The sequence below is a fragment of the Chlorocebus sabaeus genome, chromosome 16 (genome assembly GCF_047675955.1).
Source record: "Chlorocebus sabaeus isolate Y175 chromosome 16, mChlSab1.0.hap1, whole genome shotgun sequence".
NCBI lineage: Eukaryota > Metazoa > Chordata > Mammalia > Primates > Cercopithecidae > Chlorocebus > Chlorocebus sabaeus.
The window spans coordinates 23,878,413-23,950,501 of NC_132919.1; the positions used below are offsets into that span (position 1 = coordinate 23,878,413).

The window sequence follows — 72,089 nt, forward strand, 5'->3', positions numbered from 1 at the left end:
GTGCAATCTCAGCTCACTGCAACCTCTGCCTCCCAGGTTCAAGAAATTCTCCTGCCTCAGCCTCCTGAGTAGCTAGGATTACAGGTGCCCACCAGCACACTCAGCTAATTTTTTTTTTTTTTTTTTTTTTTGTATTTTTAGTAGGGACGGGGTTTCACCATGTTGGTCAGGCTTGTCTTGAACTCCTGACCTCAGGTGATCTGCCCACCTCAGCCTCCCAAAGGGCTGGGATTATAGGCGGGGGCCACTGTGCCTGGTCACAAATCATTTTTAAACATATGAAAATATGCTTAACTATACAGTAAAAGATAATTATATAGTACTAAGAGAAATTCAGATTAAAACTAATCTTAGATATTACTTTTCACCCATCAAATTGGCAAATATCAAAAAGTTTGATTCCACCTATATTGTCAAGGTAATAGGCTAGGAGTGTTCTGGCCCTTCTAAGGTCAGTCTGTCAGTATTAATCAGAATTGCAAATGCACATAGGATCCAGAAATTTCACTTCTAGGAATTTATTATTTTTTTATTATTATTACTATTATTATTATCATTATTATTATTATTATTATTATTATTTTGAGATGGAGTCTCGCACTGTCGCCCGGGCTGGAGTGCAATGGTACGATCTTGGCTCACTGCACCCTCCACCTCCCGGGTTCAAGTGAGTCTCCTGCCTCAGCCTCCTGAGTAGCTGGGATTATAGGAACCCACCACCATGCCCGGCTAATTTTTTGTATTTTTAGTAGAGATGGGGTTTCACTATGTTGGCCAGGCTGGTCTCGAACTCCTGACTTCGTGATCCACCCGCCTTGGCCTCCCAAAGTGCTGGGATTATAGGCATGAGCCACAGGGCCCAGCCAGGAATTTATTTTACATACAATTGTATATGTGTGAAATAATGTATATACAAATTTCATCACTCAGACATTCTTTGTAACAAGAAAAGATTGGAAATACCTTAAATATTTATCAATAAGGAACTAGTTAGTTACAAAGAATGAGGTAACTATTTATTAAGAAAGAATCGCCTCTGAGATACATTCAGAGAAGAACAGCAGATCTGAATGGTGTGTTTATGGTGCTATCATTCATGTGTTTGGAGCAGGGGGTTTGGGTGAGGAGGAAATATTTCCAGAGATATTTACAAACTATCTCTGGAAAGAGATATGCAAGCCTGATAGCATTAGCTGCCTCTGGGGAGCAAAACTGGGTGACCGGTAGAAGGGAGATTTTTTACTATAAATTATTTTATAACGTTTGGCTTTCAGATTATATGATCAATCAAGATAATTCAGGTGCTGGTTCTTTCAAGTGAAGTCACATCAGCTGCCAGTTGTCAGGATGGGATGGAGGAAGCCACACCTATATGGTTATCAGAAAAATGTGACAAAATTACACTTGTACCCCCATAAATCTATGCAAATAAGTTTTTTAAATTTAGTTTTTTTTAAAAAATGGAAAAGTAAAAGAAAAGCTAGGTTCTAATTCTTGCTTTTTCACTAGCTTGCTGGCCAACCTTAAGCAAGCAACCTCTGCACTCAGAGCAGGTCTGAGAAAGGTCAGAGAAACTGGTTTCCAAGGCCCTCCCTAGCTCTGACATTGAGAGATATAAACTGTAGTTTTTCCTTCCACATTTCTTAAATCATCTTTCTACCTCCTCTTTTCCTGTGCAGCTCATCAAAAGCTCAGAGGAAAAGACAGACAATTGAAGAAAATAAAATTGTGAAGATGACTTTTATAGGGCTCCTGTTGAATCATTGTGTATTCCACCTCCAAAGCTGAAAATGAGAAGTTTAATATCATACAGAGCAGTGCATCTTGTATCTCCCAAAAGACAGCTTATGCTACCCAGAGAACTGGGAGCTTGGCAAGACATAATTTTTCATTCCAACTCTAAGGCAAATGAAATGACAGTCATTGAGCCCACATTCTAGAAGCAACATGGTTTTCATTTGGTTTTAACTTCATTTGAAAGCATCCCAAGGAGGGAGAATCCTTCTAAATGTGCACTTTTCTTCTTTCCCAGGACTATGTACCAGAAAGGGGATGGAGAGGTGGCCAGGTTTTGCCTTGACTGTTTCTGGTGTTGGCCATTGATGACAATAAGCTAATTGTGTGAGGGGACAGGAGGCCTGAGTGTCAGCCCGGTTATTCTGTGAGCTTGGGCAAGTCCCCTCCCCATGTAGGTCTTCCGTTATTCTCAGAAAGGGTTAATGGATGTAAGTTGGGCTGATATATAAGAAGCGAAGGTTGGATTTGAGGACCATTGGAGATCTAATGGCCTAAAAATTACCCCACCCCCCACACCCCCTCTTTCAGCCAGTCCATTACAGCATGTGGAACAACCTCTCTGGGATTGTTTGTTCAATCATTCGGCATGTAGTTACTGAGCATCCTTTACTTACAGGCACTGAGCTCTTTATAGACAATCCTCCTAACTTCAGGAAAGGTTAACAAATAATACCGTATCAACCAAGAAAGTGCCTTAAATATGTGTAAGTAAAGAGCAGAGGAAGACTAGTCAATGCCATCTTTACAGACTGCAAAGGCATTTTCCTTCATGCTTTATTTATATGCTATTGGGGAGTAGACGTGGCATCATCACACAAGGTTAACTAAAAGAGTTAAGTAAGACTTCATATGTAAAGCTCCAAGAATGGTGTCTGGCATGTATTACATATACAGTGAAAGACAGTAATTATTATTTTTTATTTATATCACAAGATATCAGCAAGCAATATAGTAATTATTATTGCTGTGTTTGATTCCCACTATAATGCTCTGAGGTTTGAATTAAAATACCCATTTTTCAGATAAGGAAGCTGAGGCTCAAAGTGGGGACATGATTTACACCAAGCTTCCCAGCTAGAAACGGCCAAGTTGGGGCAAAACTGCAAACAGGCCCAAAGTAAATACAGTTGTGTTACCTCAGAGGTATTTCTCATTAATCAGAGAAATAAATTCCACTAATGTCTAGTCATGAATGTGTTAGCTGTTCTGAGTAAGTAACATCATGACTTAACCCAACCTAAATGTCACTTTTTCTGAAGACTTCTTAAAAGGGATGCTAATAATAGTGCTTTCACACCTTGAAGGAAAACCATGTTAAAAGTGAGGAGGAATTGATCCTCACCTGTCTTAAACCCTCCCCTCACATTGCAAATGGCTGCTAAATCTGCTGACACACAGGGTCAGCTCGGGGTGTGTGTGTGTGTGTGTGTGTGTGTGTGGTATAGTGTCTGATCCCTTAAAGGCAAGTTCTATGGCCCAGACTTCTCATTTGTTATCCTTTCTCTCTACAGAAAACAAGCCTGGAGTTTTATATTGACATCCATGCCCACTCCACCATGATGAATGGCTTCATGTATGGCAACATCTTTGAGGATGAGGAACGGTTCCAGAGGCAGGCCATTTTTCCCAAGCTCCTCTGCCAGAATGCTGAGGACTTCTCCTATGTAAGCCAGGAGTTCTCTCTCAGCCAGCCCCAGCCCCCCACACCCTGCCTCCCTGTCTTCCTTCTCACTCAGTTCAGTTTGCTTTAAGCTCCACAGGACACCTAACTCTGTGCCAGGTCTTGTGTGGGTGATGAAGATAGAGGTAAACAAGATGTGCCCATGTCCTCAAACCGCTCATTACCAGTCAGGGAGGGAGACTCTTTGAGAAGGTAGTATTTTGGCTGGCTGATGAACTGGCATTTGTTTTTGTTTTGGGGTTTTTGTTTTGTTTTGTTTTGAGACAGGATCTTGCTCTGTCACCCAGGCGGGGGTGCGGTGGTATGATCATGGCTCACTGCAGCCTCTATCTCCCAGGATCAAGTAATCCTCCCACCTCAGCCTCCTGAGTAGCTGGGGCTACTGGCTAATTTTTTTTTTTTTTTTTTTTTTGGAGATGGAGTTTCACTCTTGTTGCCCAGGCTGGAGTGCAATGGCATGATCTTGGCTCACTGCAACCTGCATCCCCCAGGTTCAAGCGTTTCTCCTGCCTCAGCCTCCCAAGTAGCTGGGATTACAGGCATGCACCACAACACCTGGCTAATTGTTTGTATTTTTAGTAGACATGGGGTTTCTGCATTTGAGTCAGGCTGGTCTCGAACTCCCAACCCCAAGTGATCCGCCCACCTTGGCCTCCCAGTTTGCTGGGATTACTGGCATGAGCCATGTGCCTGGCCACTACTGGCTAATTTTTTAAAATGTAGTTATTTATTTTGTAGAGACAGGGTCTCACTATGTTGCCAAAGCTGGTTTCAAACTCCTGGGCTCAAGTGATCCACCTGCTTCAGCTTCCCAAAGTGCTGGGATTATAGGCATGAGCAACTGTTCCTGGCCTTGTTTAATGGAGTTGACTCCAGCATTAACAAGTAAAAGAAACTCACTGAGCACCTACCACATGCCAGACCTTGCTCCACGGTCTGCTTTTACCAATCCCAGTTCTTTTGTATAAGCGCAACACATCTGCTAACAGAGGTTATATGCCCACCATTCTTTTCTCCATGACTCCTTTTCAGCCTCAATTTTTTTTGTAATTGCTGGGTGATCATTTCTATCCTGCGTGCATTATAGCTTCCTGGGAGGGCAAATGCAGTTTTTGATATAAAAGTTCTTTTCAGGCCGTAAAGACCTCAACAAACTGCAGAGATGGTTGCTGTTACTAACCATCTCACATGCTGAGGACTAGAGAGGCTGTGGGGTGGGAAAAACTCATAGCAAAAGCAGTATTGGAAAAGGGCAGGAAGAGAAGATAAGGAGGGGATCAGCATGAGATGTAGGGAGAGAGCTTTTGCACATTTTCTTTTGTTTTGATACGAAATCTCTGGGGCCTGTTATTTCCATGTGGCCAGAGGGGCAGAGGCCCACAAAGGTCATAGCAATTTTTGAAGTTGATGAGCTGAAAACTCGCCTGCCCATTGCTTCAGGCCAGGACATTAGTGGAGATGATGAATTTCTCTGTGTGGTAAGATGCACTCTGAATCCCAGAACCTTTGAATGTCAAACCAGGAAAGGACTTGGCAGATTATTTAGTCCAGTCCCCTCTTTACACCTAAGAGTAAAGAGTGGCCCCAGAAAGATGAGTATTCAGTGTAAGGTCACCCAGCATTTAATGATAGAATCAAAGCAGGTAGCTCCCCATTTGCAGCTGTGGGGAAGAAACAGCCATGCCTTTTTCTGTAAGAATCTCTATAGGATGGCCCTGTCTATTTGAGACCACCGAAGTTTCAGAAAAGAATGTGGCCTCCTTCGTCCAAGTTCCCTGGAAGGCTGGGTCATAGGCCTCAGAGACTCTTCTCACATGGGTGAGGTTTCCAGGTACTACAAAAGGGGCCCAGTCTGAGAGCCTTATTTCTGAGCTCACCTGATGTTTCTGCACTGCAGCATCCTTAAGGGCAGGAGTCAAGGTCATCTGTTCTAGTCCAATTGCTGTCCTTCCCTTCCCTTCCCTTCCCCTCCCCTCCCCTCCCCTCCCCTTCCCTCCCCTTCCCTTCCCTTCCCTTCCCTTCCCTTCTCTTGTCCTCAGTGCCCAAATCTGAAACAGGAGAGTTGGAGTTTACTACATGGATTTCAAAGGTCTTTTAGATCTGACATTCTATGATGTTCTGATTTTTCCTTTACCTTAAAAATAGACACACACATACACACACACACTTCTCTGTTTCTTTCACAGTCTTTCTGTGCCTTTCTTGTATTGGTGTTTGCTTTATCTCTTTTTCTTCTTCCTTTATCTCCTGCTGAATAAGATACGTATTCTCTTATTAAAACCATGGTCTGTTCATTTACTTAAATTTCCATGGGTTAGCATAGAATGCCCTTTTAACCCCAAGTGAACTGACCTTCACAACTCTGTGAAAGAGATATTTTCACCTCCAAGTTACAAATGAGAAAACTGAGGCTCAGACAAATAAGTCAGCTTGCCTGACATGCAATCAGTGGATAGTAGAGCATGTCTTTGAACAGAGGACTTGAGAGTGACATGTTTGTTCATTTCTCTATCCATTGTGACGGTTGCTGTCAACATCTTAGCAAAGAAGCAATCATGATTCCTATGCTCTAATGATTCTGGACATGAATCAGCTATCCCTAAGGGAAGCAGAGTCTTTGGTTGTCTGGAGTCACTCAGTTCTGGATTCAGATTTGTGCTGTATCACTTACTTGCTCCACCTCTATGAGCCTCAGTTTCTTCATCTATAGAGAAATAAAATGTGAACACCTACTTCAAGTGGTTATTTTGAAGCCTAAATGAGATGCTGCATGGGAAACAATATTATAAAATTGAAAGCACTGCCCAAATTTTAGGGTTTTTTTTGTTTTGTTTTGTTTTGTTTTTGTTTTTTATTTTTTTTCTTTTTAAAGAATAGAGACATCCCAGCACTTCGGGAGGCTGAGGCAGGTGGATCACGAGGTCAGGAGATCGAGACCATCCTGGCTAACACGGTGAAACCCCATCTCTACTAAAAATACAAAAAATTAGCCAGGCATAGTGGTGGGCACCTGTAGTCCCAGCTACTCGGGAGGCTGAGGCAGAATGCCATGAACCCGGGAAGCGGAGGTTGCAGTGAGCTGAGCTCGCGCCACTGCACTCCAGCCTGGGCGACACAGTGAGACTGTCTCAAAATAAATAAATAAATAAAATAATAATAAAAAAGAATAGAGACTTGGTCTCACTATGTTGCCTAGGCTGAACTCACATTCCTAGGCTCAAGCAATCCTTCCACCTCAGCCTCCCAAGTAGCTAGGACTACGGGTGCACACCACCATGCCAAGCTCCAAATGTTAGTTCTGATTATCGTCAAAATGTAGTTGCTTCTTTTTCTCTTTCTACTTTTCCCTGCTCCCTCTGTCTCCATTCATTTTTCCGCAAATATTCGTTGAGTGGCAGTTACTGCACCTCAAGAACTCTGCTTGCTGCTGTCATTAATTATGTTTATTTAATCAGTCCTTATAATAATCATGTGATGAGGGGTTAATATCTCACTCTTCAGATGGTGAAACTGAGACCCAGAGGTGTAAAATTTGCTCACAATCCAATTGCCAGCAGGTGCCGTGATTCTTTCATCCCTACTCTGTCTTTCACAGTCCAGCACATCCTTTAACCGGGGTGCTGTGAAAGCAGGAACTGGCCGTCGCTTCCTCGGTGGACTCCTGGACCACACTTCCTATTGCTACACCCTAGAGGTCTCCTTCTACAGCTACATCATCAGTGGCACCACAGCTGCTGTGCCCTACACTGAAGAAGCCTGTATCCTTGGCCCGTCCCCACCCAGCCTTGGGCCAGCCCTCATCCAGCCCAGGGTATCCAAGTCTGAGAGGTCAGGAATTAGGCCCCCAGCTCAGGTAAGGGCTGAGACTCTCAGGTGAGGATGGAGGTGCTGGTTCTGCTGGTGACATCTTTGGATTGTCCAGTTTGCCTCAGCCTTTAGTATGACACTCCCACCCCAATTGCCATGCTCCAAATCTTTCCCAGGCCACCTGGGCCCATGGCCTGCCCATATCTTACTCTGCCTCCATCTGTCTCCCCTCTCTTCTCTCATGATGCAGCTAGTCTTCTGCCATCTAAGCTATGCAAGTCCACAGGCTGGATGACACCCCCAGGGTTGCTGAGGAAGAGCTTGATGATCTTGGCTCCTTCTAACCCTGAACATACAAAGCCATATTTTCTCTTTTCATCTTTTGTCTAACCTGTCCTCTCTCACTTTATTTTCCCTCTACTCACTATTTCCCCTTCTACTTATTTTTCTCCCCCTTGTTCCCTCTTCTTCTCTACCCTCCTCCTCCCTCCTCACCTGTTCTGTGCTTCTCTCTCCTTACTTCTTTTTCCTCCTCCTCCCCTCCTTTCTGTCCTCTCTCTCATCCCATCCTCCTTTCCTCTCTTTCTCTCCTCTTTGCCTCTCCTCTGTCTTCCTTGTCTTTCCCGTCTCGTCTTCTGTGCATCTTTCTCTTTGCTTTTGCATTTCCTTTAACAAATTCCTTTTCCTCTTAGTTTTTTCATAAAATTTCTCTGAAAACTCCCAAGGCTTCCATGATGAAATTAGAAGTTATTTTCTAGCTTGCCCAATTTTTTTAGGGATTATATAGTAACTCTAGTTGCCTGAGTGTTGATTTTAATACCAAGTTCCCTGCATCAGCTGTAACAGATCATAGCAGATTCTGCTTTCCTTTATCCTTTGTTTTTGGGTTGTTATATGTCTCCTTTCCTAACACTTAGTTTTCTCAAAGAAGTGGAGGGAGAAGGAAGGAACTTTAGATGAAATGAACTCCGTATTTCTGCAAATTCCCCCTCCCTGGAAGTAGAGGTGCTCTTTTTAGCATTTTTTCAACCCTTGGTGAATGTTTATGGAATTCCTCTGTGCAGGAAAACATCTTTTCTGAAAGTGGTATGACTTAGGGCTAGTCCCACCAGCCAATTGCAAGTTAGTGGCTCTGTTTGTATGTGTGTGTTTGGGAGGGTAGGGGGTATGGTGTCCAGGTACCTTGCCAGGAACATTGGAAGCAGGGCAATGGCCCTAGAAGGAGTGGCTGGCAGGGGGTAGGCCAGGTGTTAGAGCAGTGTCCCAGCTCCTGTTGGACACAGAGAGATTATGATTGGAACTGAGAGTTCCCTATGTACAGTCATCAAGGCTAAGAGTCATCTTGCAGTCTGCTTTAATACCCACCGGACTCAGAAAGGCCAAGGGAGTAGGCTCTGCTCTGAGGAAGAGGGTCTGTGGGTTCCAAAGTCCTGGCCACCTGTTATGTGCCACACTGCCCCTCTCCATGCCCCATACACACATTAGATGATGTATACAGCCTATGGCTTCTCCAGAATCTGCTAACTCCTATAATACAAGCATGTGCTTCATTCCACATTGTGCTTGCTTTGCTCTCCCATAATATTATGGCAAAGGGACAGAGAACTGCCTGGAATAAGAGTTTGAGCTTGTGTACCAAAGGGGATTCTGCAATTCTTATTCATAGGGAGATGAGGGCCCCTCCAGAGGAGGCCTGCACCTAGTTTGTTGTTGTTTTTTGCTGTCCAATATGACAGGTTCTCCTGCCTTTTCTTAGCCCTTCTGACATGCTTTTGTGTTAGAAGAAAATGTATTTCTTAGTAGAAAGCCCACCCTTGGTCAGGCCCAAGGTTTCCACCCCTCAACAGCCAACCCTCATTTATCAAAAGTAAACACACCATTAGTATACACTAGGAATCATAAAAGGCACCTAGGGTAAAATACTGAATAAAAAGGCATGGTTTCTGACTCTCAGAACTTTCAGTGTACTTGAGGAGACAATGTACATGATAAATTCCGTGGTGGAGGAATTCCACAAGGATCTAGGACATTTTCATTTGACAAGTATATATTGAGTGCCTGTCATAGTCAGGTAAAGTTCTAGGCATAGGGAATGTTAACAGAGAACATACTAAAGACAAGAATGTCTTTACATGGGGGAAAGAGGGAACTCACACGCAGTCCTGGGAGTCAGGGAAGATTTCCCAGGAAAAGAGACCTCTGAACTAAGGTTTTTTGTTTGTTTGTTTGTTTGTTTTTGAGATGGAGTCTTGCTATGTCACCCAGACTAGAGTACAGTGGCACGATCTCAACTCACTGCAACCTCCGCTTCCTGGGTTCAAGCAATTCCCCTGCCTCAGCCTCCTGAGTAGTTGGGATTACAGGTGCGTGCCACCATGCCCGGCTAGTTTTTGTATTTTTAGTACAGATGGGGTTTCACCATGTTGGTCAGACTGGTCTCGAACTCTTGACCTCGTGATCTACCTGCCTCGGCCTCCCAAAGTGCTGAGATTACAGGTGTAAGCCACCGCACCCAGCCTGAAGTGAGTTTTTAATATGAACTAGTCAAACTGGGTGAGGATGTTGTTGAAGGGAGGATGTGGTAGACAGAGAGGGGCATACAGAAGGTATGGGCAGGAGCTGTAAGTGGTCCCTTGTGGCTGAAGGACTTCAGACACAATGATAAATTTGAAGTGGAAAGCTGTAAGGAGTTTGATCTTGAATGTAGACAATGGAGAGCAATAGAAGGGTTTTTAATGGGGATGAAGGGCCACTCTGACTGCAGTGGAAAGGACAGATTCGAGAGGGCCAGTATTGTAGGCAGGGACATGCATTAGGATGCTGTTATAAAAATACAGGTGAGAAATAATTCAGGCCAAGACCAGAGTGGTGGCTGTGGAATATTTATAATGTGGAACTGAGAAGACTTGGTAATTGACTATTTGGGAGTGGCGGCAGGGAATGAGAGCTCGTGATTGGAAGGGGTTAGGGTGAATAGAGAGGCTATGTACAAGTTGAGCCGGCCATGATGCTGATGGGCCTACCCTGCCTTGTTCTGTCCTCCAGAGGATGAGAAGAGGAAACCAACTGCACCAGGGAAGCTCAGGCCGATTCAATGCATGCAAGAGTGATTTAACCTGGGTTCTGTTTGAAATACTTAAAAACAAAAAAAACAAGAAAGCTCTCATTTCATAACAGAGGGAGACTTCAGGGAGACAGACTGTGATCTTTGTTGGCTGCTGGCTCCATGTTCCAACCAGAAAAAGAAATTACATGGTCTGATGGGAAAGGCAATATGGTCTGGGAGAAAATGTCCTCTAGACTAGGAGTCAGGAGACCTGGATTCTGATGACAGCACCAACATCATCCCAGAGAGCACCCTCCTGCAAGTCCTGTAACCTCTCTGAGGTGAGCTTCCTCACCATTACGAAGGACCAAAGACCTTCACACTTGTCTAACCCCTGCTGTGGGAATTAAATAGAGATATTCATTAAAATATAGATATGGTATTATGCAAACAGAACAGACTTTTGATCCAGACATATCTGGGTTTGAATCCTAGGCTCACCCACTTACTAGAGTGTCACCTTGGGCAAGTTGTATAACCTCACTGGGCCTCAGATTAGTTTCCAAATCTGTAGCAGGAGGATGTAATAATACTTAACCTTATCGAGTTGCACTGAGGTTAAAGGAAGTAGCTTGTATGAGTGTGCACTGTGAACTAAATATTAAGTGATATTCAAGAGGTTTACGTGAATGTGAATGAGGACCACTGTCTGTGTGAAAGAACATAGATAGGGCTGTTCCAGCACAAGAGATCAGTGGCTGTTGTTAGGTTTGTAGGGCAAAGAGCATTGGTGGGGTCATCACAGTTAAGGGTCTTGCCTTGACCACAGAACAATGACTGGTTCACACAGTAGGAGATGTACCATTCCATTGATGGAGTTTCTTGTTTCTGTCATCCAGGGTGCCCCCTCCTAGTATCATGGAAGTCAGACTAGTTAGCTAGAGGATACTGGATGAGTATAACATCAGGAAGGGCTGGGGATGCAGAGAATCCCAAGGGATAGTTCACCTAGGTCCAGAATAGTGTCCACCACTCCACAGACCAGAGCGTATGTATCCATTGGTTCAGTTCTTCTCCTTGGAAAAGCATCAGCCAAACATGACCAGGGTTTTACTCTCTCTGACTTCCCTTCTCGTCTATATCTGGGAAATAAAGCAATGGACATGGTTGTTGTCATACTTGGCTGTGTGACCTTGGACTGGTTATCTCACCACTCTGAATTTCTTCCCCCATTTGTAAAATAAAAACAGTACTCACTTTGCATGGTTATTGGGAGGGTGAAATATGGCACTATATCTGCATTCCCCTGGTACTGCCTGGCATCTGATAGGTACTTAACAAATATTCTTGTCTTGACTTTTCTCAGCCCCATGCAGACTACATGGCTTTCCTTCTGTTGGTTGAATCTTTAACTTGACAATCTGGCTTTGAAACTAGCAACTAGGATTTGAATTTTGACTCCACGCTATTATGGGTGGCCTCCAGCAAGTCTTGTCCCCTCTCTCAGCCTCTGTGTGTTATTCTTCCTACCCATCAGAGTTTTGTGGAATAAAATTATGTGTGGACTTGATCACTATTCTAGTTCCTTCCAGCTCTGACATTCTAAGATTTTCCTGATTCTAAAATGTAAGTTATATAATTCCATGCTTAGATGAATTGGATAACCAATCCATGGATTATCAGTATTCCATGCTATCAATAATCCGTAATTTTTTATTGAGTTTTAATATTCAGTGATTCCATGAACAAAAGAGTTTCTAATTTAATAGGGAAAATCAATACAAAAGTGTCCCGGGCAGCTAGTCAGGCCAAGCCAATAGCTACTTTCATTCTTTTAGTTTAGGGGTTCTTAATTGAGGGGCTTACAGATGGCTTCAACAAAAGCCTGTGAACCATCTAAAATGTATGCAAAGCTGTGAGTAAATATGTAGAGTTCATTTTTTTGGGGGGAAGGCCCATAGCTTTCAATAGAACCTAAAAGAGAGACATCCTCAGAGGCTTCTGCCGTGGCCGGTGGCCTCTTGGCCTCTCTCCTGTCCATGCTGTGGCAAAAATACGACGCTGGTGTCAGAGTCCTGGGTGTGAGTTCTCTTTTGCATTATTCTCACTGAGAGCCCTAATCCCATATTTAGCCACTCTGAACCTCAGTTTCTTCATCTGTAAAGTGAGGATGATTATTTACTTCACAGGGTTGTTGTTAAGGCTACATGGGAGAATGCATGCAGAGAAATCACTGGGCATATAGTCTGTGCCACTAAATATTAGGTCCCTTGCCTTTCCTTCCTGTCATTTGTTGTTTTTGTGAAATGATAAATTCCAACGAATTTTGAACCATTCTTCAGGAAACCCTATTTACATTTTGCTGGCCTGCCAAGTAATAAATATGCTCCGTTCAAACGATTTGAAAAAGAGAGAGAGAAAGGCTAAACTGGAATCATAAAGTAACCCAGAGCTTATCTTGCATTTGTTTATAGTCTGATTACAAGCCAAGAGGAAACAGCTCTTTGACATAATGGATGAGAAAAACATTGGGAACAGAGACCTTGGGCCCTGAGCAGACTGGTTTCCACCCTGGCTTGTTGCTGTGGACACACTGAAATAAGAAAATGCTGGCTCTTAAGGGGAAGGGTATGGCTGATGTGGTCAAGAGAAGATGCTGATATATCAAATTCAGTTAATTGGGTTAGTCTCGTTTCTGAGCCCATATATGCCTTGCACTGGGTCCTCTGAAACTTACATCAGACATTGAAGCTATCGTTTATTTACTCATCCATCCAACCAAACACATTAGACACTAGAAATAGATGAAAAAACTTGGTCTCTGCTTTCAAGATGAAGACAGTTTTGAGGGGAGGGAGAAAGGTAAAGAGACATCAGCATCACAGAGGGATAAAAGTTCTGACAGAGGGGAACTCTGCTGGTTGGGGAACAGTGGGAGTCATCTAACCCAGCGGGGGTGGTGCAGGAGGGAGTAGGAAGAAAGGCTTCGTGGAGGAAGAGAAACTAGGGCTCAGACTTCTAGGATGGATGGAATGCAGGGATGAGAAGAAGGGGTGGAGTAGCCTTCCTGGCAGAGGGAGAAATACAGGGGAGAGCCCAGATGCTACATCCAAAGGATTGGAGGGTAGCTGGGGCTGGGCCAGAAGCAGCAGGTGATTAATAAATATAGGCAGAGCTGGACCATGGAAAGAAAGAGAAAGATCTGTGAAATATGTAACAAGTACATTGAACAGGCAGTACTCACAAGGTACAATTATGAAACAACTTTATTTTTTGTCTCCTATTGGCTTTACAGATAGATAGGTAGAGATTATAGATCTAGAGATACAAAAGCTGGGGCAGGCCCCATGAGTCTCCAATCACTCTCAGGAAATTAAAAGTTCTCTAATTAATTCTAGTCACAAAACAGTCTCAGTTTAGCAATGACTACGTCTGATCCAATCAAAAACATCAAACCTCTTCAAAGTAAAAACCCTCCCCATCCTCTAGCTCAGACCTGTCTCAAATAGGCTGCTCATGTGACTAAGGGGTTAAGGTCTGGCTCACTTCTGTTTCCCTGACTTGGCTTCCCCGCCTTTCCCCTCGATCTGGGTAACAGTAGCTGCTCACTCCTCCAAGGTTGAGCAGGGTGAGGGAGAGGAGAAAAGGAATAGAAAAGGTCTTAGGGGACTAGTACTCTCATGAGACACCATGGGCAGTCCCTCACAAGCTTCTTTAGACACATCTTCTCCTGGTGCTTGAGCTCTGTTGATGGGAGCAGATGTGTCTGCTCAGTTCAGTTGCTTATGGTTCCTTCCTCAGCCTCTGGTGATCTGATGGTTTACCCCTGTTGGGGTCACTATTCCCCTCCACTGGCCCTCATGTCTGAAGGTGAGCTAAAGATTGCAAAACTGGTTTTCTGGGTTACTTTTGCAAGTCCTGCATGGTGGTTTCATACTTCACTCTGAGCTGTGATGTCTATAGTCTTGGAATCTCAGCCAAAACTACAATTTAAAAGTTCCATTTTAACATGTTCCAATATCTAACAAGTAGGATTGAGTATTCTTGCTGATTGTTTGGATATGGGGTAGAGGAAATAGTCAAGGAAGATGCCCAGGTTCTTGAACTGAAAACAATATGGGGCTGGGCATACTGGCTCATGCGTGTAATCCCAGCACTTTGGGAGGCTAAGGCTGGTGGATCACTTGAGTTCAGGAGTTCAAGACCAGCCTACATGGTAAAATGCCATCTGTACAAAAATGCAACAACAACAACAACAACAGAATAGCTGAACTTGTTGGCGGGCACCTGTAATCCCAGCTACTTGGGAGGCTGAGATAAGAGAATTGCTTGAACCCAGGAGGCAGATGTTTCAGTGAGCCAAGATCATGCCATTGCACTCCATCCTGGGGGACAGAGGAGAAAGACTTCATCAAAGAAAAAAAAAGACAGAAAGAAAGAAAGAAAAGAAAGAAAAGAAGAAAGAAAGAAAGAAAGAAAGAAAGAAAGAAAGAAAGAAAGAAAGAAAGAAAGAAAGAAAGAAAGAAAGAAAGAAAGGAAGGAAGGAAGGAAGGAAGGAAGGAAGGAAGGAAGGAAGGAAGGAAGGAAGGAAAGAAAGAAAGAAAGAAAGAAAGAAAGAAAGAAAGAAAGAAAGAAAGAAAGAAAGAAAGAAAGAAAGAAAGAAAGAAAGAAAGAAAGAAAGAAAGAGAGAGAGAAAACAATATGATAGATGGTAGGGCCAGTCATTTAGCTACAGATTATTGGAGAAAAGGGTTGGAGAGGGAGATATTTTGAGCTCTGTATATAATGTGTTGAGTATAAGGGGTTTATATAAAATCCAAATGGAGAAGTTTGGTTGGCAGAGGACTTTATAGGCCTGAAGTTCTGTAGACAGGCCTGGGCTTTGGATAGACACAACATAGATTTTTCTGCAAGGTACTATAAAGTCACAATGAAGAAAAGATTTTTTTGGTGTACACAGTCAAGGTGGGCTTCTGCTTGATAACTTGGTGAAAAGAAAGCTAGACTGAGAGTTAAGACCCCAGTTCCAGTATGACCTTTTGCCCCTTGACCCCTTCATAAAGCTATGTGGCCTTGGTTAAATCACTTCACCTCTCTAGCTAAAGCCTGATACTAGGTAGACACTCAGTGAATACAAATGAATGAATGAATGAAGTGGAAGCAGGCCTCACCCAGCATGTGCTAGTCCACTTGGATCAAGAATAGGGCAATTAGTTATGTGATCTGTGCTGTTCAGAAGCAGTATCGGCACCTGTATGTGGTTGGGGGTGGGTACTGCCTAGCTGTTCATTCTTGCTAGGGAGCCTTCACTAAATTTTAGGTGGAGGACAAGAGAGTAGGAAGCACTCAAGTTTCACCTATTGGTTGGCATCTAAAGATACCTAGATACTTCCTAGTTCTTGTGTGTCATACCCAAGGTCAAAGCTTTGTTAAGATTCCTAAGTAAAAATGCTTCCATCAGAGGGTTTTGGGAACCGAAGTCTAAACTATTGCATGCAGTCTGTTGATATTTTTCTCCTCCCTACAGACATGGGCTAGAGTTTGATCTTTAAATATGAATCCTTCTGATTGACTAAGTGACTGAATGAATAAGAATAATAGTAGCAGTAATGGTAAAAATAATAATGTTGAGAATGTGCTTCATGAAGAGGCTCAGGTCCCCGCACTAGAGCGTCAGCTTTGCCTGCAACTTGTGATGTAGGTTTGAGGAGGTCTGTTCCCTGCTTTGGGTCCTAATTCTCCTGTCTTTAGTGTAGAAGATGAAATGATATGATCTTTAAGTTTACTTCCAGATACATAGAGAATCATTTGATTTGGGCCTTTGAGATAGTATCTCCATTTCACAAGTAGGGAAATGGAAGCCCAGAAAAATCAACTAACATGCCCCAGGCTGCACAGCTACTAGTGGTAGAGTGGGAACGTAAATCCAGATTGATCCAGCTCAAAGTGTGTGTTTGCTCCACTCTGTCTGCTAGGTTTTTATCTAACCTTCCTCCCTGCTCTGGAATCTTCCCAGTTTCCCTCCATTGCCTGTTGGACAACAGCCTTTTCTGAAACCCAGCAGAGGTTGGGACCTACTAGTCAGCTCTTACTCTAACCCCTCTCTCTGATGGGCATCCCTAGCTTTGACCTGTTTGCAATACCTGATAGCCCAGTTGCAGCTCTGCTGGATGCTGCCCAGACCCTCTCTCTGCAGTGCCCGGCTGAGCTGCTGCCTGTTGTGAGCCCTGCCTTGGGCTGACTGCCTCTCACCTCCAGATCAAAATGTGCCCCTGATTTCTGAATGTCTCCTGCCCAGGCCTGGAAAACCTAAATGTTATTACCTTCCCCTAGCCTCCCTCATCCCCTAAAATGAGGTTTCTAAGGGCTTTATCTGCTGTTGTCAAGTTTATGGCCATAATTCGAAATGCTGTTAATATTACTGTCAGCAGAGAGCTACAAATTACAAAGTTGTAAAGTTACTTTATAGTGATAACTGTCAGCCTTCACTAGCAGCACCTGCAAGCCTCCATGGAAACCAAGCCGATGATAAATAGAGTTGATATTGTTTCAGGATTATGGCTGTTAGCTGACAGTCAAAAGAAATTCTGGCTGGTTCCTAAGCAACTTGAACCTGTTTGTCTACATGAATATCCCCTTCAACTTATGCATATAATACTTGTGTTCTCACCTTCTTATTGCACAAATGTGGGGAGAGCCCAAAATTTGAAAGACCATTTACCCAAGATTAGCTCCAACCAGGTTCAGGTTTAGGCCTAACTTTTATCAGTCCAAGGACAATGAGAGGGACTGTCTGCTATGTTATAGAAGCTTAATAAATAATTGTTGAATGCATGAATGCCTGGAACATTTGAGGGGGGCTTAATTGGACAATAATTGGAACAAAGATATTGAGTCATTTCTGCCTTTAGAGTAAAAAGAATGAAACAAAAGCAGCTTTGGAAGTAATGATTTGGGGAAATGAGGTTTTCTGTGCAGTAAAATGGTTTAGGCATCTTAATTGACGCTATTAAGTTTGATATTGATCAACAGGGCAATGTGTCAACTCCCACATCCACCACACTACCCTCTGCCAAAATTGAAGCTGATTTTGGCTGCATTCACATAAATAGATTTGGGGAGCAAAGAGGTGTTGGCCTTTCTTTGCCCTGCTATGTCAATGACCCTGGGAACCGTGTGTTCATTTCTGGCCTCCACTCTATGTCGAACATTGATAAAATGGTGCACAGGTCCTGAGGCATCAGGTGGGAAAGGGAACACAAAGCTAGGTTTACCAACTGCCCTGGTTTGCCTGGGACTAAGTGAGGAGTTTCCCAAAACAGGGGGCTTTGTGCCAAAACCAGGACAGTTCTCAACAAACAAAGATGGTTGGTCAACCTACCCAAGGCTATGACATATGAGGAACTGGTAAAAAATAATTGGGGATATTTTCTTTGGCAAGAAGATATGTAGGGGCTACATATTTACTTTGGTCAAATTTCTAAAGTGGCGGTCCCCAACCTTTTTGGCACCAGGAACCGAATTCATTGAAGAAAAATTTTCAGTGGACCAAGGTGGGGAGGGGAGATGGTTTCAGGATGAAACTGTTCCACCTCAGATCATCAGGCATCAGTTAGATTCTTATGAGAAGTGCACAACCTACATCCCTCATATGCATGATTCACAATAGGGTTTGCATTCCTGTGAGAATCTAATGCCACTGCTGTTCTGACAGGAGGTGGAGCTCAGGTCATAATGATCCATCGCCTGCCACTCACCTCCTGCTGTGCGCCTGATTCCTAACAGGCCACTGTAAAAATCCATGACCAGGGGCTCGAGGACCCCTGCTCTAAAGAGCTCTCATGAAGCAGAGGGAGTAGATCTGTTCTCTGTGGCTCTAGAGGTTAGAACTAGAGCCAGTGGGAGATAGCTCCATTCTGAACTTTTATGGGTTCAGATAATGACAGGGAGGGTCTGGAATCCAAGGCTATACTCACTGAGCACCTACACTGCACCAGGCCCTGTGCTGGTTTCTCGGGATGCAGAGCCGAGTGGCTGTAGCCTATGCCTGGTGAGGTTCCCAGGTGGTGAAGGAGATGGACAGGAGAGTGACTGCAGGAGAGTTGTGACAGATGGGAACACAGGACATGGAGAAAAGGAGCATCTAACCTAGCCTTGAGGGGATCAGGGGGTGGGAGGAGGTGCAGGAAGGAAGAACCATCACTTTTACCAAGTCTAGAAGAATGAGAAGGGAGCAAAAGACTTTGCAGGCAGAGAGAGTAATGTGTGTCCAGTCCAGAGAGCTGCTTTCCTCCTTTGGACATGTCTGAGCCTTGGGTGTGAGTTAGGGAGTGAGAGGCAATGAGGCCAGAGAAGGCTGTGGGAACCAGCTAGTGAAGCACCAGTGACCCACAACCACAGCAGTGCTGCCTGGAGGGCACCATGGCAGCAGTGGGAAGGATGAGTTGAATGGGCTCAGTTAGAGATAGGTGAATGTATCACAAGCAAATGTCATAGCACCTCACCAAGTAACACCTGCCTGCCCTTCTCACTCTTCATCTTTGAAATGATGTGTTCCTGGGAGATTTGCTCTGAAAGTAAATCTAAGGATCTCCTTCCTCCTGATTCCCCTCGGGAGCCCTGATCCAGTTTCTCAGATCATACTATCTGGCCAGAAGTTTGGGATATCTCCTAGTGGAATGTTGTGTATTGGACAGTGTTTTGATGTGAGATTCATGAGCCACATACTTTATTAATCCAGTCTCTGCTGCTGACTTGCTATGATCTTGAGCAAATCACTACCCTGCCTGGGATCCCATTTGTAAAATGAAAGGTTTGGACAAAGGGCCTCCATCCTTCAGGCTCATTCAAAGAGTTTATTTAATTTGTATCTAACATTTATTGAACGTCTACTATGTGCAGGACAAGGTCATCTTAGGATTTTCTGTGACCCCTGGGGCCACAGGGCCATTCTCTATAGGACTACCAACTCTCCCTTTCTTTCAGAAAGACCCTAAAACTAGCACCTCATACCTCACTTCAGGCTGCATGCCCAGCCAAGACATGCTGCCTGTCTGGGATTTCTTATCCATCAATATTTTCCTCAAGATGATAAATGTGCTGCCAATAAGAGGAGGCAGCTGCCAACTCTGTCTGAGACAAGGGCCTTTAGCTGGGGTTGTGACCGTGCTTGGCTTGTTGATGTGTCTCAAGAGACAGGAGGTGGGAGTTGTGGCTGGGAGGGATGCAAGTTGGAACTTAGAGGGAGGAGACATCAGGACCACTGCTCTCAATCCATGCAGTTTCAGCTATGAGTCAGTGGAGAGGAGAGAGGAGACAAAGGATGCTCGGCTGTCAGTTCAAAAAAAAGAAAAGAAAAAAATACATATTTTTTATGGTATTTGTGAAGCTCCTGCAGAATGCCAAGCCCTGGGTAAGCCATCCAGAAATAAACAGCATTCATCAGTGTATAAAGCGTATTCAGAACCATCATTTCATTTGATCCCCACAGCAATCTGTAGATATGAGTATTATTATCTCTATTTTACAAACAAGGAATTCAAAGGTCAGAGAAGGAGGTGCACTTTGTCTCTGTGTTCCTATCCTAAGCCAAGACCAGTCTGAGGCTCTAGAAGTACAGAAACTCAGAGCTGGACTAAGAGGAAGAATGTCCAGGTGGCACAGTGCATAGGTGGTGGGGCAATATCCTCACAGAAGCTTGAACTTGTTTCTTCTGATATTAAATCCTCTGATTGCTCCACTAAAAGACACTTTCTTTGAAGAAATCAGTCATATGATTGAGGAGCTAATAGCTGAGATATAACAGATGCCATTGTTAATAATAGAATGAAGCAAGCATAGCCTTTAGAGCCAGACTGACCTGGGTACAAATCTTGGTTCTGCTATTTACCAGTTGTGTGAACTTAAGCAAGTGACCTATCTCTCTGAGCCTCAGTTTGTCCATCTGTAACAATGATTATTATGATATTTACCTCACAGTGTTGTTTTCAGTAGATGGAAACAAAACAAATTCTCAGGTGCCTAATAGATTACCTGGAACATAATAAGCACTCAATTAATTATACTCTTATTATTACTAGCCAAGTACCCAGTTGGATGAAATCTGAGTAATAAATTCCTGGGTTATCAGAAGAGATGAAATCTGTTTGGATTATAGGTTTCAGGGAAACTTCCATGAAGGGTTTTTGAGATTCCTAAGGGGTTCTTCAGATTCTTAAATAACAGCCTTCTCGAAGGTGTGTTCAGAGTACTCTGATATCCCAGTAGAGATCTCTGTCCTCATGTGCATAGTTTGGAACTTTTACCAGGAGAAATTCACTTAGGGTTAGTCTCAGGACTCAGTCTACCATAAAGATCTGTGACTAAAGCTAGGGTTCAGTCTGTAACTGGGATTTGGTATTTGATGCTCAGCTAGAAACAGCATATATTAGCCCTCCTTAGTCTGGTGTTGAGGAAACATGTCATGATAAAGTGTTAAGACACTTGGGTTCTCATCACAGAATTTAAGAACTGGAAAGTCCAGTGATTTAAATTTTTTAATGTGAATGTAGACAACTAACACTTCATCTGTGCCAGTTTCCCACTCTGCCTACTGCACCTACCTTGTAAATAGCTGGGCAGATCAAATGGCATAGTAGGGGAGAAATGATTTTGAAAACTGTTTCACCCTGGACTCAAAGAAGGGATGATTCCTGGTGAAGGGGAAGAGCAGGAGGGACCTGGGGAGAAGTTGGAAGCATGTTGCTCTTTTGGACAGAAAGATCTAGAATAGGGAAGAGGCAGGGGCAGGGCCTAGAGGAGGCGCTGGGCTGGTGTAGAGGCAGCCACAGAGGACCCAAGTCAGTTTAATTGCCAGCCTGTGTTAGCAGGGATGTGCATCACAGCCTAGCTTCATCAGAAAGATGCTGGCCACAGGGCTGGTAACCCACTGAACTGAGCAACAGTCTGGACTCTCTCCCCGCTCCTTCCCTCCGCTGCTTGCCCTTGGGGGACCATGAGCGGCAGCTTCCTTGCAGTTGCCTGAGGTTGAAGTGCCCTCTCCTGGCCCCCAGGGTGCATGGCTGCTGTGAGAGTCAGGCTCCCCTCCACATAGAGGAATGGAAGGCAATCTGGTCCTTTGTCAGGGCTAAGTCCTATGCTCTGGAGGGCTTGAGCTATCTTTGTGGGGCTGGAGAGGGGAGGGGCACCCCCCTCAATTCCCCCAGTTCTCTCTTCATAGCATTCCTCTTCCCTGCATAGGTAATCTCTCTTTCCTCTTTCATTCCCCATTTTGTTTTCATTTTTGTCTTTTTGTCTTTCTATTTGATCCTTTCTCTCCCACACACTCACTTTCCCCCACACACACATATACACAATTGCACATAACTTTATTACACCCTCTCTTACCTTCTCCACTTTTTATCTTCTCCCCCCACCCAACCTCCCTTCTTTCCTCCCACCTTGTCTACTTTTTTTTTCTCTTTTTCTTCCTCCTTAGCTCCCTCTCTCAAGGCAAATAGTGGAAACGTGTTGCACTAAATCCACATTTAGTGTCAGACACTCAAACAAGAAGCCACTCTGTCCTCTCTTAAGTGGAGAATTAAGTATTCTCCACCTGGATGACCTTGAACAATGCTTTGTGCTCTGACACCTTAACTGATGTTGAGGACTGAATGAGGGGACCTGTGTCAGTGCCTATCACACTGGCCTCTGACTTGGGCAGGGGCTCAGCAGTCCCTGTTCTTCCTCATATCCCTTTCAGCCCCACTCTACTGCCTCCTTCTTTTGTTCTTTTTATTACTTTCCAATTCTTCCTTCCCTCTCTCCTTCCTTCACTTTCCCCATTCCTCATACCATAGTTCAGATTCAGATTCAAATGCTGTAATACCTGTTGAGCTTTTCATAAATTGGGGACTTGACCTTCACCTTGAAAGAACTGTTTTTGGGTTTCACTGTCTCTCACTTCTGCCTCCTCAAGAGAGGACAGTGTGGTTTCTTGTTTGAGTTCTGATGAGGGGCTGAGTTAACTGTGAACTGAGTTAAGGGACAACCAGAGGTTGTCAGCATGCCCAGGGGGGTCTCTGTTCCTGGTGTGTCCTACAGGAAAGGTTTGTGGTGAGGAAGAAATCTCCTGAGGCCCACATGACATCCTGGTGGATGTGTCCATGGGCCAGTTATTTTAATTTGCTTGCTCATTTATTTATCACCTGTGGTAAATTATAACAAAAGCACCTGCCACAATAAAGCAATGAAAGACATTTCCTAGCACTGAGCTCTTAAAGAAACATCTCACCTGGGAATCCATGTGGGGGCCAGTAGGAGGCAGTGGCCTCTGGCTTCAAGAGCATTTCTTCAGCAGATGCCAACATGAGTGTCATGATGCCTCTCATAGTGTCCCCTGATGAATGCCAAGGGCACAGTCCCAAAACACAGTGCAAGGATGCAGCTGTCTGCAGTCTAGCTAGACACTACACCAAGGCTATTGTGAGTAACCTGCACCCTTCACGCCATCCTCTGAGACTATCCTATCTCTCAGCCCAGCTATGGAGAAAGCCAAGTAAACCAAGTGGTGCAGGCTCAGGCAAAGGCCAGAAATGCAGGGATTTGAGCTGATGTGGCTCAGTGGTTGGGAACTCAGACTCGGAAATCATCCAAGTCTGGTTTCAGATCCTAGTTTTGCCACTTCCAAGCCCTGTGTGACTTTGGGTAAGTTACTTCACCTCTCTGCGCTTCAGATGTCTTATCTGTTGAATACAAGTAATGGTACAAACTTTTCGGGGTTGTGGTGAGAATTAAATGAGTTAATGCATGTCAGTACTTAACACCCTGACTGCCTCCTGGTAAGGGATGATATCTGTTATTACGCCTTCTGTGTGCTCGCTTCATGGGGATCCCAATAAGTCAGGGATCTGCTGACCAGGTGGTTGGGAGGCCACCTGATTGCCTGGATGGAGAACTGTCTGCACCACTACAGAGACACATGAAGCCAGATGACCAGTTTTAAAGCAAAAGAGGATTCTCCTTTTGAGTTCTCTCATAAGAAAGTGTGACTGTAGTCGACCCCTACTTATATGCACTAAGGCAGACTGGAAAATCTCATGCACACATCCCCTTGGCTAGTATATGTGAGGGGATGTCTGGGATTCTGGGAATGCGCATTTACAGCATGAGGAAGATGCCTGAGTTTTAGAAAGTTGGGAATCTCTCTCGAGAAGAGAGACATTTACTGCTTGCCTACTATGTGCCAGATACTGTGCTAAGTGCTTTATGAGCTTATTTAATTCTCATGGCAGCGTTATGAAACAGTCACTATATCTTACAAGTAAAAAAAATGTTAACCCATGATATTAACCTACCTGGAGTCACCAAACTTGTATGAGGCATAGTCAAGCTCTGAACCCAAAGCCCCAGGATTCCACAGCACTGTTCTTCCTCCTGTGCTCACATCCAGACTGTCTGTGAGATTTCACCTGCCATGTCCCACCTCTCACAGCCCTCCAGCCCCTACTGCTCCTCGAAGAGGCAGCAGACCAGGAAGCTGTGGCAGGACAGACCCCTCTCTCCAAATGTGGTGCACATTGGCTTCACTGTGCTTTGGTTTTCTTCTGAGTGACTGGGAGTTTCTACTTGGCCTAAACTCCTCCATACCTCTTCACCGGAAGGTGATTGTTGAGGGAAAGTTACGGGACTCTGTTGAAAGTCATTTTTAGATTCCAGAGCAGGACAAGAAGGAACAATGACTGCACATGTGCATGACTAATTCAAAGCCCTTTCTTCTTCAAAATGTCAAACTTTATGGTCAGTGGCTGTTTCACAGTGAGCAGCAGCACTGTGAATATTAAACTACCAGGATGGCAGGGCATCTAGACTGGAAGTCTTTGTAACGGCAGACAATCTCCAAAGGTGATGGCTAGTGCGGCAGGCCAGCTTTGAAGTACAATTTGAAAACTCAACTTCATTGTAAGTGATTGACCACCTGAGATTAAGATGTTCTAGGTAAATGGCACATATTAGCATGAATCTTTATGACAACCCCCAAAGAGTGGCATTATGGTCTTATTTGGTGATGGTGGAGGGTTGGGGGCGAGATTGATGCTCAAGGTAACTAGGGGATTTGTCCAAGGTCACATAGCAAGTATTTCTCCCTGGTTCTCAAACCCAGGTCTGTTGCCCTCCTCCAAAGCCTGCTGTTTTGCTACCATAGTATGCTGCTTTTTGACTTTATGGCTTTAAAGCAACTTGAACTTATCCATGTTTAGACCCACCAGTGACCCACCCATGTGTTCTAAGAAGGATTTGGAAGAAGTTAGTAAGGACCTACTTCATGTAACCTTAGGTCTGTGTGAAGAAATAAGGCCTTAGAAAAAGTCCATTAGGTCTGGGCTCCTGGAAACCAGGCTGGAATCCAGACTACCAGAAACAGCCTGTGTGACTCAGTAACTCCATTTTCCTGCTCTGGGTTTTCACTTTTCTACCTATAAAAATGTGACAGTGAAAAACACAAAACAGATATTTACCAAGCACCTACTCTGTCACATGCCCTGTGCTGGGCATTGGCAATCGAAAAAGAGTAAGACATTGCTTCTTCCCTTAAGGTGCAGCTGAATGAAGGAGTCTCTAATACTCTTCCCTGATCAGACATTCTATGAACTCAAACTGCAACCACAAACACGGATGCTGGGTCAAGGGCCTTCGACTCTACTCAGTGTGACTTAGGTCTATTATAACCTAGACATAGGGCTTTGAGCGGTACCCTAATGGGCCCAGGGTCAAAGCATACACAGAGACCAGTGGCTCCAGGTAAAGAGGCTGGTGAGCACTTTGAAATCAAAAGGAGCAGACACTGGCCATTCATTTATTCAATTATTCACTCATTTGTTTAACAAAAAGTTTCTGAGCATTCCTTCTGTGCCAGGCCCCATACAAGGTGACTGAGGACCCAGTAACAGGTCAGGAAAGGCTCTTGCATTCCAAAAGTGCAGTCTTATGGAGAAACGGGCATCCAAATGTTACGATTAATAAGAGTACCCTGAAAGGACACATAAGGTAGAGAGGGGACATTAAGGAGAAAGTGCGTAACTCTGCCTTAGGGGGCAGGAATCGCTTTGTAGAGGAGGAGCCCCTGAGCTGAAATTCACAGAATGAAATGGACATTCTAGGCCAATGCCCAGAGACATGACACAACATACTGTTTTCAGGAGCTGGAAATGTCTGGAGCTTCAAGTTCAGGGAAGGGCTGTGGGTGGAGTATTCTTCCTAGCCCCACTAATGTTGGGCATACCTGGGTAACTTGCTTTGGCCAAAGGGACACTAATGGAACTAACTCAGATGGAGTTCTTCCACGTGCCTGTGTGGTTGGGGCTAGCACTTGTCACTCCAGTGATCTGCCAGGGGAAGAGCATGTCACAGGGAGCCACTGCCACTTCAGCTCCACCCCAGGATGAGCAGGGAGGAAGGCAGACCTGAGTTCCACCTATGGCCTGGAGCCAAGCCAGCCTAAAGCCTTATCTTCTAGTCATTTATTCTAGATCAGTCAAACCAACCACCTGCAGATGCAAGAGAGAGAGAGAAGAGTGTTGTTTTAAAAATGGATGAAATCATTCGGGAGAGAGTGCAAGAGATACAATGGAGAAGTGGGGTCCCTGTTTTATGTTCCCTACTTAGGCATGTAGGTGGTAGTCATTTTGAGTGAGGAATGACATGATCAGATTAGCAGGATGCTTGATCCAAAAAGAAAAACAGCAACTCTAAAACCCAGTGGAGCCTGAGCGTCCAAGTAAGACTTCCAAACTGAGCTTTTCAAGTCACCTGTGAGGACCTCAGCATCTTCTCTGCTTCCAGCTTGGAGGAAAGCATATCAAATAGAGTCCCAGCTTCGGTGATTGGATGGGTTGCTGCTGTACCAAGGTACAGGTCTCTCAGCCCTTGCACAGCCTCGCAAGGCCTGGAGTGGCCCAAGCCTCAGGGCCAATAACCTCCAGCAGATGGAAGCCCCTCACCTTTTCCTTCAGTCTGCAAATAAATATCAAAAATTTCTTGGAGAGTCATGACATGAAAGGTCGGGAAGCACTGGCTTAGCACTGAGAGGGTCCAGCCCTCCCTGCTCAGCCAAGGACATGCCATCTGCTTCTACCCACTATCCTCCTTTCAAAGACTATTTCCTTCAGGCCCCCAACAGGTCCCCTTCTCTCAGATGGTGGTGGAGAGCAGAGAGCCAGTGTTGTACCTTTGCATTCGTAATATACTGTCTGAGGATTTTTTATTACCCTGTCGAGACAAAAAGCAGTGGGATGCATTTCAATTCAGGATCCAACTGACTGCAGCACCATGTCTGAGTTCTTCTCAGCAGCCTCTGCTGTAGCTTTGAGAGCTGCCCTGGATTATTCTGTATTAACATCTCTACTAGGCCCCCTACTCAGTCCCTCCATCCCCCACCAGGCTCATGCAGTGCTGGGCATCATCACATGTGCTTGGATGCTGAGAGAAAGGACAAAGTCAGGGCTGTGGTATGGGCCCAGCTTCCTCTGGGACCCCAGCAGTGTCAAAGAGCAAAGAGGTCTAGAGCAGTTGAGATGACTTCCTGGAGGTGATGGACCTTGATAATAAGATTTAGCAAGGTGAAATAGCTTACAAATTATAGGTGCTCTGACATACACTGTCAGGGCCACAGTGAGTTGTTACAATAACCCTGTGAAGGAGGAACAATCATCCTCATTTTACAGATTAGAAAACAAAGGCTCAATGAGGTAAAATGACCTGATAAAGGTACACAGACAGTAAGTGGCTGTATTAGTCAAGGTGTTCCAGAGAAACAGGACAAATAGGGTGTCTGTGTGCATGTATATATAAAGAGATTTATTTTGACCAGGCGCGGTGGCTCACACCTGTAGTTCCAACACTTTGGGAGGCCCAGGCGGGTGGATCACGAGGTCGGGAGATCAAGACCATCCTGGCTAACACGGTGAAACCCTGTCTCTACTAAATATACAAAAAATTAGCCAGGCATAGTGGCAGGCACCTGTAGTACCAGCTACTTGGGAGGCTGAGGCAGGAGAATGGTGTGAACCCAGGGGGTGGAGCTTGCAGTGAGCAGTGATCGCACCACTGCACTCCAGCCTGGGTGACAGAGTGAGACTCCATCTCAAAAAAAAAAAAAAAAAAAAAAGAGATTTATTTCAAGGAATTGACTCATGCAGTTTTTAAATTGATTTTGTAGAGACAGTTTCTCTCCCTGTTGCTCAGACTGGTCTTGAACTCCTGACCTCAAGCGGTCCTCCCACCTCAGCCTCCCAAAGCACTGAGATTACATGCATTAGCCACTACACCTAGCCTTCATGCAATTTTGGCAGTTTGCAATGGTGGACTGGCAGGCTGGAGATCAGGGGAGAGCCAATGTTACTTTTATTGCTTTCTTTCTTTCTTTTTATTATACTTTAAGTTCTAGGGTACATGTGCACAACGTGCAGGTTTGTTACATATGTATACATGTGCCATGTTGGTGTACTGCACCCATTAACTCATCATTTACATTAGGCATATCTCCTAATGCTCTCCCTCCCCTCTCCCCGCTCCCCACAATAGGCCCTGGTGTGTGATGTTCCCCTTCCTGTGTCCAAGTGATCTCATTGTTCAATTCCCACCTATGAGTGAGAACATGCAGTGTTTGGTTTTCTGTTCTTGCAATAGTTTGCTGAGAATGATGGTTTCCAGCTGCATCCATGTTCCTACAAAGGACACGAACTCATCCTTTTTTATGGCTGCATAGTATTCCATGGTATATATGTGCCACGTTTTCTTAATCCAGTCTGTCACTGATGGACATTTGGGTTGATTCCAAGTCTTTGCTATTGTGAATAGTGCTGCAATAAACATATGCATGCATATGTCTTTATAGCAGCATGATTTATATTCCTTTGGGTATATACCCAGTAATAACATGGCTGGGTCAAATGGTATTTCTAGTTCTAGATCCTTCAGGAATTGCCACACTGTTTTCCACAATGGTTGAACTAGTTTACAGTCCCACCAACAGTGTAAAAGTGTTCCTATTTCTCCACATCCTCTCCAGCACCTGTTGTTTCCTGACTTTTCAATGATCGCCCTTCTAACTGGTGTGAGATGGTATCTCATTGTGGTTTTGATTTGCATTTCTCTGATGGCCAGTGATGATGAGCATTTTTTCATGTGTCTGTTGGCTATATAAATGTCTTCTTTTGAGAAGTGTCTGTTCATATCCTTTGTCCACTTTTTGATGTAGTTGTTTTTTTCTTGTAAATTTGTTTGAGTTCTTTGTAGGTTCTGGATATTAGCCCTTTATCTGATGAGTAGATTGCAAAAATTTTCTCCCATTCTTTAGGTTGCCTATTCACTCTGATGGTAGTTTCTTTTGCTGTGCAGAAGCTCTTTAGTTTAATTAGATCCCATTTGTCCATTTTGGCTTTTGTTGCCTTTGCTTTTGGTGTTTTAGACATGAAGTCCTTGCCCATGCCTATGTCCTGAATGGTATTACCTAGGTTTTCTTCCAGGGTTTTTATGATTTTAGGTCTAATATTTAAGTCTCTAATCCCTCTTGAATTAATTTTCATATAACGAGTAAGGAGAGGATCCACTTTCAGCTTTCTACTTATGGCTAGCCAATTTTCCCAGCACCATTTATTAAATAGGGAATCCTTTCCCCATTTCTTGTTTTTGTCAGGTTTGTCAAAGATCAGATGGCTGTAGATGTGTGGTATTATTTCTGAGGGCTCTGTTCTGTTCCATTGGTCTATATCTCTGTTTTGGTACCAGTACCATGCTGTTTTGGTTACTGTAGCCTTGTAGTATAGTTTGAAGTCAGGTAGCGTGATGCCACCAGCTTTGCTCTTTTGGCTTAGCATTGTCTTGGCAATGCGGACTCTTTTTTGGTTCCATATGAACTTTAAAGCAGTTTTTCCAATTCTGTGAAGAAAATCATTGGTAGCTTAATGGGGATGGCATTGAATCTATAAATTACCTTGGGCAGTATGGCCATTTTCACGATATTGATTCTTCGTATCCATGAGCATGGTATGTTTTTCCATTTGTTTGTGTCCTCTTTTCAATGTTACTTTTCAAGAACAAAGGCCATCTGCTGTAGAATTCCCTCTTGCTCAGGAGAGGTAAGTCTTTTGTTCAATTCAGGCCTTCGACTGATTGAATGAGGCCCACCCACATTATGGAGGACAATCTCTTTGCCTCAAAGTCCACTGATTAAATGTTAATGTCTTCAACAAGCACCCTTACAGAAACATCCAGAATAACATATTTGAGTACCATGGCCCAGCCAAATTGACACATAAAATTAACCATCACATTAACCATCAAAGTGGTTTGACCCAAAGTCTTTTGGCTTCAGAGTCTGAACTTGACTACATTAGACCATCCAAAAGGATCTGTTCTGGAACTTACGAGAGAAGAAGTATTTGAAATGATGGCATTTAGTCCAGTTTAACAACTATTTTTTGAGAGTTTAATTTTATCAGCTCTATTGATATTGAAATTTTAAAAAATAGCATCTACCCTCACAGTCTAGTGAAGGAACTTACAAAACAGGGAAAACATTGTGAAGAGTGGGTCATGATGAATAAAGGCTCAGTGATAGAACTGAGCATGTGAAGAAATTGGCCTGAATGCTGAGTTCACACAAGGGAGGCTTAGGAACTAAAGTTGGAAAAGTTCTTTGGGGTCAGATTATAGAAAGCCTTAAATGCCATCATACTAATTTCTAGTTTTAGATTATAGGCAACAGGGAGCCAGAGATGGTTCTTGAGCAAGAGAGTAGCATGAGGAAATTACTATATTAACAGTAGTGGATGGTATATGTAGAAGGAGCTAGAGTTATCCTAGACCAGTGGGTACTTCCCCTTAGTATGATTATGGGAGCATTGTGAAGTCTATACTTCATTCCCGAGTAAAGAAAGGAGCAATTAGCAAGGGACAAGAATTTCTCCTCCCTAATGGCTTCTCAGTGAAGTTGCAGGATTAAGAGAGGGCAGTCAGTTTTGTGGCAGGTACTGCCCTAGATGGCTTCCCCAATTCAACCTCAAAGCAACCATGTGAAGAAGACAAGACAGGGATTATTGTTCTCATTTAACTGATGAGACACTGAAGTCCAGAGAAATAAAATAACTTTCCCAAGGCCACACATCTGGTAGATGTGGAGGGTCAGAATTCACATTAGAGCGGATTGATTCCACAGCCTGCACTATTAACCCACTGAACTACAATAGAAGATGGAGTTGGGAGGGACCCTGGATGCTTGAGTGCTATAAAGAGAAAAGAGGAGTAAATGGAGGAATAAAGAAAAAAACAAGAAGTTGAGGAATCAAATATCATGTTTTGAAGACTATAATGCCTTACCAAGGCCTGACTCAGGGTTAGATACTGGAAACAAGGAGACCCAGTCATGTCTGGAAATACACAGAATGTCAGCTGGAAGAGAAGGTCCATAAGCCACTCCCAACTAGAAGCCCAGCTCCAATTCCTGTCCCATCTGCATTTATGTTGGTGGTAGGGAGAGAGGTCATTTCTTACTGCTAATAGGGCCCTCAGCTGGACTCTGGTCACTATAGCCATTCAGTCCCACCAGAGTTAACCTCCAGTGCTGCAGTGGAGCAAGCTCTTGGGAGAGGGCAGTGATTTCCTGGTTTGTTCCCATCTGTAACCATTGCCTTACTGGTAGGAGGCATCATCTGCTGTAATTAGGCTTCATTAAGATACTGATTAATAACATCTTGCCTGGGCCAGGTGTATGATGGGATTGGCTCACTCACTGTAAATGTTAGTGTTCTTTTTAGCTATTTACACACAGTGAACACCCCTTTGAGGTCCAAAGGGGAGCAAACAGCACAGACTGTGAAAATTCCCCTGAACAGGGAGCCAGATGCATGGAGATAGCAAGAGTTCAAAGTGGAGTCTAAGCACAGAAGACCCTGTGGGCCAAGCCAAGCTCAGAGTCAGGTTACAGATGGAGGCCATCAACAGTCATCAACTGGTGGCCCATGGCTGACTCCTTCCTGTAGATGGTGGGTATGGCAAGGAAAATGTTTTGTTGGCTAGTGAGTTGGTTGGTTGGTTGAGTTCTGAGTTTGAGGTTTTTGAGCATGGCATTTACTGTCTCACTTGTCACTGATCCTTCTATTGTTTCATACTTATCATTGCACGTAGTTACATTATGAATCCATCCTCTGAAGACGTTTGATTTTGTGATGCTGGCATACATGCTGGTTAAGAGATGAAGTAATACAAAGAACAGGCTGATAGGCAGGGGAAGTATGGAAACAAAAGTATCGACATAGAAAGGCACAGAGAGTGAACAGGGATTTGAGGCATTGCAGGGGCCAAGTAGTATGAGGAGGAGCCCAGAGGTGAAGACAGTGTGGAGCATCCAGGAGCCCCATGTCATCTAATGTGGTGGGGGTGTCAGTGAGGAATGGGGAGAAGGGAGAGATGGGTTAGGAGAAGGCAGTAGGAGCCTAGATGGAGGCCCTGACTACAACGATTAATGGGTTTGGACTTGATCCAGGGAAAGTACAGAACTGTTGAAAAGGTTTAAGTCAGAAAGGGACACAGTCAGCTCTGCATCTTAGGCATATGGCTTTGGCAGCAGTGATAAGAATGGATTTGATAGCAGCAAGAGGAGACCAGAGACTGCTGCAGTAACCTAGCAAAGTGACCGTGAGGCCTGAATGGAGCAGAGGCCGTGCAATGGAGAGGAGAGATGGGAAAGTCATGTCTGGGGTGGACTCAGTAGGAGATCCATTGGTTTCTTTCCTTGAGGGAGAAAACAGTACCCACCTGGCTGGTGATAGGCCTGATCATTGAGCTCACTGAATTTACAGGAGAAAGTACACAAATGTGGGAGTGCTGGCTGCATATTTGACTTTCAACAGACAAATCAAGGCTCATAGGAAATCCAGTTGTCAGTGTGAGAAGGGAAGAGAAAAGTTCTGGTTTGAGTCTCCTGGTCTCTTCCTCTTTTGAATTCCACTACAGCAGCCAAGCTTTGCCACATTTTGATTTAAACTTTTACAGCTACGCCTGACTTCACAGATCAGAATGCTAAGACTTCCCAATGATCATCAACATTTCCAGAGCTACTGGTGGCTAGAAGCTTTTTGTTCTATCCTTCCTGTATGTTTTAGGAAATGTATTTTTCTATGTACCTATCTGATTGGCTGTCTGTTTATCTGTCTGTAAGTCACCTTTTCATTTTGTTTCTCTTTCTAATTCTGCCTCTGTCACTTTCTCTGAGAATTTGTCTTTGTGTGTTGTTACTCTCTGTATCTCCTCCTCTCTGTTTATCTCTTTTAATTCTCTCTCTCTCCTCTCTTGAACCTCCTCACTCTATTTCTGTCATCTCCCTCTCTCCCTCTCTGTCTCTCCATTTTCATTCTGCCTCTTTTTCTCTATTCACAGTTCAGATTAGACAAATGACTCAGGAATGAGGCCAATCTCTGCCCAGTGGTTAATCGATGTCTGCTATAGAACTGCCTAAGTGAGTAACTCTTGTCATTAGCATGAGATGGGTTGCCTTGGCCTACAACTAGGAAACTTTGAAATTCTGCATCTAAATTGCCATTCTTTTGACTGCTGCTAGTGATGCTAATTAGCTGTGTTAATTGGAAGTTTTGATATTTGAAGAGCAAAGCAATCCAACTTCTTCCTCCAGAAAGCCAAAATTATTAATGAACCTGGCAGCAGCCTGGCTCTCTTTCCACAGTGGGCACAGCCAAAGATATTGGGGTAGGCAAAGGGGTTATTCTAAGAAAGCGTCTTGTCTGCTCTTAGAAAGAGAGAAGGCTGTGGACTGGCTATGGAGTATCCTAGGGTGAAATCACTCAGTGAGACAGAAGAGTCTCACACCTAGAGACCAAAGACTAACACAAGGAATTTGGTTGTATTTTGCCACTATCTGCCATAACCCTGGACAACCAGGCTTGAACTTTTGCATCCCAGTGTCTAGCATGGTACCTGGCACACAGTTAACATTTTACACAAATTATTGCATGAATAACCAACAAGAGCATGGATTTTGAAGTCAGACTTGGATTCGAATCCAAGCTCAGCTACTTTCTAGCTGAATGATTTGAGAAAAAGTTACTTATCTCTCTGAGTCTCCAATTTTCTTCCAGTTACATATTGGTGAAGAATTCTGATGAATATCATTTTCTCCAACTTGTTCTGTTTTTACTGATGCTTTATTATCCCACTACAAATAATATCTGGTACCCCATCTGCCTAACCTGCCTCTTGATCTGTCTCCAATTGTAAAACAAATTAAAGCTAAGTAAAAGATATGGACAGAATTCTGTGGGGATACAGAAAACAGAGCAATGAATTCAAACTTGGGGGGATCTGGGAAGACCTTCTAAATGCAGCAGATTTTGAGCTGGGTCTAAAAGGGAGGTTAAACCTTCAATAAGAGGAGAAGAGAGAGTTGGAGTAACAGGAAGGCATTCCACAAGTGTCTACAAAGAACAGAACCATGGACAGGCACCTCACTGCCCTGAAATAAGAAACCTAATTATCTCTAAGGGTTCTGTTAGCTCCATGTAGCAGGATTCTATGAAATTGTTCTTTCCCATATCTTAGGGTATCTTTCCTCTAGCGAGAAAACAATAATCAACAGCAGAGCCAAGAATATAGGAAATGAAAAGTTGGGTGTGGTAGAGGAGACTTGACATTTTACTCACCATTGAGAGGAACATTCTTCAGAAAACCAAGCCCAAGGCCTGCAATATGGTCACATTAGTCAGGGTTCTCCAGAGAAATAGAACCAATAGAATATTTATGTCAATATCAATATCTATATCTATGTCTACGTCTGTATCTATATCTACATCTATATATCTCCTTTTGGTTCTGCTTTCATATATATATGTAAAGAGATTATATGCATAAAGACATTTATTATAAAGAATTGGCTTATGCAATTATGGAGACTGAGAAGTCCCAAATCTGCAGTCAATGAGTTGGAGTCCCAGGAGAGCTGATATGTCTAAGGCTGAAGGCCTGAGAAACAAGAGAGCTGATGGTGCAAGTTCCAATCTGAAAGTCAACAGACTTGAGACCCAAGAAGAACCGTATTTCAGTTCTTGTCCAAAAGTCAAAAAAGACCCATGTCCCAGCTCGAGTAGTCAGCAGTCAGTAGAGAGGAAATGCCCTCTCAGCCTCTTTGTTTATTCAGTCTTCAACTGATTGGATGAGGCTCACCCATATCAGGGAGGGCAATCTACTTAACTAAGTCTACTCTCGCAAATTTTAATCTCACCCAGAAATACCCTCACAGACATATCCACAATAATGTTTGACCAAATATCTGGGCATCTCAGTCAAGTTGACACATAAAATGAACCATCACATGGGTTAATTGGCTCTTGGGACATTTTCAAACACCATGAGGGAAGCACAGGTCAGATAGTGTGATCATGAGGTCCAAAGACCCAGTACAAAGTTTAGGTAATTACTACATCATTGATCATTGGGTGGTACAGCGTTGGTAGAGTTAATCTAATCCAATCTCTTCCTTTTACAAAAGAAAGAAAGGAGAGAGAGAAGAGGAAGGAAGGGAAGGGAAAGAAGGGAAGGAGAGAAGGAAGGAAAAAGAAAGAAAGAAAAAGAAAAGAATAAAAGAAGTTTTTTTAAAAACTATAATATTAGAATTCTTCTTCCTTTACAAATGTGATGCTCTTTCTGTGTACACCTCAATTATGGCACTTTCACTTTGTGTTGAAGGATCACCATACATTTAGCAGCTAGAGAATTTTGGAGTGATACTACATGGGCAAATACGTGAATGATAATGGAGCATTAGGGAATGACTAGCACTATAGTATGGACAGGATGGGGTGCAGGGTCAATGTGGAGGAGAAACTAAACAGGTAGGCAGTGGCAAATCACAAGAAACCTGATGTCAGGTAAAGGAGCTTGGGAATTTATCCAGAAAGAAAGGAAGAACGAGAGCTACATAAGTAGAGTTGTTACAACACCTCTCTTTGATGGCCCTTTTCATAGTGCCTACTAGATTAGTGCCTTCAAAATTGCTAATCATATATGAGTTATTTCTGTATTTCCAGGACTAGGCACAGTGCCAGAAACACAGTAGGTGTCCATAATTGTTGGTTGCATAAAGTTGAGGTAGCTAAACTGATACCCAGAGAAGATAAATGACTTGTTCAACATCACTGTGAAACCAGTGGCAAAGCTGGGCCTGATTGTAGGTCAGAGCTTCTTCAGGTAAATTGTTGAAGCTGTATATCCCTGGGCACCAAGTCAGTTTATTCAGGGATTTTTTGATTTGAGTACGTAGTATATGGCATGATCTAGAGCCAGATTTCTCTCCATATTATAAAATATTTTCCTTCAGAAAACCCAGGGGCATTTGTGTCCAACTTGAGGGAGCTCACTGGCCTTCTATAACCTCACAAGACTCACCAGTATTCTGACTCAGATGCCTTCTCATAGGCTACCTATTGCCATTTTCAAGTATTTGAGGATCACCCACAGTGGCCCAAGGCATGGGGTGTTGAAAGATGAGTCAGACACAATTGCTGTGCTCAAGTACTAATTTGAACCTGGGCATCTCAAGGACACATACCCATTCTGATGCCTCAGTATCTATAGTTACCAGCAAACACTAACTCAAAGAGGTTGAATGACTGAGTGAAGAAACTCGAGGTCATAGTGAAGAAGAAACACCTGTGTAAATTTTATAACACAAGATAAAAAGCTGCAGGTGTCATGAAAGAGGTACCGAGTTCGGAGGAGGGGATAGTGGTCCCAGGGACAAGTTTCAAAGATTTCATGGAGGAGGTGGTAGCTTCCAGGCTAAACCTTGAAGGATGACTAAGACTGAGACCAAGATAGAAGGGCTGGATGCTCCGGGTGGAAGGAGAACATAAGCACAGACACAGACTCCATCAATAGTTATTAAACAAATGTCCACTCATTGTTTACTGTGTGTCAGGTCCTGTGAGGGGCAACAGAGATACCAAACTGCCCTCCCAGAACTGACAACCCAGAGGGGAAAGAGGCAAAGAGGCAAGAGGAAGCAGGAATGGGGGGCAGGGGGCAGAGACTGGGAAAGGGGAATGGTGTAGGATTAAGCGGAGGGTCTAGGGGAGATGATCAAATTGGTTAGGCTGAATTAAGAACATCCGAGGGTCTAAAATTTCCGATCTTATTAGGTCTTCATTCTCTACCAGCCACAAAAGGTGTTTGATGTGGAGGGAAAAAGAACTAGAAGGTATAGAGTTCCTGCTACATACCAGTAAAAAGTGCTTTACATATAATACTCTTATTTAATATTCTCATCCACTTTGAAGTAGGTCTGTGTATCCTTGTTTTACAAACGAGAAAGCTAAGTTTAAGCAACTGGTAAGTGGTGGGATCTTTGTGACTCCAAAGTCCTTGATTTGTTTTCTACTGTACCATGCTGATGAGAGAGCATGCTCATCATATAGCCTCTTCTTATTCCCTGGTTGACTGCAGGGTGTATGTGTGTGTGTGTGTACACATGCATGTGCCTCCTCACATCTTCCTGCATACAGGTACTAACTGTGGGCTAAGGGAGATTTTGATTACTTCTGTCCAATTAATGCTGTGTTCATTTCTGCTGTCTCCTTGTGATTGTAATTAATTGCTGCTTATTATGCTGTGTGGAAGGAAAAGGATAGTCATCAGCAGTTCTGCTCGGGGGTACAAACATTGTAATGCAAAACAAAACTGACTCCCAAGGACTTCAATGTAAAAATTTGCTGTTACAGAAAGATGAGGCATTCTGTGACCAACATCAATATTCTATGACCCTATTCAGGTATAAGAACAACCTGTCCCTGTTCTGGTCAGCAGTAAGGATAAAAGGAATTAAAGCAATATAGTTATTTGGAAAATTGGTTGTGTATAAAAACTGCTCATGTGATTTGCAAATCTCTTCCTCATCTGTAAAATTCAGAGGTATGATGAAACAAATGCCAACATCTTGTATTAGCCAAAATTTGGTTGCAAGGGACAGAAAACCCAACTCAAACTGACTTAAATAAAAAGGGAAATTAATTAGCTCATAAAACTCAAAAGTCCAAAGGGATACTTGTTTCAGGCATATCTGGATCTAAGGACTCAGCATCATCAAGGCTTAGTCTGAAGCTCTCCGTCCTCAACCCCTCAGCACTGTTTCTTAAGCATTGGCTTCATTTCTCAACCAGCTCTCCCCTGCTAGAAGCAAATTGGCTGCCAGAAGCTCCTGGTGGATATCCCAGCCTCTCAGTGTAAGTGTAATTCCCTGTTTCACAAGTCCCAGAACTGAGTCAGGTATGGGCCATGCCATACCTCACTAATCACTGTGGAAAGAGGTATATCAGTGCTCTGATTGGCCACCATTGGGCTGACTCCAACCCCAGAGTCTGAATGGGGTCAGCTCCTCCTGAGTCACAGAATTGAGATTGGGGGCTCAATACAGGAAAATGATGTGTGTGAGAGGGAATACATTAAGAGCAGGAAAATAAAACAAGACAAAGCAAGACAAATATCCACTTTTGGTACCCTCTTGCTCTGATATTTTATGATTCTTTAACCACTGATGCACTGTCAAGTTAAGGCTAGAAAATATGAAAGTCACTAAAGTTCAGTAAGTACTTAAAGGGAGGATGTGTGATTAAAGTCGAAACAAAGAGGATAATGTATTTTTGATTATCTATTTTATGTTAAATTCCATACCAGGTGCTTTCACATTCATTAAGTCATACAATCTATACAATACTTTTGTTAGTAGCTATTGTTATTCTCATTTTACTAATCAGGAATTGAGGATTAGTGGATGGACCACTTATCTAAGGTTTATTTATTTATTCCTTTACTTTTTCTTTCTGCAGCATTATTTGATGGTGTATTAGGCTAGGGAAACAAGGATGGAGAAGAGGTAGTCTCTGTCCTCTAAGAACTCACAATCCAATGGGAAAGAGAGACAGGCCAAGAACAGTGGAGGTTAGGGGTCCGATGGGTAGTCCCAGGTCTGGTGGCTCCCAAGACGTGCACTTCTTTGTTCTCTCCAGGCAAAAGTTCAGGGTTCTCTGCTCTGCCTAGGTGGGGCATTGTTCGGAGAGCTTATGGTTCAAGAAGACCTTGTGTCTCTGGAAGCCCAGACCAATATTACTCAATTGGCTTCACCCTATAGCTATAACTAACCAGTTATCAAAGGAACCGGATCCCTCTACCCCAGAATCCACCCAGAAGGGGGCTAGAGAGCCATTGCTTCCTTCACAAAACCTTTTGATCTCTGCAACCAAGACAGAGTCACATCCCTGGCTTCCTTGGAAATGCCTTTCAGATGGTGCTATTCAGGGCCTCCTTCTCTTCATCACATCGCTTTTCCAGGGTCCTGGCTCTGATGAGCTTTCCCTCTTTCCAAGGAGTAAGAGGGGAAGAGCCAGCTCACTTTACCTTCTGGAGTGTGTGACATTTGCCTCCACACCCACCCCTGCTCCTTAAACAATTTTCTTCTCACAATCAAATTCTCCATTAATCTCTAGGAAATGACCTCCATTTCTCCTCTTCATGAAATCCTGAGATAATCTTGGCCTAGGAAGAAGAAAAGAAACAGAAGCTAATGTAAATTCCTGCCATTAGCGATATTGATTGTTTCACATAGCAAATATTTAATTGAACACCTAATGTACCAGACACTGCTAAGCACAGGGGAAATTATGGTGAACAAAGCAGACATCATTTTTGCAATCACAGAACTTGGTAGCCTAGTGAAAGAAACAGGTATTTGGCCAGGCACAGTGGCTAACACCTGTAATCCCAGCAGTTTGAAAGGCCGAGGTAGGAGGATCTCCTGAGCTCAGGAGTTTGTGACCACCCTGGGCAACATAGTGAAACCCTGTTTCTACTAAAATACAAAAAATTAGCCAGGCTCAACGGCGTGCCCCTGTAGTCCTGGCTACTTGGAAGGCTGAGGCATGACAATCGCTTGAACCCAGGAGGTGGAGGTTGCAGTGAGCCGAGATCGTGCCATTGAACTCCAGCTTGGACTAGAGAGTGAGACTCCATCTCAAAAACAAAACAAAACAAAAAAGAAATAGATATTTCTCAAAAATTACACATACAATGTAAAGTCACCACTGTGACAGAACTGTGAAGGAGTGCCAGGAAGTTCTGGGAGAGTACAGGATGGCAGACTGACTCAGCGCAGAGGTCAGGGATGGCTCTCTTGTCAAAGTGGCACTGGAGTTGACGTCTGAAGAATTAGTAGGAGTTACTTACTTAGAGGCAACAAGGCAGGGGGGTTTGGAACAGTCTTGGGCAGAGGCCCTGCCACAGAGGAAACATGACAAACGGCATAGAACTGTTTTAAGAAATCCTGTTGTCCATGGGATGAATGAGCACGTGGGATATAATATGCTTGTTCTTATTGTTACTAAAATGGATCAGGACGGAATGAGACATGGAACAGGCATGTTTTATATCCTGACAGTGACTGGATCCTGATTAGCATATATGAAAGAGAAGGAGGCAGTCAGTCAGACAGACAGGCCTGCTGGCCCATCAGAGGTGTGGGGGAGTGAGAATGGAAGAGAAAGGAAAAGTTCCAGAGAAAACATATTCTGTCCTAAAGACTGGATAAATATGTTGGCCTCATGGGGAGTTTAAGGCCAACCTCATACCCATCCTGTGAGTGGGATCATTGTCAGCTTTGCTTGACATATCCGCAGAAGAGCATTAGATACAGGAAAATTGCAGTAACTGGTCCTTTTAATGGAGATTCACTATAGGAATCATAATAGCCACTTGGCACATTGGTACAGTAAAATAAAATTAGGCAACATTACTACTAAGAAGGGTAAGATGGAAAGTACTCTAGGGAACACAGAGCTCCCTGCCACCTTTAGACTTCCTACCCAAGGTTGATGGGGACACCACCACATAGTTCTCCAAGGCAGGAACCTGGTATGCTGTTCTTGATACTTTTCCTAGTCTAGTCACCTCTTCCAGCACCCAAGTATCATCTTTCTTACTAGACAAATATTTCCAATTCTTTGTCTTTCTCACAACTCCCCTGATAGTGCCTGAGCTCAGGCCCACTCACCATTCTCCCTGGACCAGGACCTTTCCTCCTGTCTATAGTCTGGGTCCCCTCCAAATCCCCCTTCACCAGGGTCACAGGAGAAATCACCCTGGAACCAAATTTGAGCATTGTGTCTCTGTCTCTTAAAACCCTCCCCTGACTTCCCATTATCTGCAGAAGAAAGTTCATACTCATAACATCACACAAGGCATTCATGATGATCTGTGCTTGCATTTTTCTCTTACTTCCTTCTTCATCTTTTAGAAGATATTCCAGCCATGACAAACATCTTTGAAGGGATCGTCGTGCCTCAGCATGCTTGCACATGCCTCTGCCTTTATTCAGGATGCTGTTTCATGCCATTCAACTTTACCTGACCAAGTCTTACTTTTCCTCCAAGTCACCTGGATTTCAATCTTATACTGTATTTGTTGGTTGGTTTACTGCCTTTCTTCCCTTGTGAGCTCCACAAGAGTTTGTCGTTGTACGCAACTGTGTTCCTGAAACTAGAAAAGTATCTGGTACATCATAGATTCTGAACTAATTGTTGACTAACTTGTTTAATGAAGAGTTATCTCAGTAAAAAAAGAAAAAGACAATCTTACCCCCACCATTCAGCTCAGGTGTTTCCTATTCTGACAAGCTTCCAGGGTGTCTCCAATACTAAATCCCATTTTTTGCACCCTGACTTCCCTTATTTCCCTCTGCCATAGTGTCATTGCCCTAACTTGCAACTTTTATTTACGTATCTTCTCTAAAGGCTGCTCAAGAACAGACTGATTTCTCATCTCTAAACCCATAGCGTCTAGTACAGTACCTTATACAGCAGGTACTCAATAAATATTGAATAAATGAATTAATTTTAAGAAAGTTAAAACAATAAAGAATTATAGCATAAAAATATTTTTTCAAGCCACAGGCCTTGTAATAGGACAGACCCGAGTTTAAGTCCTAACCATCCGCTTGCTAACTGAGTGGTATTAGAAAGTTGACATCTCTGAACCTCAGTTTTCTAACCTGTAACACAAGGATACCAAAATCTACCTTGCTTGTAATAAATGAAACTAGCACAGTACCTGGAAAACAGTCCATGATCATCAACATTAATTTCATTTCCTAAGTTTTAAGTTCAGAACAACAGTTAAAAAAGAAAGTAACATCAGAGCAGAAAAAAAATCATAAAATGTTAGAGCCAGGAGGGTCCTAAAGACTGGAATTTAAGTTTATCATCCCACCCTTCCTAGGCATGGGATTCATTGCTGGTTTGCTTGAAATATAACAAGGATGTCTCAAAATGAGGAATAAACACAAGGAAATGGCCAGTAACGAGGTATTAAAATGGAGTGTCACTATAATAACAGTCATTCTTTGGTGAAACTGTGAAGCAAGCCAATACCTCTTTATCATCTAAATGGAGAAACTGAAGCCCAGGAGTGGGTCAGTGACCTGCCCAAGGCTGCCCAAGGCATACAGCATTTGGTAAAAGCTGATGCTCAAATATAGGTCTCTTGATTCACAGAACATTGCTCATTCCATTAATCCATGTAAGTGCTTCAGATTCAGGCCTAATCAGGGGTGAAGACACAAGGGCAGGAGAGTGGGCTTCTTTTAAAGGTGGAGGACCCCATGTCCTGTCCCTCCAGCAAACCCTATAGTGGGTCTTTTAAGTTCTGAGCCCAGGATTTGATGCTTCCCAGAAAAGGACTGAACCCCAGTTCTCACCCACAGAATGGCCCAGATTTCAGCAGAGTTTCGCAGTCACTTCCTAGGGATCATCTTTGCTGAACTGTTCTTTGACCCCTGCGGCAGACTTGGGCCGCCAGACTCTTTGAGGTTTTTTAGTTAAGTTAATGCAGATGCAGTCAGGATAGATTCTTCATATTGTTCATTCCATTTCAAGTCTAACTTGATTTTACTCCCCCGCACTCTGCCAGATTCTCACTAATCCCAGAGGAGTCAGACTGTAACAAGGGAACAGGTCAGAAAATGAGAAGAAGGAATATTACCAGGAAGGTGGTGATAAACTCAATTATCTCTATCCATAGACCTAGAGCAGAGATTCTTAACATTTTAGAAGATGCTCATTTTTTTCTGAAAATTATAGAAAATTATGAATACTCTCCCCAGAAAATTTACACAGTTTGTCTGTAGTATCAGAGGGTTCAGGAACCCCTTAATGGCCCTTCTGATATAGAGGCTCACAGAACATCAGAGCTGAAATGTCTCAAAACATTTCATCTGCAAGCTAATCCCTCCTCCAAATTTACAGATTGGAAAACTGATACCTAGAGGAGACTTGCCCCAAGCAAGTGCAGCCACTCAGAAACAGAGCTGAGGCCTGAAGCCAGGCCCATCAGAACTCCTCTCTTCCTTCTCTCTTCCCCGCCACTCCAAGATCCTGCTATGCAAATATTTACTTTGGTCTTCAGTCTCATTTTTAACTGTGCATCCAGTTGAAGCTTCTAAAAATACATGTGAGACAAGCAGGAGCTGAGTATCTCTCAGAAAAGCAGAGCCCCCTCTCAGGTTGAGCTACATCAAAGTCCCAGGCACTGCTGAGCTGGGGCCCAGCTGGGCAGGCACAACTGATTCCAAGAGCCAATTTTCAGAGCCATGGTCAACTGTCAGTGGGGAAAGGGAGGCACAGCTGGGAAATTGCTGGTGCCTGGATTGGAAGAGCAGGTGAATGAGGAAGCCATGAGGCAAGTGATAGTGTGGGATCTGGAGAGAGAGATTAATTTCCCTCTTGAGTGAGAAGTGGGTCTGAGTTAGACAGACAAGCTATAAATACCAGCAGTCTTGGGCAAGTAGAGAAGGGAGAGGCATCTCGGGTACTGAGGTGTGCTAGAAATGGAGGGAAGACACTCTTCCCTGGCAAAGTAATGAGGAGGGTGGTTAGATAACAGTCTACCAGATTAATGCAGCCTGTGAGTGGGATCCCTTTCCCATTCCCTGTCTCCAGGGATCCATTCAGGGATTGCTTGTTTCCAAGTAGGGAAGCCAAGACCCTTCCCAGTCAAGATCCGGCCCACCTCTCTCATGTCACTTGCTGCATCTCCACCAGATACTGTACAACCGCTAGACCAGTGATTCTCACCCACAGGTGCATTTGCCCCAGGGAATGTTTGGCAATGTTTGAAGACACGCTTGGTTGTCACAATGAGGTGGCTGCTGCTGACATCTAGTGGGAGAAACCAGGGATGCTGCTAAACACCCTACAATGCACAGGACTGCCCCCACAACACAGAATCTTTTAGCCAAATATGTCAATAGTACCTGGACTATAAACAGATTGAGAGCACAGCCATCCCTGTTTTGTTTACTCTACATAGCCAGTGTGAATGTTCTATATACCTATTACATGGCCCAGCACAGAAGAGGTGATTGATAACTTATCTGTTGAATGAATCAATGAGTAATAAATAATGAATGAGCATTAGGTCATGCCTGTTATCCTGGCACTTTGGGAGACTGAGGCGTACAGGTCACAAGGTCAGGAGTTTGAGACCAGCCTGGTCAGCATGGCGAAACCTCGTCTCTACTAAAAACACAAAAATTAGCCAGGTGTGGTGGCACATACCTGCAGTCCCAGCTACTGGGGAGGCTGAGGCAGGAGAATCACTTGAACCCAGAAGGCAGAGGTTGCAGTGAGCCAAGATCGTGCCACTGTACTCCAGCCTATGTGACAGAGCAAGACTCCGTCTCAAAAATAAATGAATGAATGAAAAATAAATAAAAAATGAATGAATGAGTGAATGAATAAGAGCAACCTGCCTAATGTGGTCTAAAGTCCAAATACTCGCCAAGGTTATCCCATCCAGAATCAGGCACATTATAACTGAGGTCAGCTCTCCATCTGTTCTAGCCCACCAGCCTCTAACCTGGCTTCTCCTCAAAAGACCCCATTAGGGTAGTGGGCAGCACTGGACACCTGATGAAGCTGCCCCTCATCGGCTTGGTCAGAAAGGGTATCCCCTGCTCCAGGGAAACACTTTTCCCAGGCTAGAGCAGAGAGTGAGAATTAGAACTAGAGATCATTGAGTAAAACTGCCCGCCAATTTTACAGGAGAGGAAACCGAGGCACACAGCATGGAAGAAACCTACAAGGTGTTATACCGAATGTCCAGAAAACACAGAATTTTACAAATAGTTTCTTCATCTCTCCCTTCCTCTGTCTCTCTGTCCTTTTCTTTATCTCTCTCTCATCTTGATTTGTTTTAGTCTTGCTTTTTCTCCCTATCTTTGTTCATAGGCCTAACGTGCTAAATAACTCTGGAAACAAATGTGAACGTGACACATTCTTGTCCTTAAAGAGCTCATACTTTGTTGGAGATGACAGTTTCATATGTAGTAATGATAATAAAAAAGCTACTGTATACCAGCATTGTACTGGGTACCTTGGATACATAATTTTTAATCAATACAATAATCCTGAGGTAGGAAGCATTATCTATTGTGGAGATGAGGAAACTAAGGCTCAGAGACAGTAAATAGCCTGCCCAGGTTCACACAGCTAAACTAAAACCCACGCTTTGTGGACTTTAAACCTGGCCTTCTAAATACACGCACAATGGAATACAGTGTCAGGAGATAAGGCTTAGACGAGCTTATGGAAGGCCATGAAAGCCAGATCTAAGAGTTTAGATCTTACCTTGGAGGTGACAGTGTAGGGTTGTAGGTCAGGAAATGACAAGGTCAGCAATCATTCTCAGCAATAATGGAGAGAAACCAGAAGCCAGAAGACCAATTAGGACGCTGAAGCAATAGTTTAGATAACAGACAAGGATCCGAACAATGCAATAGCAGTGGAGGAAGGGGAGGAGCAGATTTACTATGTTTAAGAGGTAAAGCAGGCAACATTGCCCTTGAGAGGCAGCAAATAATGCCAGCAAAAAGCACTCTGAAATTAGACATATCTGGGTCTGAGTCCTGGTAAATCCACTTGATGCTTGTGTAGGTCAGGTGGGGTGGAGTTGGTGGGGCACCCAGCAAGGTGTCTTACACAGAGCCAGCATTCCACCCCTGACACCCAGCACCTTTGTCCTGGGTATGCCAGGACGCCTCATATGCCAGCTCTTAGCTAAGCCGATGAACTCTCAGGCAGTGTGGAAGAGGCTGAATAATGACCCCAAAGACATTCAGTTCCTGATCCCTAGAACCTATCAATAATACCTTATATGGAAACAAGGTCTTTGTAAATGTTATGGTTAAGACTCTTCAGATGGAAGGTTGAGACTATCCTGGATCATCTGGGTAGGTCCTAAATACGATCACATGTACCCCTAGAAGAGAGAGGCAGAGGGAGATCTGACATACACTGAAGAGGGAGGAGGCAATGTGACCATGGGGGCAGAGATGAAATGATGTGATCAGAAGCAAGAAAAGCCAGCAGCCACCAGAAACCAACTATTTCTCTGTTTTCTCCCCAGAGCCTGTGGAGGGAATGCAGGCCTGTGACACCTAGAGTTTGGCCCCAGTGAAACTGATTTCTGACTTCTGGCCTCCAGAATTGAGAGAATAAATGTCTGTTGTTTTAAGCCACTAAATGTGTGGTGATTTGTTACAGTGTCAATGGAAAACTAATTTCAAACCTTATACTTACCCTCAACTTTAATTCATTCCGTGATGAATTGGACACTCTTCCCACAATTTCTGTGTAAGCATTCATCTCCAGTCTTCTCCGTGAAGTGAGCCTCTCAGGAAATACCTACTCTGTGGAATTGCATTTCACCCGTCAAAAAAGAGCCTCACTTCCCGTCCCTGTCTGTGTCTCTCCACCTTCTTCTCTCAGTCCTCAGTCTCTCACTGTTCCTGTCACTATTTCAGTCTTACACATCGCATTTACAGTCTGTCCTCTGCGGCTGTGCTTCTCTGCATTTTTTCCTTTTGTCTCTTTCTATCTCATCTTTTGCCTTTCTTTCCCCTCTCCCTCCCTTCTCCTATTGCCTACATTTGTATCTCTCTCATGCCTCTTTCAGTTTGATTCTTTCCTTTTCTGTCATTTGCTCCGTTTTTCTCTCTCTGCCCCTCACCCCATTTCTCCTCAGTTTTCAAGCCTGAGTCTCTCTCAGCCTCTCTAATTATCCTTCTCTCCTTATCTTCTTGCTTCATCCTGACCAGTTTCTCTGTATTTTTCTGTTGGTTTCCATCTCTCTCGCTTCTGGTCTCTGCCTCTGCGGCCTCTTTGTCTCTTCCTCTCTCCTGCTGTCTATCCCTGACTCTCTAATCCATCTCTCTCTTTCTCGCTTTCTCTCCTTCTCCATCTCCCTTTCCTCTCTCCCTCTCCTCTCCTTTCCAGGTCTTCTTACCCAGGGGGTGCCTCTGGACTTGCCTGCAATGGGAAAGGACTCTGCAATGACATCGGCAGCCTCCACACTGCACTTCAGAGAAGGATTCATCTGTTTAGTCATGCACTTGTCCGACACTGTGGGAGGATTGGTAGGGAGGCAGAGACAAAAGATATTCATTGTCACATTTTTTTTCTGGCCTTACCTAGAGGCTCCTAGGCAGGTGCCTCTTAATATTCTAGTAGCGCTGTCAGCCTTACCAAAGAGAAATCATTTTTCCTTGGCCTATCCCTCTGCACAATTAATCTTCCCCCTTTAATGGTGATCATCTGTTGCTGGGAGGGGCAGGGGTATGAGCAGAAAATGAATTCTAGGTGGGAGTTTCCAAACAGGGAGCAGGTAGGAGTTCAATTTTCTTATTTGGAAGCAAGATAATGGCAAGAAAAGACCTTTATGAGGACAGAGATATGTCTGTTTTCTCTTTGTTATATCCTAGCTTCTAGAACAGTGTCTGGCACATAGAAACCACTCAATATGAATATATAAATGAACAAATGGGTTTCAATCCTCCTTGCACCAATACTTGATGTGACTCATCAGACAAGTGACTTCTGATTTTTCATCTGCAAAATAGGGATGGTAACCAGAGCTGCTATGGCCCACAAGTAGGGGGAAAGGAGAAGTGGGATATTGTGTCTGAGGAGTGGGGCAGAGCTCAGCACCTTTTAGTGCAGTCAGGCCAGCTGAGCTTGCTGAGGGTTCTAGAAGAGCCGCAGGGAGTGAGAAGCATGAAGAAGGCTTCAGAGATGAGTCCATAAGGGGAGGAGCAGGACAGGGAAGGGAGGCCACAGGCCAGATGAGAGGATGTGTGAGACTTGTCTCCACCGAAGCTGCTCTGGGAGGCGAAGAGGACTTGGACCTGCAGACAGAAAACAGCCATTGCCACGAAAGAGGTGTTCCTGACCCCATGAGGGAGGACTTGTCCCTGAAGCTGATTATTATCCCCAGTTTGGGATTGGGTTGGATTTAGCAAGAGCCTAATTGTGAAGTGACTGGTCAGGGCTGTGTTTCAGATGAGGAGGATTAACTCCGCTTTGATGTTGGCCAGCGCCTTCATCTCCCCAAGCCCATCCCCACCCTACCTTCTCAAGGAGGCCTTTCTGAGCACTCTACTTAATGCTGTGATCTTCTCCTTATCCCCAGCCCTCCCCTTACCCTATTCTTTATCTTTACTCCATAGTACTTACCACGTTCCGGCATTCTATATAATTTACACATGTATTATTAGGTCTACAGCTTGTTTTCCATAGCTAGAATTTAAACTCCATAAAGACAGAGGTATTTGTCAGTTTTGTTCACTGTATATGTCAAGTGTCTAAAATAACGGCACATGGTCAGTTCTCCGTATATATTTGTGAATGAAAGAATGAGGATGGGATTTCTCATAAGCTTATTGTATTGAGGGCTTTGCTTGAATATACCATGTTAACTGAAAAAGGACTCGAGAGAGACCACATCTACCCACAGAGAAATTAGGCCCAGTGAAGGGAAATGGCCCAAGGTCACATGGCTAGTTAATGATGAAAACCATGTTGGTCTCTTGATTCCCACTTGTGTGCACACTCAAGGCCCCAGATCTGAGGCCCTGAGACAGGAGAACAGAGGATCCTTCAGTTGTTGCCATTCTCCTAAAGGCCTTGGGACACCCTGAGAGCAGAGAGGAAGAGGTGGAGAGCTGAGCAGAATGGAACACACTGCACAGTCAGCAAGAATTTGTAGCATGAATAATCCCAAAGAGCTGAAAATTCGGAAACAATTCCCATTTTCTGATTTTTTTTTTCCATTTCTGATTCAGAACCTGGATACTTAATGTCTCATAGCTCAAACCCAACATGCTCCGAACTGACCTCCTACTCTCTCCCCTGAAGCTCTTCCTGCCTCATTCTTTCAAATGCCAGATCAGGGCACCCCACTGACCCAGCTGCTAAAGCCAAAGATGAAGGAGTCATCCTTCACTCCTTCCTCTCCTTTGGGCCCCACATCCAACCTGGCAGCAGGTCCTGTTGGCTCTTCCCACAAATACGTCTTCCCATCTCTACTGCCTCCGAACAGCCGGGGTCTCCCTTGTCCTCTCCTGGACCATGGCAGTCGTCCCTGGCTACTCTGCCTGCTTCCACTCTTGCCTTCCCTTTTAGTGCAGCAGTGACCTTTGGAAATAAAAATAAGACCGTGTCACTTTCCTGCTTCAAACTCTTCAGTAGCTTCCCATTCACCAAGAAAGTCCAGACTCTTTAAGGTGGCCCAGAGGTCTTGGTGATCTAGCCCTTGCCCATCACCCTCCGCCAGCCCTCTTCCAGTTTCTGTCTCTCACCCGAGGACCCTTCCCAGACACCCTTCACTCTTCATAGGTACCGCTGCAGTCACTGTTCACTCCCAGTTCATATCTCTTCCTCAGAGAGGCCTTCCCATGCCTGCATTATCTGCAGGTACAGACTCTGTGCATTTTCTTCATAGTACTATATTAAGTGCAATATATGTGTGTGGTTTTTTTGGTTTGTTTTACTACCTCGCTATTTATCTCTGCTTCTAGACTTAAGAACCATTGTCTTGGTTTTGTCTTCTTTTGTTTTTAATGATAGTATACCCTGAGCCTTCCAAAAAGCCTGAACATAATAAACATAGTAGATGATCAGTAAATATACATTGAGTAAATGAGTGACAAATACAACCCATATATGTTTGTTGGCTTTTATTGCCCACAGAATAGAAGTTTAAGTTTCTTGACATTCAAAGCCTTCACTCACTTGTCTCTAGCCTAATATTTCAGCATCACATTCCACTCTACACGTTTAACTACATGGGCCCTCGGACCCTTTTCTGTGTTATTTCAGGTCATGTGCCTGGCCACACTCCGTTTCTCTGCTGATACTTGTCTTTCTCTTCCTCCCACTTTAAGACCTGTCTTTGTCCTTCAAATCTTTGTTATATGTGCACCTCCATGAAGCTTTTTACAATTCCTCCATTTGGAATTCAGTCTCCTTCCACACATCCACAGAATTTTGTGTTTGAATTTATGATTACACTCAAGAAAGGAAACAACATATGCACACTGTTAGAAGACACTGAAGTTCATATGCTACCTTTGTTACATTCATGCCATGAGAATGAATTAGTTATGCAAACTCTCTTGTTTTCAATGTCCTCATCTGTGAAATATATGTAGAATTGTACTTTGACTTTGCAGGGCTTTGGTGAGGACTGGTGATAGTAACTACACTGTATGCATTGTGGAGTAAACTTTAAAAAAAAATAGTTCCTGCTTTTCTGAAGATGACAGTGCAACAGCCTCTCAGGTAATATAGTTAACTGGAACATGTCAGTTTCCTTCTCTAGGCTATAAAGTGTATTTGTCTAATTTTCCTTTAACCCCAATCCCTGTCCTCTTCATAGCAGTATATACATGGGAGGAGCCCAACAAACATTTGAATGGATGCGTGAAGGAATGAGTGAATGAATGAGAATGAACAGTAAATGTTCAAACCTTTATTACCTGTTGAAGGACCCCATTAAATAGGAGGCTGAGGATACTTACACCTGCCCTTTTTTTCAAAAGAGCTCTGTGTGAAAGGTACAGAATCAGTCCAAGTTTTGGACAATCCCAGCTGAATTCTAGTTTATTGCCGTAAGTGTCTTGATTCCATCTTCCCCATGTGGCTGGCTATACCCTGCCATTTTTGAGAAGCAGATCAATGACCTACATAGGAACCAGAAAATGACGAGATTTTTAACTTACAGACCATCTTGAGATTTTTGTTTATAATGAAGAGTTGGGAGTTTTCACCCCCAATTTTTTATCTCTTAATTCTACAATACAGTGGAAAGCATTCCAGCCAAGAGAATTATTGCCTTTCTTGCCTGGATTTTAAATCTTTGTTCAAAGACAGCTTGTTTTAATTGAAAATGTTCAATCCCTCCTCTCCTCCTGCCCATGTCCTATTTCTTGACTCAAACAGGGCCATTGCAGTAAATAATCTAGAGTGAGACTTTCAGGGTTAGGGAATATGTAATAGGGTTGGAGGGGGAAGGGAAGAGAGTTGTCCCAGACAATGCACATCTTTAAAACACTGGCTTCTAAACAGATCCTGTCCAAAATGATCAATACCTTACAGTGGCACATTTTGCTGGAACAGCCCATCCCCTTTCCCCTAGCAGAGTTCAAGAGGATTGATTTACAAAGCTACCTCCTACAGTTGCTTTAAGTCTGGCTCTCAGTATTGATTGGTGAGAAAGGGATCAGGTTTCTCTCTTCCTCATTCATTCATTCATTCATCCAATCCCTATGTTATTCATCAACTAGGTGCAGTTACACTCTTCATTCCAACAACACTGCGAGCAGGAAACTGCAACTCAGGAAAATGAAATGACTCATGCAAAGTCACACAGTGTTCTAGTTCTCTAGTTCTACATTAGAAAATCTCCCCAAAACTTAGCAGCTTAAAACAATAGCTATTTTCCTATGTTCTCTGTGGGTCAGAAATTTGAGGAGGCCTCAGCTGGTTGGTTCTAGCTTAGAGAGTGGTGTGTTGCAGTCAGACAATGGCTGGAGATGGAACAGTAGAGTGCTGGAGGAGCTGTAGGCTGGCTAGGAATCTCTCTCCTCTCTCTTTCTATAGGCTCAGGATCTCAGGGCAGTCAGACTGCTCACATGGAGGCTCAGGACTCCAGCTTGAGAATTTCAGCAAGCAAGGACAAGTGACTTCACCTTTTCTGGCCTTGCCTTAGAAATCCCACTATTTACTTCTCTCACTTCTGCCATTTTTTTTGGTTACAAACAAGTACCGAGCCCATTCAAATTCAAGAGAAGGGTATACTACTCAGAGGAAGGAGTGGCAAGGTCATGTACCATAATAACATGGGAGATTGGAGACATTGTTGCAGGCATCTTTGGAAAATACAATCTGCCATACACAGTGTATGGCAGAGCCAGGATTTGGATTAAATACATCTGCCTCAAAAACGTTTGCTGCAATCTTTTAGCTCAATCCACAGGAAACTCTGCTTTCCTCTGTGCCCTGTAGCTCTTACTGCTGGTGCACACAACCACGATTTAGTTTCCTCCAGCCAGCTGGAGACTGGCTGGGTGAAAGCTGGGTGAGACGTCCTCCAGAGTCTGCTGCTCAGAGAGGTCATGCACAATGCCAGCTTGTGAACTTTTTAAACAAAAGGACAGAGAAGGTCAGTCACATCCAGAGGAAGAAACCAGGTGGCAGCCCCAGAGCCCAGCAAGCCTGCAGTACATTCCGAGGTGCAGCCAATGCGTGGCACTGGCGTAGCCTAGAGCAGATGGTGTGAACGTGTGTCACTGAGGGCACACGGGGCGATGGCGAACGAAACAATGGTGTCCAGGCATGTGCCCCATGGAAGGGGGGCACAGGTGATCTTTCCATGAATGCCAGGGAAAATCAAAGAATGCCTGGGATCTAGCAGGGGGCCAAAAGTTTCAGGGGGCAGTCCACCCAGGAGCAGAGGGGAGTCTCCTTCTCAGGAATGAGACTGGGTGTGCAGAGGAAATGCGACAGCACCTGTCCCAGAAGGCAAGGACTTGTCTTTCAAAGGAGGAGGGAGGCAGAGGGCTCAGATGCCTCAGTGAACTTTTAGTTGACGGCAGGCCTTGAGGCCTGTGGGATGATTGTGGGCTGCAGCGAGACCATGCCTGCCTCACGGGATGTGCTCAGCCCATGCTTTCTCACCCGGAGGCTCCAGGATCGGATCTGAAGTGGAGTCCTGAGACCCCAGCAGGCGCCCTGAAGCTCCCCCTCCCCCGGTGGAAATCGGCTCCAACCCAAGCAGGTTTACAGAGAGAAACAATCATGGCAGGGATCTCCGGGAAGTGTCTCCCTGATGGACTAGGAAGCGATCCTTATGGAAGATATCCAGCCACGGGCCACTGAACCTCCGCCAGGGGCTTAAGCTGACGGGTGCCAAACGGGTGGCTTGTCCAGTGAGGCCAGCGTTCCCGTGACTGGGATCGTGGCCATCTCCCATTCCTGGCTTCCTCTTTCAGCCTGTGTCCTGGTGTGGCTTCTTTTCTCAGAGAAGAGACCTGAAAAGATGCAAGCCTCTTCTGTGATGTGGGCCTCCTCCTCTCCTGCAGGACAATGAGCCCCCTGCGGCTTTTCTCCCTGGCTGCAGTGTGTTCATGTTGATCCATGAAAAGAGGCCGCACGGGATGGGGATGAGATTTCTACTGCTCTGGGAGCCACACATCTCCTCACCTGGTCAAGGCCTTCACAAACCCAAAGTGGAAGCGCCGAGAAAACGGTTGACAAGCGGACACATGACCCAGGCATAGACGCGGAGGGAGGCTCACCAAAGACAGGCAGACAGGCAAGAAATCGCTTTTTGGCGCACAGGGCACTTTCCTACACACACACACACACACACACACACACACACACAAAATAACCGACAGAGAGAGGGCAAGAAACTCACAGGGAGTAAGAGACAGAGAGAGAAGCGAAAATGGGAGACACACAAATACATACACACACATACAGTCATACAACAGTGGCGCAGACACAAACACCCCCAGGCAGCCGCTGAGGCTACAGGGTTCGGCTCTCCACCAGAACGACCTTCGGTTGAGAGAGCAGCCCACGGGCCTGCAGGCCGACCCGTCCTCGAGATCACGGGGGGCACGACTTCTGGGGAGACTCACCCGAACAGCGTCCGGGCGGGCCTGAGGCTGGGATGCGGCGCTGCTTCCCCCGGACTCCGCCTGGGCTTTCAACATCCTGCTCAGCCCTTTGCCACGACTCCTGGCATCCGGAGACAGTCCTGTCGACCCCGTGGAGAGGTCTGGCTGGAGCCTCGGAGCCCCGCCACCCAAGCACTGCCGCCGCGGAGGGCTCCTGTGTGCCAGGCCTCAGGGCGTGGTTTCTCTGACAACCATGGGAACCACTGTGACGCAAGAGCACCCGCTCGCCACTCGCGCATGCGCATTGGCTGGGCCGACCAGCGCTCCGCGGCAGTCAGGCTGCGTCCCCTTTAAACGAAGGTGGCCGCTGGGCGCCAGGGGCTCTCCTGCTGCAGCCTTGCCAGCGGCCGCATCCGGAGTTCAGTATGGGGCCGCGTGCAATAGGCGGCTGCGGGCGGCCTCCTAGGTTCAAACCCCCAGGGGTCCAGTCTTCAGGACTTCCTTGAGCCGATTTCCACCGCCGGAGCGGCAGCTTCAGGGCGCCAGCTGGGGTCAACCCCCCATCAGATCCGATTCTGGACCCCTCCGGGGGAGAATGGATTTGCTGAGCACATCTACTGAGGCAGGCATGGCCTCTTTTCAGCCCAGAATGATCACATGAGCCCCAAGGCGTGGTGTGAGCTGAAAGTTCTCTGACCCGTGAGCCCTCTGCCTCCCTCCTTTGAAAGAGCAGTGGGCTGCCATGATTATAAAGGGCCTGGGGCTCCTGCAAGCTGTTCCAGCTTTCCACACACGTGTAAAGAGGTCCAGAGGCGATTCCGAAGTGGCGCCAATGTGACCACATATGACACTGGCGTCCCCTAGAGCAGATGGAAACCATTGAAGAACTCCTGGAAACCATTGCTTCAGGCATAAGGGGAGGAGTGCAAATCAGGTGGCTTATCCTGAGAGACTTGCGTGCCTTTGAAAGACACGGTTTCGCTTCCCGTTCTCAGCTTTTTCTTTAAGATTGTTTCGTGGTGTTTCTTCATTCCTCTGAGAAGAGACGCAAGGGGATAGAACCATCTCCTTTCACCTCGGTCTGCTCCCCTCCTGCAGGACAATGTGCTCTTTGAGGCTTTTCTTTTTTTGGCTGGAGTGTGGTCATCTTGATCGTGGAAAAGAGGCTGCTCAGGATCGGAATGAAAATCAATTTCCCTGAGACGGACGCATCTGCTCACATTATCGAGGCCTTCACAAAGCCAGAGTGGAACTGCCACGGAAAGGATTGACAACCGGCACATGACCCAACCCGGGAGGCAGAAAGAGGCTCACCAAAGACCGGCCTTCCTGCAAGAAGTTGCTTTGTAGCGCCCTGGACACATTCATCCCAACACACACGCACACAGGCACACACACACAGAGACAAAGAAAGCGAGAGAAACAGACAGACAGTGAGAGGCAGAGAGAGAAGAGAGGAGACGCACGCACACAGACATACAGCAATGGCAGAGAAACACACACCCCCAGACAATCCCTGAGGCTGAGGGGTTCTGTTCTTCGGGAGCACGACCTTCAGGTGAGAGAGCAGCCCACGGGCACACAGGCAGAGCTGTCTCGAGATCACGGGGGCACGGCTTTCGGGGGGCTCACCTGAACATCGTCCGGGAGGCCTGAGGCTGGGATTCCGCTCTGCTTTCCCTGTTCTCTGTCTGCTGTTTCTCCATCCTGGTCAGCCCTCGGTGTAGCAGGCTGTCCTGAAACTGTTTTTTCGACCCCCTGGATTGGTCAGGCTGGTGTCTGGACACTGAGGCACTGCCACGGAGGGGTCCTGCTCTGTTAAAGTTCAGGGAGTTGTCCTCAGCCAACCGTTGGAGTCATTGTGACAGGAGAATGGGGTAGAACCACGCGCATGCGTATTGCCCAGGCCGACGCCTTTGCTGTTCCAATTCCGGGTGCGGCCCCTTTAAACAGGTTCATTGACGCCTGGGCGGGGGCTTCTGTGGCAGTCGTGTTGGCGGCTGGAGTGCGGATATAATAGGGGTCTTTGTGCGAGTGGGGGCTTCGGAGCCTTCAGGGCCAGACCCCCGAGACTCTTGTCCTCAGGACCTACTTGAGCCGACATCTACCAGTGGAGGGGGAGCTTCGGGGCACCAGCTAGGGTCTCCTGACTCACAGGCTGGTGTGCATTGTGATCATAGCTCACTGCAGCCTCAGTCTCCCAGGCTTAAGCGATTTTCTTGCCTCAGCCTCCCAGGTACCTGGAACTACAGGCATGAGTACCCACTCTCAACTACTTTTCTTCAAAAACATTTTTGTGCGAATGGGGACTTACTATGTTGCCTGGCTCATGTCAAACTCCTGGGCTCAAGCCGTCCTCTCGCGTTGGCCTCCCCAAGTGCTGAGATTACAGGTGTGAGCTTCCACATGCAGGTAAATTCTTACATCTTAAATCCCTACCCCCCGCAATAAGCTGATGTTAGGCCCACTTATTTTATAACCTTTTGCTATTGATGTCCCTTTTTCCCCCTGGACACAGGGATTAGTAACCCACTCTCCACCAAATTTCAAATCATTAGGGGCATTATGCTGTGTCCCAGGATAGGCTGAGGCTTCACGGACATGCTGCTCTAACCTAGGCCTGCTAAGGAGTACAATTCATCTTGTTTTTCTGTGTTCTTTAACAACCTTCCTGAGCTCTTCTAAGTCAGTCCATCCTGCCACAACTGGGAAGAATCAAGAAACTCTTCAAGAAAATGTTTATCAACCTGCCTGCTGCCAAGCAGAAGACAGGTCTGCTGACTATGGCCGGCATGGCCGCTCATGACAGTGAGCGCCCCCACCGTGTTTGCTATTCACTGCCTGTTCCACCTGAACTTTCCCAACTGCTCAGTGAGTTTTTATTGTTTTTTATTTTTATTTTATTTTTTTGAGACAGAGTCTCACTCAGTCGCCCAGGATGGAGTGCAGTGGTGCAATCTCGGCTCACTGCAGTCTCCGCCTCCCGGGTTCATGCCATTCTCCTGCCTCAGCCTCCTTAGTAGCTGGGACTACAGGCACCCACCACCATGCCCGGCTAATATTTTGTATTTTTAGTAGAGACCGGGTTTCACCATGTTACCCAGGATGATCTCGATCTCCTGACCTCGTGATCCGCCTGCCTTGGCCTCCCAAAGTGCTGGGATTACAGGCATGAGCCACAGCGCCTGGCCTGCTCAGTGAGTCTTGACAGTGGGGTAAAGGGGACTCACTCTCAAAGGCCAAGGCTGACCCTCTCTGAATACAATGCCATGACCTAGTTATTGTCACTGTGGTTTTGTATTCAGGGACTAAAAGACACAATAAGAATTTGTTCCTTTAATTTTCCTGTTGATCCACAAAATATTTAAATGCTTCTACATAGATCTGCTCTTGTCCGCCACAGAGCACTAAGGGAAAGTCCCCCAATAAAAGTGGCTTTCAGCTGAGCTGCTACATGTGACAGTTAAGCAGCTAAAGGTTAAAAAAAAAATCAAAGATCCCCAAATGTTGTGGGTGTGATACCTGGTCCAACTTCACAGTCTGTACCTTCCCTCTGTAACAGTATGGATAAATACAGAGATAACTGTCAATTGACACACTTGTGTGCCAAGCAATCAATGTATCTGTATGATTAAAAACCAACATTGAACCACACTCTGGGTACACTAAAAATCAACCCTGCATTCATAGACTGTAATTACACTTTGCTTCCAGATGGCAGTTACAATTGGAGAGGAAATACCTAGTTTGCAGGAGGCATTAGTACTTATGTTGTTGCAGAAACTAAACACTTAAAATAATGTATCCTGGACTTTCTGACCTGGATACTAACAAATAGTGAAAAATATGTATTTAAGAATACACTTGGAACAGAAATGTGAAAAACCAAAAGTAAGAAATATTATGAAGGATCAAATATAAAGTGACCCAGTGTAAAGAGGCAACAAAGAAAATTGTAGAAGAAAATGACAAGAGGCATTATGCCTTAATGAGTTTGTGTTATTATATAAGAAAATACACAAGGCTGAGTAATTTCTGAAGAACAAAAATGTATTTCTCACAGTTCCATAGGCTGGAAGTCCAACATCAAGGTGCCAGCAGGATTGGTGTCTGGTGAGGGCCTGGTCTCTGCATCCAAGATGGTGCCTTGTGCACTGTGTCTTCAGGAGGGGATGCAATGTGCCCTCACATGGCAGAAGGCAGAAGGGCAAAACAGGGAAAGCCCACTTCCTCCAGTCCTTGTGTAAGGACCCTAAACCCATTTATGAAGACTCTTCCTTCATGCCTGAATCACTACCTAAAGGCCCTATTCCTAATCCTATGACATTGGTGATTAATTTTAGGGGGACACATTCAGAACATAGCATCCTATATTCAATTTCTTAAAAATTATTTTGCTGTTTTGCTTTTCTGTTTTTCAAATGGTTTAAAGTGCATAAAATTTGATTAATCATAATCCTTGGCTCATAGCATACCTTGGCTCCTATTTAATCCTTGTCTGTGCCTAGGCATCTATGTAAATGTATTTGAATGTATTTGAATAATATGGTAATCACTTGTGAACTCACAACACAACCAAGAACTAAGGTCCTGATCCTAACATCTGCTCCTCCTCTGTCCTTTTTCCTGATTTACACCCTTCAGCCCCAGGGTAAGTACTACCCTGAATTTATGTTTAGGATTCCCTTCCTTTAAAAAACCATTGTTTTATTGCATATATATGATTGCCCTAAATGACATGTTATTTAGTTTTTTAAGAGTATAATTTATTTACCCATTCTCCCATTAATTTACCCATTTTCTTATTAATAAACATTTGGCTTATTTCCAGATTGTTGCTATTATGAATGGTATTACATGAGCATTTCTTTTCTTTTCTTTTCTTTTTTTTTTTACTACTTCTGTAACATATGCACGAGAGTTTCTCCCGGGCCTATGGTAGAGGGATTACTTTGCCATAACATATGAGTTTGCTCATCTTTATAAGATAATCCAAATTGTTTTCCAAAGTGGTTGTTCTAATTTAAACTCTCACATTCTGCATAAGTTCGAGATGATCTTGTTGATCCACAGTCTCTCCGTATTTGGTGATACGGTTTGTCTGTGTCCCCACCAAAATCTCAGCTTGAATTCTATCTCCCAGAATTCCCACATGTTGTGGGAGGGACCAGGGTGAGGTAATTGAATCACGGAGGCCAGTCTTTTCTGTGGTATTCTTGTGATAATGAATAAGTCTTATGAGGTCTGATGGGTTTATCAGGGGTTTCTGCTTTGGCTTCCTCCTCATTTTCTCTTGCTGCTGCCATGTAAGAAGTGCCTTTCACATCCTGCCATAACCGAGGCCTCCCCCACCATGTAGGACTGTAAATCCAATTACAGTTATTTTTCTTAACACCTCTTTTTGTTCTCAGACTGAGGTATGTCTTTATCAGCAGTGTGAAAGCGGACTAATACAGTAAATTGGTACCAGTGGAGTGGAGTGCTGCTGAAAAGTTACCCCAAAATATGGAAGCGACTTTGAAACTTGGTAACAGGCAGAGGTTGGAACAGTTTGGAGGGCTCAGAAGAAGACTGGAAAATGTGGGAAAATTTGGAACCTCCTAGAGACTTGTTGAATGGCTTTGACAAAAATATTGATAGTGTTATGAACAATAAGGTCCAGGCTAAGGTGGTCTCAGATGGAGATGAGGAACTTGTTGGGAACTGGAGCAAAGGTGACTCTCATGTTTTAGCAAAGAGAATGGCAACACTTTGCCCCTGCCCTAGAGATTCGTGAAACTTTGAACTTGAGAGAGATAGTTTATGGTATCTGCTGGAAGAAATTTCTAAGCAGTAAAGCATTCAAAAGGTGACTAGGGTGATGTTAAAGGCCTTCAGTTTTATAAAGGAAGCAGAGCATACAGGTTTGGAAAATTTGCAGCCTGACAATGTGATAGAGAAGAAAATCCCATTTTCTGAGGATAAATTCAAGCTGTCTGCAGAAATTTGCATGAATAACAAGAAGCTGAATGTTAATCCCCAAGACAATGGGGAAAATGTCTACAGGACATTTCACAGGTCATCATAGCAGCCCCGCCCATCATGAGCCTGGAGGCCTAGGAGGAAAAAATTGTTTTCTGGGCCAGGCCCAGGTTGACTCTGCTGTATGTAGCCTAGGGCCTTAGTGTGGTGCATTTCAGCACCTCCAGCCATGGCTGAAAGGAGCCAACATAGAACTCAGGCCATGCTGAAGTTTGCTGCAGGGGTGCGGCTCTGATGGAGAACTTCTGTTAGGGCTGTGCAGAAGGGAAATGTGGGGTCGTAGCCCCTACACAGAGTCCCTACTGGGGCACTTCCTAGTGGAGCTCTCAGAAGAGGGCCACTGTCCTTCAGATCCCGGAATAGTATATTCACTGACAGTTTGCACGGTGAGACTGGAAAAGCTGCAGACACTCACCATCAGCCCATAAAAACAGCCAGGAGGTGGGCTATACCCTGCAAAGCCACAGGGGCAGAACAACTCAAGACCATGGGAGCCTACCTCTTACATCAGCATGACCTTGATGTGAAATATGGAGTCAAAGGAGATCATTTTGGATCTTTAAAATTTGACTACCTTGCTGGATTTCTGACTTGCATGGGGCTTGTAACCCCTTTGTTTTGGCCAATTACTCCCATTTGGAACAGCTATATGTACTCAATTACTTGTACCCTCATTGTATCCAGGAAGTAACTAGGTTGCTTTGGATTTTACAGGCTCACAGGCAGAAGAGATTGCCTTCTCTCAGATGAGACTTTGGACAGCAGACATTTGGGTTAATGCCGAAATGAGTTAAGACTTTGGGGCACTGTTGGGAAGGCATGATAAGTTTTGAAATATGAGGACATGAGATTTGGAGGGGCCAGGAGCAGAATGATACCCACATCTCAACTTGAGTTGTATCACTCAGAATTCCCACGTGTTTGAGGAGGGACCCAGGGTAAGGTAGTTGAATCCCTGGGGCCGGAGATTCCCATGCTATTCTTGTGATAGTGAATAAGTCTCACAAGGTCTGATGGGTTTTTCAAGGGTTCTGTCTTTTGCTTCTTTTGCTTCCTTCTCATATTCTCTTGCCACTGCCATGTAAGAAGTGCTGTTCATCCACCACCATAACTCTGAGACTTCCTCAGCCATGTAGAACCCTTATTCCAATTAAGCCTCTTTTTCTTCCCCATCTCACATATGTCTTTATCAGCAGTGTGAATGTGGACTAGTACATTTGGTATTTTAAAACTTCTTAATATTTCTGGAGAGAATAGATGTGTAGTATCTTGTGCGTTTTCCTGATTACTAATGAGGGTGAGAAAATTTTTATGTTTTGGGGACGTTCTCTTTTGTGAAATCCCTATTAATGTCTTTTCCCAATTTTCTGTTGGGTTGCTATTTTCAAAATTAATTCACAGGAGCTCCTTATACTTTATTGATATGATATTAATCTTTCATAGGTTTTAGGTACTGCAAATATCTTGCTCTAGTTTATAGTTTATCTTTTCAATTTTTAACTTTTATTTTTTAATTTTTAAATTTTTGGGGGGACAGAGTCTCGTTCTGTCATTCAGGCTGGAGTGCAGTGGCTCACTGCAACCTAGACCTCCCAGATTCAGATAATTCTCATGCCTGAGCGTCCCAAGTAGCTGGGATTACAGGTGTCTGCCACCAATGCCCCGCTAATTTCTTGTATTTTTACTAGAGACTGGGTTTCACCATGTTGGCCAGCCTGGTCTCAAACTCCTGACTTCAGGTGTTTGGGATTACAGGCTTGAGATACCATGTCCAGCCCATCTTTCCACTTTTTGATGGAAAAAGTTCTTAATTTTGTGATAGCCAAAATGTCTATTCTTTTTTAATGGTTAAATGGCTTTTTGTGTCTCATTCACTTACATTTTCTACTAAAAGTTTTAAAGTTTTGTTTCTGACATGTAAGTCTGGTCCATCTGGAATTTAATGTTTGTATATAGAGCAAAGTAGAAATATAATTTCATTATGTTTCCTATATCAATAACCGTTATTTTTCTATTCTATTTATTGAAAAGTCCTTTCTTTGCTTGTTGATCTGCCATGTGATCTACATCACATATCAAAGATTAAATTTGTGGAGATTTATTTGGGAGGGCTCTATTCACTTTCATTAGTCAGTTAATCAGTGAAGACCGCACTGTCTTAATTGCTGTAGCTTTATAAAAGTTTTGATATTTGGCAGGACAAATATTTCTTCTTCTTCAATAACATTTTTGATAGTTTGGTTCCTTCCCTTTTCCATGTGTGTGTGTATATATATATAAAAAATATATTTACGTAATATATATTTATATATTTATGAATATATATTTATCTATCTATATTTATATGTATTTATTTATAAGTATATATTTATTTATGTATATTCATTTATAAGTATATTATTTATTTATATATTTATTTATAAATATATATTCATAAATATATATTTATATATTTATTCATAAATACATATTTATTTATATATTTATTTATAAATATATATATTTATTTACATATATATGGAGAGAGACAGGGTCTCACTCTGTTGCACAGGCTTGAGGACAGTGGTGCAATTGTAGCTCACTGCAGACTTGAACTCCTGGGCTCAAGAGCGCCTCCTACCTCAGTCTACCAAGAAACTAGGACTCTAAGGCATGCACCACTACATCCAGCTAATTTTTTAAAAAATTATTATTTTTTTGTAATGATGGGGATCTTGCTATTCTGCCCAGGCTGGTCTCAAAACTTTTGGTCTCAAGCAATCCTCCCACCTCAGGCTCCCAAATTGCTGGGATCACAAGAGTGAGCCACCACACCTGGCCCCATTTTGCAAATTTTAAGACCATTTTTAAAAAGCTGCTCAAGCCTGCTTTTTTCTCTTGGTGCTACTTGCAACTCCCTTAGTTAGCCTTGGAAATACTGTTAGTGAAGAAAATCCAAAGAGTTGAAATATAAAATATTCTTTCTTTTCTTCTAATTGCAGAAGAACAGACACCCTCCTGAATCATAAAACTACTTTTGATAAATTGGTGAACTGAGAGCATACACAGTATTAATTCTGTTCTAATTTCAGAGACCCCAGGGATTCAACTACCTTACCCTGGGTCCCTCCTCAAACAAGTGGGAATTCTGAGTGATACAACTCAAGTTGAGATGTGGGTAGGGACATACCCAAACCATATTATTCTGCTTCTGGCCCCTCCAAATCTCATGTCCTCACATTTCAAAACCTATCATGCCTTCCCAACAGTCCCCCAAAGTCTTAACTCATTTCAGCATTAACCCAAATGTCTGTTGTCCAAAGTCTCATCTGACACAAGGCAAGTCTCTTCTGTCTATGATCCTCTTCTGATTTCTGCTTCACTGTAGAGTCTCTTCACATAGTCTTAAAAGATTATTGCTATGAAATTTTCTTATACATCTAACCCATAACCTCTACAATTCTGCAGGTTTAATTGGTTGTCTTACTAATAATGAGTTGCTTTGCTTCAAAATATTTAAAATTTCCAGAAGGCATAAATATATATAGTATAGTTTTTTAGTTAAGCCAGAAGAAAGTTGACTTTATTTACTAACATAACTTATATGTAAAGGTTTAATAATTTTCCCTTCTTCTTTTCTTTTGCATCATAACAACCACTGAATATAATATTTCTATAGCAGTGGGGGTAATTGGACAAAGACTTTTGTGGCTAGAGGTGAATTGCCCAGGGTCTCCAGCACACCAGGTCCCACTGAGCCTGCCACACAGCTGAGGGCATCGGTATTTCCACACACCTATAGTGCACAGTGCCCCAGAACAGAGATCAGATGTTCTCCTTTATTCAAATGGGGAGTTGCGAGTATTGTCATTGTAATTAAGTTAATAAATACATGTTTATACACTGTTAAAATCTGGTTGGATTTGTGTCCCTTCACAAAACAAATAGCTTAAATGAAACCACAGAGGTAACATAATTGAGTACATCTGCTTCTATGAGATTCTCTTTTAAATTGAATTAGAATCTAATTTGAAATGTCAGTAAAAAGTTTAAATATTCAACTCGATTATATTAAATTTTGTTTTTTTTTGTTTTGCGACTGAGTTTAGCTGTTGTTACCCAGGCTGGCGTACAATGGCATGATTTCAGCTCACTGCAAGCACCTTGTCCCGGGTTCAAGCGATCCTCCTGCCTCAACCTCCCAAGTAGCTGGGATTACAGGAGCCTGCCACCACGCCTGGCTGATGTTTGTATTTTTAGTAGAGATGGGGTTTTGCCACGTTTGCCAGGCTGGTCTCGAACTCCTGACCTCAAGTAATCCACCCACCTCGGCCTCCCAAAGTCCTGGGATTACAGGCGTGAGCCACCGTGCCTGGCCTTTTTAGATTATTTTACTTTATTTTAGTTATTTATTTTTATGACTTTATTGTTATAAACATGCTAGTTTTTTAAAAAATCAATCAATATAACAAAGAACAAAGAAGATAGTCAACAAGCATTCCCACCTCCAAGATCTAGAAATAAGTATCATCATTCCAAAAGTTGATACATGGTGGATTCCTTCACACCAGTTTGCAGTACAAAGTAACCCCTTGCTTGTAGAAAACATTATTATTATCATTATTATTTTTGAGACAGAATTTGACTCTTGTGGCTCAAGCTGGAGTGCAATGGCGCAATCTCAGCTCTCTGCAACCTCTGCCTCATGGGTTCAAATGGTTCTCCTGCCTTAGCCTCCCAAGAAGCTGGGATTACTGGCACACACCACAATGGCTGGCTAATTGTGTGTATTTTCGGTAGAGACAGGGTTTCACCATGTTGGCCAGGCTGGTCTTGAACTCCTGACCTCAGGTGATCTAGTCGCCTCAAACTCCCAAATCACTGGGATTACAGGCATAAGCCACCACATCCAGACTAGAAAACATTATGAAGTAGCAAACAGTAGCAGTATGCTTGGGGGTTTTAGGATTGATTATTTTCAAATCTCTAGAAAAGCTCAATACATTATCTTAGGCTATGACCCCTGGGCAGAGTCTCATCTGTTAATTGGGGGCAGGTCTAAGGGTCCTTTCAGCTCTCAGATTAATGGTTTTCCAGGTTGATCTGCTACCTGCCACCCACCCATCCTCGGTTTTGTTTGTGTGCTTTTACAGAGACAAAGTCTCACTATGTTGACCTGGCTGGCATTGAACTCATGGCCTCAAGCGATCCTCGTGCCTTGGCCTCCCAAAGTGCTGGAGTTACAGATGTGAGCCTCTGTGCTCAGCCCATCCTTAGCTGTTCAAGTGTGGAGGTAAATAGTAAATGCCAAGTTTACATCCAGGTCAGAAGTGGCAGATGCCCCAGGGCAGAATCATAATCCTAATCAGGCCTCCCACTGCATGAAGACCTTATTTTCTAAAGCTTAAACCTCGACAAAGGTGACTGGGCACCGTGGCTCATGCCTGTAATCCCAGCACTTTGGGAGGCCAAGGCGGGTGGATCATGAAGTCAGGAGATCAAAACCATCCTGGCTAACTTTGTGAGACCCCGTCTCTACTAAAAATACAAAAAATTAGCCGGGCACGGTGGCGGGCACCTGTAGTCCCAGCTCCTCAGGAGGCTGAGTCAGCAGAATGGTGTGAACCCTGGAGGCAGAGCTTGCAGCGAGCCGAGATTGTGTTATTGCACACCAGCCTGGGCGGCAGAGTGAGAATCCGTCTCAAACAAACAAACAAACACCTGGACAAAGATCTAACCAGTAGCACTGTGTTCATGAATATCAGGTCAAAAATTTTAAATTGGGACTATCAAGAAGAACCTGGTAGATGCAGGTGCCGTCCACAGTCCAATGGTCAGCTATGAAAACAGCTTATTTGTACTTTCCTTTTTCATGGAGCCTTTGATGTAAACATTGATAACACTTTCTTGCTTCTGGTGTGTTTCCCTTTCTTCTTCATTTTCCATAAGTAGCTTCCTCCATCCCGACTCCCAACAGGCCACATTCAATTCAGGATATTTTAACCGTGAAAATGAGTCTCCATAACACGAATTTAGGGGCCAGGCATGGTGGCTCATGTCTGTAATCCCAACACTTCAGGAGGCCGAGGTGGGCAGAGCAACTGAGGTCAGGAGTTCAAGACCAGCCTGACAAACACGGCGAAACCCTGTCTCTACTAAAAATACAAAATTAGCCAGGCATGGTGGCAGGCGCCTGTAGTCCCAGCTACTCAGGAGGCTGAGGCAGCAGAATCACTTGAACCTGGGAGGTGGAGGTTGCAGTGAGTCAAGATCATGCCTGGGCAACAAGAGCAAAACTCCATCTCAAAAAAAAAAAAAAAAAAAAAAAGGAATTTAAAAATTAAAATAGAAGAATGAACAAAGGGGTCAGCCCCTTAAAAATCTCCCAAACCTCTTTAACAGGAGTTTAGGTTATAATATAAATGTGTGGAGGATACTTTTTGCCTTTGTTGATGAAGGACTCCAGCGGGATTGTGCTGATGATGTTGCTGTACTGGGAATGGACTGGCCCTTCCATTTCCCAGATTTGTCCCTATATTCTTTTGAGTGCAGGCATAACTCATGTTATTACACTTGCTGATATTGTGTTTTTCACAACTTGAAGGTCTGGCAATCATGCGTGGAGCGTCTATCTGTGCCACGTTTCTATCATCATGTGCTCACTTTGTGACCCTGTCACATTTTGGTAATTCTTAAAATACATTAAACTTTTCCATTACTATTATCTCTGTTACGGTGATCTGTGATAGGTGATCTTTGATGTAACTGTTGTAAGTGTGTTGAACCAGGCCAGGCCCCTATATGATGGCAAAATTAATTGATAAACATTGTGTGTGTTCTGACTGCTCCCCTGACCAGCTGTTTCTCCATCTCTCTCTCTCCTTGGCCCTCCCTATTCCTTGAGACTCAACAATATTAAAATTATGCCAATGAATAATCCTCCAATGGCCTCTTAGGGTTCAAATAAAAGGAAGATACATGTCTTTCACTTTCAGTCCAAACCAAGAAATGATTAGGCTTAATAAGGAAGGCCATGTTGAAATCTGAGACAGGCTGAAAGCTATATTTCTTGTGCCAAAGTGAGTCAAGTTGTAAATGCAAAGAAAAATTTCTCAAAGGAAATTAGAAATATTACTCCAGTGAAAACATACATGATAAGAAAACAAATCGCTAATCACTATGGCTAGTGCCTAGGGGAGTACTCCACGCCCTCTGGGCATACAATAGATCTTATCTAATGAATTGGAAAAGAGCAAACCAGAAGTGGCTTTATTCTCCCCCTTGGACTCCTTTGGACTAATTTTTAAGTCTTGGTTGGAAATCACTGAGTACACTCATAATGTGCATGACAGAAATCAGTCTTCTAGTAGTTTATCTTCACTTAGCTCTGGAAGTTTACCTTTGCCTTAGTTTTGGAAGTAAATCTTAGTTTGTAGTTCTCAAGTTCTCATTTGTGTTGAACACATTAAAGACTAGATTTAAAAATTGCCTTCAAGATAGTTCTTACCCTATAAGACTTACTCCTACTTCTATATGCTGAAAATTGACCCTGGAGGCCAGGCGCGGTGGCTCACACCTGTAATCCCAGTACTTTAGGATGCCAAGGCGGCTGGATCATGAGGTCAGGAGTTCAAGACCAGCCTGGCCAAGATGGTGAGATCCCATCTCTACTACAAATGCAAAAATTAGCTGGGTGTGTTGGCAGCTGCCTGTAGTGCAAGGTACTCCATAGGCTGGGGCAGAGAATTGCATGAACTGGAGGGCGGAGTTGCAGTGAGCCAAGATGGTGCCACTGTGCTCCAGCCTGGGTGATGGAGGGAGACTCCATCTCAAAAAAGAAAAAATAAATAAAGAGGGAAAGAAAATTGACTCTGGAGAGAATACTGTAAGATTGTGAGTTAGTGGAAAAGTGATCAGATTAATAAATGTATAATGGTAGTTGAATTTCACAAAGAAATAGAGATAATCATGATTATACCTTTATTTTTACAAGAAGAGATGATGTAACTAGAGTATGTGTCAACAGGAGTAATAATGGTTTCCAAAGAGTATTTTTTAAAGGAAAAAAAGTATGCATGCATTAACTCTTCAATATAAGCTCTAAAGTAACATTTGGTTGTGAGTCTAAATGGTACTCTCTAGCACCTTTATGTTTTAAGGGTCTTCCAATGCTTCCAGAAAAAGCCCTTGTTTTCAACGGTTTTTTATAGACATAAAATCTCTTTTCCTGGCAAAAGCTGCTCTGAAAAGCCTCAACTTGGGAAGTTAAAATTTTTCCCTGAATTACAAAATCTACATATTTTGGCCTTTCATTTTGGAGGAGTGCAAAGGTTGGAAGTAAGAAGTTTTATTTTAAGTACTTTCAGTGCTAAAAAAATGGAGTCACCATGTTATGTAAAATAGTTCATAGGTTGATCACTCATAATAGTTGACTTTAAGGCTTTTATTCAGAAAACAGCAGAAAGATTACATCTTGAATTAAGTCTTGTTGGGGAAATGGCTACTGTACAGATGGAGTTTTAGAGTCATAATGAAATTCTACCTAGAATGCAAAATTGCATAAATGAATTATATAGCGTGTTGTTGGGATTTTTTCATTTTGTGACACAGTCTCATGCTGTCACCCAGCCTGGAATGCAGTGGCATGATCTCATCTCACTGCAACCTCCACCTCCTGGGTTCAAGTGATTCTCCTGCCTCAGGAGAATCCTCAAGTAGCTGGGTTTACAGGACTGAACCACTACACCTAGCTAATTTTTCTATTTTTAGTAGAGACAGGGTTTTCCATGTTGGCCAGGCTGGTCTTGAACTCCTGACCTCAGCTGACCTTCCTGCTTCAGCCTCACAACGTGCTGGGAGGTATAAGCCATCTCCCACAGCTGGGATTTTTTTTTTTTTTTTTTTTTTTTTTTTTGATGTGCAGAAGATCAAAGCTGCTTGGAAGGAGTGCCTATAATTTTCCAGTAAGCCACAAATGAAGATGGCATCTTATATACCGGCAGAGTAGCTCTAGCTTCCAGGGAGAGGGTGGGAAGGTTGAGGGGCTGTGAAGATTTAGGAGGATCTTGATAGAGAACTTTATAAGCTTCTTTCTCTTTAATAAACACTTGTCTTACATCTTGCTGTCATTAAAGGCAGCTTTTCCTGAAATTTCAAACACTTAAGTACACCCACAAAACAAGAATAGGGAGATCTTCATTTCCCTTCAACTATAATTTGCCCAGTTATACCTCAGTGTTGTAACAGTACTGTGACACCTGGCACAGTGCTTTGATCTTGAGATAACCTCTGTATTGACCTGTAGGAGACCTAAGAGTCCTTTCTCTTTTTGAGTTTGAATCATAGGTTTGATGTAGTCTCTTGTTTTATGTACTTGTTCCTAATGTAAAAGTGCTTAACTGCTTCTTGGTTGTATTGGGTAGCATTGGGATAAGGTTTTAACTGGATATTCTTGAATCACCTTTATAATAAACCAAATTCTATAATATTTAAATAAAGAAAACAAAGCCTTATTGCTTGGTATGGAGAAAGTTGAAGTGGCCTGGATAGAAGATCAAGCCAACCACAACTTTCCCTTAAGCCAAAGCCTAACCCTTAGCAAGGCCCTAATTCTCTTCAATTTTATGAAGGCCGAGAGAGATGAGGAAGCTGCAGAAGAAAAGTCTGAAGTCAGCATAGGTTGGTTCATGAGGTTTAAGGAAGGAAGCCATCTCTATGATATAATAGTGCAAGAGGAAGCTGCAAGTTCTGATGTAGAAGCTGCAGTAAGTTATCCAGAAGATCTGGCTAAGATCATTGATGAAGGTGGCTGTCGTGCGTGTCTGTGTGAAGAGACCACTAAACACGCTTTGTGTGAACAACATGGCTGTTTATTTCACTTGGGTGCAGGCGGGCTGAGTCTGAAAAGAGAGTCAGTGAAGGGAGATAAGGGTGGGGTCGTTTTATAGGATTTGGGTAGGTAAAGGAAAATTACAGTCAAAGGGGGGTTGTTCTCTGGCGGGCAGGAGTGAGGGTTACAAGGTGCTCAGTGGGGGAGCTTTTTGAGCCAGGATGAGCCAGGAAAAGGAATTTCACAAGATAATATCATCGCTTAAGGCAACAACCAGCCATTTTCACTTCTTTTGTGCTGGAATGTCATCGGTTAAGGAGAAGTAGGGCATTTGCACTTCTTTTGTGATTCTTCAGTTACTTCAGGCCATCTGGGCGTATACATGCAAGTCACAGGGGATGCGATGGCTTGCCTTGGGCTCAGAGGCCTGACATTCCTGCCTTCTTATAATAATAAGAAAAATAAAATAAAATAGTGTGAAGTGTTGGGGTGGCAAAAATTTTTGGGGGATGGCATGGAGAGAGAATGGGCGATGTTCCTCAGGGCTGCTTCAAGCGGGATTAGGGGTGGCCTGGGAACCTAGAGTGGGAGAGATTAAGCTGAAGGAAGATTTTGTGGTAAGGGGTGATATTGTGGGGTCCTTAGAAGAAACATTGCCGTATTCAAAACTGCCTGGATGCAGTTTTGCATTAATTAAAAAACTAAACGGAGGACACAAGGTAAGAGAAGGAGAAAAAACAGGTGCTGAAGGACTAAGAATTGGGAGGACCTAGAACATCTAATTGGAGAGTGCTTAAGGAGGCTCAGCATAGCCTTGCCAGCAAACATTATTTATTTACTTTAAGAGGGAATTTAGAGTGGTGGTTTGGGATAGCACTAGGAGACATCAGCTGCGATGGCTTGGAGAACCGGTGTAAACCCGCAGTGTAAACACAAGCAGGGCATTTATGAGTAGTTGAGAACGGTGAATAGGAGTATGCCTAGACAGAAGACGGAAGGGATGAAAGTTTTTTGGGGTGCAGTCCAAGTTGGTCTGGTGTCTGGAATGAGACTGGGACCTAATAAAAAGGAGTGTCCACACAGGAGCTCAAATGGGTTGTAACCTGTAGCATTCTGAGGAGAGGCCTGAATTTTGAGAAAGGAAAGTGGTAAAAGTATTGTCTAGTCCTTTTTAAGTTGGTGACTGAGCTTGGTGAGGTGTGTTTTTAAAAGACTATTAGTCTGTTCTACCTTTCCTGAAGATTGAGGACAGTAAAGGATAAAAAGGTTTCACTGAATACTAAGAGCCTGAGAAACTGCTTGGGTGATTTGACTATTAAAAGCTGGTCCGTTATCAGACTGTAGAGATATAGGAAGGCCAAACCGAGGAATTATGTCTGACAGAAGGGAGGAAATGACTGTGGTGGCCTTCTCAGACCCTGTGGGAAAGGCCTCTACCCATCCAGTGAAAGTGTCTACCCAGACTAAGAGATATTTTAGTTTTCTGACTCAGGGCATGTGAGTAAAGTCAATTTGCCAGTCCTGGGCAGGGGCAAATCCCCAAGCTTGATGTGTAGGAAAGGGAGGGGGCCTGAACAATCCCTGAGGGGTAGTAGAATAGCGGATAGAACACTGAGAATTCATCTCCTTGAGGATAGATTTCCATGATGGAAAGGAAATGAGAGGTTCTAAGAGACAGGCTAGCGGCTTGTAACCTACATGGAAGAGGTTATGAAATGACGACAGAATAGAATGGGCCTGTGAGGTTGGAAGGAGATAATTTTCCTTGGTCTAAGAACCATTTGCCTTGTGTGTGAAGAGATTGATAGGTGGAAGTTTCAGAGGGGGAGTAGGTGGGAGTGGCCGATGTGAAGGAGGAAAACTGCCCTGAGGGATACAAGTTGGAAGCTAGCTGCTTTTTTAGCTACCTTATCAGCATAAGCATTGTCCTGAGGGATGGGATCTGATGTCTTTTGATGGCTGCTTTTTTAGCTACCTTATCAGCATAAGCGTTGTCTTGAGCAAAGGTTGGGGGAAGAAAATAGATTTTGGAAGTTATAAGAACTGTAGAGAGTTGAGTATAGTTTGGATTTTTAGGGCCTCTAACAGTATTAAAGTGGTGGCAGCCGCTGCACGCAGACACGAAGGCTAGGCTAAAACAGTAAGGTCGTTTGGACAGAAAGGCTACAGGACGGGGTCCCGGCTCTTGGGTAAGAATTCTGTCTGCACTAACCATGCCTAGGAAGGAAAGGAGTTGTTTTGTAGAAGGCCATTTTTGGGAGATTAGCCGGACATGATCTGCAGGGAGAGTAAGTGTGTATTTATGATAATTATGTCGAGATAGGTAACAGATGAGGAAGAAATTTGGGCTTGACTGAAGTAATGGGGGCTGTCCATGAGGCCTTGCAGCAGTACAGACTAGGTAATTTGCTGAGCCTGATCGGTGTCAGGGTCAGTCACCGATGAAAGCGAAGAGAAGCTGGGATGAAGGGTGTAAAGGAAAAGTGTGTTTGAGATCCATTAAAAAAAAAGTATGTTTGAGATCCAGAACAGAATAATGGGTTGTGGAGGGAGGTATTGAGGATAGGAGAGTATATGGGTTTGGCATCACGGGGTGGATAGGCAAGACAATTTGGTTGATAAGGTGCAGATCTTGAACTAATCTGTAAGACTTGTCCGGTTTTCGGACAGGTAAAATGGGGAAATTGTAAGAGAGTTTATAGGTTTTAAAAGCCCATGCTGTAGCAGGTGAGTGATAACAGGTTTTAATCCTTTTAAAGCGTGCTGTGGGATGGGATATTGGTGTTGAGTGGGGATAAGGGTGATTAGGTTTTAATGGGATGGTAAGGGGTGCCTGATCAGTCGCCAAGGAGGAAGTAGAGGTGTCCTACACTTGTGGGTTAAG

General features: G+C 43.9%; 1 long non-coding RNA gene across 1 annotated transcript; it reads right to left on the bottom strand.

Moving 5' to 3' along the window:
* Positions 1 to 37,706: 37,706 nt before the first annotated feature.
* Positions 37,707 to 53,616, bottom strand: LOC119622965 (uncharacterized). The gene is made up of 7 exons (XR_005239487.2): positions 53,398 to 53,616; positions 50,272 to 50,433; positions 48,727 to 48,886; positions 47,402 to 47,598; positions 46,724 to 46,816; positions 45,995 to 46,104; positions 37,707 to 38,903 (listed from the first exon to the last, which is right to left on the bottom strand). It is a non-coding gene; the product is annotated as an uncharacterized lncRNA (long non-coding RNA).
* Positions 53,617 to 72,089: the final 18,473 nt, after the last annotated feature.